This window comes from Oncorhynchus masou, unplaced genomic scaffold, assembly GCF_036934945.1.
Source record: "Oncorhynchus masou masou isolate Uvic2021 unplaced genomic scaffold, UVic_Omas_1.1 unplaced_scaffold_461, whole genome shotgun sequence".
Taxonomy (NCBI): domain Eukaryota; kingdom Metazoa; phylum Chordata; class Actinopteri; order Salmoniformes; family Salmonidae; genus Oncorhynchus; species Oncorhynchus masou.
Window position 1 is genome coordinate 1 of NW_027011005.1, and position 72,089 is coordinate 72,089.

General features: G+C 45.6%; 2 protein-coding genes and 1 pseudogene across 2 annotated transcripts; 2 read left to right on the plus strand and 1 right to left on the minus strand.

The window, feature by feature from the left end:
- Positions 1–2,669: 2,669 nt before the first annotated feature.
- Positions 2,670–8,492, plus strand: LOC135535227 (pirin-like; the record flags this gene model as incomplete). Its single annotated transcript, XM_064961922.1, is given in 5 exon segments — positions 2,670–2,754; positions 3,642–3,686; positions 7,791–7,873; positions 7,958–8,024; positions 8,128–8,492. Coding segments are annotated over 5 exon segments (399 nt in total), but the record flags the coding sequence as incomplete, so codon positions are not given.
- A 2,017-nt stretch (positions 8,493–10,509) lies between these two features.
- vegfd (vascular endothelial growth factor D) lies at positions 10,510–22,629 on the plus strand. The gene is given in 9 exon segments (XM_064961921.1): positions 10,510–11,934; positions 11,965–12,372; positions 16,568–16,838; positions 17,376–17,566; positions 18,218–18,351; positions 18,436–18,554; positions 19,080–19,138; positions 19,141–19,268; positions 19,477–22,629. Coding segments are annotated over 8 exon segments (1,014 nt in total). The 5' UTR covers positions 10,510–11,934; positions 11,965–12,270; the 3' UTR covers positions 19,487–22,629.
- A 36,997-nt stretch (positions 22,630–59,626) lies between these two features.
- Positions 59,627–68,054, minus strand: LOC135535209 (gastrin-releasing peptide receptor-like; annotated as a pseudogene).
- Positions 68,055–72,089: the final 4,035 nt, after the last annotated feature.

The following is a 72,089-nucleotide window of genomic DNA, read 5'->3' on the forward strand; positions in this document are numbered from 1 at the left end:
CAGACAGTCTATAAGGTTTGTCATGTTTCAGATGTAAATTTGACCGGGGCCGGTTGGGTTTGGGGTTACTCTAGGGCAGGAGAGGAGACTGACAGACAGACAGGTTTGTCATTTTACATGCAAATGTGTTGAAGCTGGGAAAGGGGCGGGGCATCGCTGGGACCGTATTGCCTGGCGGGGTTACTCTAGGGCAGGAGAGGAGACAGACAGAGTTTCTAATGACGTCCATAAGGTTTGTCATGTTTCAGATGTAAATGTGTTGAAGCTGGGAAACGGGTTGCCTCTGGTTACTACAGGGCAGGGGGAGACACTACAGACAGGCAGAGAGGCCAACGATGTCCAACGGGGTAATGGACAGGTAACTGTCAAAATAAAAGAAACACCAAAATAAAGTGTTTTAATATGTCATTGGGCACCACGAGCTGCCAGAACAGCTTCAATGCACCGTGGCGTAGATTCTACAAGCTGAGGGATGCGACACCATTTTTCCACTAGAAATTCCATCATTTTGTGTTTTGTTGATGGTGGTGGAAAACGCTGTCTCAGGCGTTGGTCCAGAATCTCCCGTAAGTGTTCAATTGGGTTGAGATCTGGTGACTGAGACACACACACACATTATACATGACCCTAAGCATGATGGGATGTTAATTCCTTAATTAACTCAGGAACCACACCTGTGTGGAAGCCCCTGCTTTCAATATATTTTGCATTCCTCATTTGTGTTTCCTTCATTTTGGCAGTTATCTGTGTGTAAATGTGTTGAGGCTGGTGGGACTGGGCTGGGGGTGGGACTGGGCTGGGGGTGGGACTGAGCTGGGGGTGGGACTGAGCTGGGGGTGGGACTGAGCTGGGGGTGGGTGGGACTGAGCTGGGGGTGGGTGGGACTGAGCTGGGGGTGGGACTGGGCTAGGGGTGGGACTGGGCTGGGGGTGGGACTGAGCTGGGGCTGGGGGTGGGACTGGGCTGGGGGTGGGACTGAGCTGGGGCTGGGTGGGACTGGGCTGCACAGCAAAATTTGATTGGTAAAACACACTGTGGTTGTTCAATTTCACACTTTTTACGTGTTTATATGAGAACCACCAGAAAGTGTTGAATTTACGCTTTTCAAAGTGTTGCCCTTTTAACACTGATTCTTTCCAACACCAGTGGCATTAAAACGTTACACTAACTCAGTGTTAAAGTGACACTGTTATGGTGTTCACTGATACCGTCACAGCATATTCTTCAGTGTTAAATAAACACGGAGAGTGTTACATGTAACACGGGTCCAGTGTCTATACTGGTCCACACTCTCAGTTTTAAATGAACACACTGCTTAGTGTGGAAGCCTTGTTTTCCAGAGTGCCTTGCCTTTCGAGTGACTTGTTGAGGTACGACCCGTGCCTGTATTTGTTAGTGACAGAGACATGAGCAGCAGAAGTCTGAAGAGAGCGGATACAAATTCATTGCTTTAACTAATTATGACAAACGTTAAAGAAATGTTGAGCAATGTAATAAAGTAATGACTTTTCAAATAAGTTACGTTACACGTTATGCAGGCTTACAAATTGTTAGCTACGCTAGCCTTATGAACCGCATATCATTACAACAATTGCTTGTATGTACTGGTATGTTAGCTAGCTACGTAATGTTAGTTGGCTACTAATACATTGAACTGTCCAGTATATTAACTATATGCTATCTAACTACCTACCCAACATTTATTAACTTGATTATTCACGTCATTCTTAGCTTAGCTAAGTGCTATAGTCTTGGTGCGTTCTCAATGGACATTGTTAATGAAGTCGTGGCTAGCTATTAATATGTTATATATGCTAACAAACTAGCAAGGAGTTACATAGCAACAGCATCAACTTCCGGTAGACAGGCGAAGCGCTACTACACTCAACTGAAAGGATACCGTTTGTTTACAGTATACTAAAAGAAACTAATATTATGTAGTATACAGTGGGGCAAAAAAGTATTTAGTCAGCCACCAATTGTGCAAGTTCTCCCACTTAAAAAGATGAGAGAGGCCTGTAATTTTCATCATAGATACACTTCAACTATGACAGACAAAATGAGGGAAAAAAATCCAGAAAATCACATTGTAGGATTTTTAATGAATTTATTTGCAAATTATGGTTAAAAGAGGGAGTGGGAAGGGTAACACCAACAGATCAGGGTGCTAGGTGTTAAAAGAGGGAGATCACCAACAGGGGTGCTAGGTGTTAAAAGAGGGAGTGGGAAAAAGGGTAACACCAACAGATCAGGGTGCTAGGTGTTAAAAGAGGGAGTGGGAAGGGTAACACCAACAGATCAGGGTGCTAGGTGTTAAAAGAGGGAGGTGATCAGGGTGCTAGGTGTTAAAAGAGGGAGTGGGAAGGGTAACACCAACAGATCAGGGTGCTAGGTGTTAAAAGAGGGAGTGGGAAGGGTAACACCAACAGATCAGGGTGCTAGGTGTTAAAAGAGGGAGTGGGAAGGGTAACACCAACAGATCAGGGTGCTAGGTGTTAAAAGAGGGAGTGGGAAGGGTAACACCAACAGATCAGGGTGCTAGGTGTTAAAAGAGGGAGTGGGAAGGGTAACACCAACAGATCAGGGTGCTAGGTGTGAAAGGGGTGCTGCCTGGAATGTTGGGGGTCAATGAAATACTATAAATGTTTTGTCCTTTTTTTTTTGTCCAGTCAAAAATCTTCACCAGGACTCCAACACTGTATCTGGACTTCAAGCTGGATGGAGGAGCCAAGCATGTACAGCCAGTTCCTTCAGGTAGAACCATCTAACTGAATAGGCCTTCTGTGGCTCTGGTCCAGGGCGTTACGTGCTCCTTGAAGAAAGCTCTAGCTGCATGTAACACCATGGACCAGAGCTTGGTCTACTGTAGCGATATTGTTCTGTGTGCTCCATTCATCTACAATCTGGCACTAAATCTGTTGACCTTTTCAGTAAAGTTAGCTAGGGTTTGAGTTGAAAGGTTCTGCTAAGTGCTGTGTGGTGTGTATGACACACGCTTTCTCATTGTGGGAACTGTACTGTACCTGACGTTGGTTTGTGAAAGTTGCTATCTACTGTCTGTGACAAACAGAAGTCCTCCAGGGGTTGGGAGTCTTCTAAAGTTTATACAACTGGCTTGGTTTCCATGGTCACCCTGCCTGTTCTCTATGGAGTCTGGTGCTGTGTGGTTGCTTTGGAGTCGGTGGTGCTGTGTGGTTGCTATGGGGTCGGTGGTGCTGTGTGGTTGCTATGGAGTCAGCTGTGCTGTGTTGAATGGTCACATTATACCATACGTAAGACGTTAAGTAGTCCATTACTGTGTGTGTGTGTGTGTGTGTGTGTGTGTGTGTGTGTGTGTGTGTGTGTGTGTGCACACAGTCAGTGTTGGTGCGTTGAATGGATGGCTCCCACGTCATCGTATTACAGGGCCCTATGGTGGATTAAATATGAGACCATCTCAGTGTTCTGGCCCACAGCTCACATGGCAAGACGTCGGTATACCAAGTGCTCAGACTCGCCCACCGAGTCACATCATTTAGAATATGAGGCTTTATGAATGTCGTGATTGTTGTGTATACTGTGACAGTTAACTTGTTAATGAGGTAACAAAATGCATTATCAATGCCAGTCCAAAACAACAGTTTTTCTATCATCTCTGCTAGGATGGACCTCGTTTATCTACACACTGGCAGGATCTGTCTGTGTTGGTGAGTTTCCTCTCTTTAGTTTCTGTTGAACAGTTTTCTATTAGTTCCTAACTGCCCTGCAGCCTCATGTTGTTGGTCACCCAGAACAGTGTTGTGTTTGGAATTGGTTCAGAAACACTCTGCATCTTGTTGCTGTCCCTCGTCCAGAGAGAGAGACAATCAAACAGAGCAGGTGCATTTATTTATTAATGTTCCCTTCCTCCTCTCATCCGTCCTCTCTGGGATGTTCCCTTCCTCCTCTCATCCGTCCTCTCTGGGATGTTCCCTTCCTCTTCTCATCTCCTCTGTCCTCTCTGGGATGTTCCCTTCCTCTTCTCCTCTCCTCTGTCCTCTCTGGGATGTTCCCTTCCTCTTCTCCTCCTCTGTCCTCTCTGGGATGTTCCCTTCCTCTTCTCCTCTCCTCTGTCCTCTCTGGGATGTTCCCTTCCTCTTCTCATCTCCTCTGTCCTCTCTGGGATGTTCCCTTCCTCCTCTCATCCGTCCTCTCTGGGATGTTCCCTTCCTCTTCTCCTCTCCTCCGTCCTCTCTGGGATGTTCCCTTCCTCTTCTCCTCTCCTCTGTCCTCTCTGGGATGTTCCCTTCCTCTTCTCCTCTCCTCTGTCCTCTCTGGGATGTTCCCTTCCTCTTCTCCTCTCCTCTGTCCTCTCTGGGATGTTCCCTTCCTCTTCTCCTCTCCTCTGTCCTCTCTGGGATGTTCCCTTCCTCTTCTCCTCTCCTCTGTCCTCTCTGGGATGTTCCCTTCCTCTTCTCCTCTCCTCTGTCCTCTCTGGGATGTTCCCTTCCTCTTCTCCTCTCCTCTGTCCTCTCTGGGATGTTCCCTTCCTCTTCTCATCTCCTCTGTCCTCTCTGGGATGTTCCCTTCCTCTTCTCCTCTCCTCTGTCCTCTCTGGGATGTTCCCTTCCTCTTCTCCTCTCCTCTGTCCTCTCTGGGATGTTCCCTTCCTCTTCTCCTCTCCTCTGTCCTCTCTGGGATGTTCCCTTCCTCTTCTCCTCTGTCCTCTCTGGGATGTTCCTTCCTCTTCTCCTCTCCTCTGTCCTCTCTGGGATGTTCCCTTCCTCTTCTCCTCTCCTCTGTCCTCTCTGGGATGTTCCCTTCCTCTTCTCCTCTCCTCTGTCCTCTCTGGGATGTTCCCTTCCTCTTCTCCTCTCCTCTGTCCTCTCTGGGATGTTCCCTTCCTCTTCTCCTCTCCTCTGTCCTCTCTGGGATGTTCCCTTCCTCTTCTCCTCTCCTCTGTGGGATGTTCCCTCCTCTCCTCTCCTCTGTCCTCTCTGGATGTTCCCTTCCTCTTCTCCTCCTCTGTCCTCTCTGGGATGTTCCCTTCCTCTTCTCCTCTCCTCTGTCCTCTCTGGGATGTTCCCTTCCTCTTCTCCTCTCCTCTGTCCTCTCTGGGATGTTCCCTTCCTCTTCTCCTCTCCTCTGTCCTCTCTGGGATGTTCCCTTCCTCTTCTCATCTCCTCTGTCCTCTCTGGGATGTTCCCTTCCTCTTCTGCTCTCCTCTGTCCTCTCTGGGATGTTCCCTTCCTCTTCTCCTCTCCTCTGTCCTCTCTGGGATGTTCCCTTCCTCTTCTCTCCTCTGTCCTCTCTGGGATGTTCCCTTCCTCTTCTCCTCTCCTCCGTCCTCTCTGGGATGTTCCCTTCCTCCTCCTCTCCTCTCTGTCCTCTTCTCCTCTTCCCTCTGTCCTCTCTGTCCTCTCTGGGATGTTCCCTTCCTCCGTTCTCCTCCCTCTGTCCTCTCTGGGATGTTCCCTTCCTCTTCTCCTCTCCTCTGTCCTCTCTGGGATGTTCCCTTCCTCTTCTCCTCTCCTCCGTCCTCTCTGGGATGTTCCCTTCCTCTTCTCCTCTCCTCTGTCCTCTCTGGGATGTTCCCTTCCTCTTCTCCTCTCCTCTGTCCTCTCTGGGATGTTCCCTTCCTCTTCTCCTCTGTCCTCTCTGGGATGTTCCCTTCCTCTTCTCCTCTCCTCTGTCCTCTCTGGGATGTTCCCTTCCTCTTCTCCTCTCCTCTGTCCTCTCTGGGATGTTCCCTTCCTCTTCTCCTCTCCTCTGTCCTCTCTGGGATGTTCCCTTCCTTCTCCTCTGTCCTCTCTGGGATGTTCTCCTCTTCTCTCCTGTCCTCTCTGGGATGTTCCCTTCCTCTTCTCCTCTCCTCTGTCCTCTCTGGGATGTTCCCTTCCTCTTCTCCTCTCCTCTGTCCTCTCTGGGATGTTCCCTTCCTCTTCTGCCTCTCCTTCTCTTCTCCTCTCCTCTGTCCTCTCTGGGATGTTCCCTTCCTCTTCTCTCTCCTCTGTCCTCTCTGGGATGTTCCCTTCCTCTTCTCCTCTCCTCTGTCCTCTCTGGGATGTTCCCTTCCTCTCCGTCTCCTCCTCTCCTCTGTCTCTCTGGGATGTTCCCTTCCTCTTCTCCTCTGTCCTCTCTGGGATGTTCCCTTCCTCTTCTCCTCTCCTCTGTCCTCTCTGGGATGTTCCCTTCCTCTTCTCTCTCTCCTCTGTCCTCTCTGGGATGTTCCCTTCTCTTCTCCTCTGTCCTCTCTGGGATGTTCCCTTCCTCTTCTCCTCTGTCCTCTCTGGGATGTTCCTTCCTCTTCTCCTCCTCTGTCCTCTCTGGGATGTTCCCTTCCTCTTCTCCTCTCCTCTGTCCTCTCTGGGATGTTCCCTTCCTCTTCTCATCTCCTCTGTCCTCTCTGGGATGTTCCCTTCCTCTTCTGCTCTCCTCTGTCCTCTCTGGGATGTTCCCTTCCCCTTCTCCTCTCCTCTGTCCTCTCTGGGATGTTCACTTCCTCTTCTCTCCTCTGTCCTCTCTGAAATGTTCCCTTCCTCTTCTCCTCTCCTCTGTCCTCTCTGGGATGTTCCCTTCCTCTTCTCTCCTCTGTCCTCTCTGGGATGTTCCCTTCCTCTTCTCCTCTCCTCCTTCCTCTTCTCCTCTCCTCTGTCCTCTCTGGGATGTTCCCTTCCTCTTCTCCTCTCCTCTGTCCTCTCTGGGATGTTCCCTTCCTCTTCTCCTCTCCTCTGTCCTCTCTGGGATGTTCCCTTCCTCTTCTCCTCTCCTCTGTCCTCTCTGGGATGTTCCCTTCCTCTTCTCCTCTCCTCTGTCCTCTCTGGGATGTTCCCTTCCTCTTCTCCTCTCCTCCGTCCTCTCTGGGATGTTCCCTTCCTCCTCTCCTCCGTCCTCTCTGGGATGTTCCCTTCCTCCTCTCCTCCGTCCTCTCTGGGATGTCATGTCAACGTTCTGTGTCCTGTGACACCCTGCTATACAGAGTTGAACGGTTCCCTACAGTCCTGTGACACCCTGCTATACAGAGTTGAACGGTTCCCTACAGTCCTGTGACACCCTGTCTATACAGAGTTGAACGGTTCTCTACAGTGTTTGTCTATACAGAGTTGAACTGGTTCTCTACAGTGTTTGTCTATACAGGACACGTTAAGCCTGTCCTTTTTCACGTGTAAAAATGTCCTTATGCTCAAGTGTTTTAGCGTTTCTTTTGTTTGTCAATGGGAAGCACATATCTGAGTGTATTTTCATTATGATAGATGTTAGCTAGCGTGAGAAGGAGTTATTTAACGCCCTTCGCTCATTTAGAAAGGGATTTGTTACATTTCACTCATAGTTGATATTTGTTTCTACAGGAAGTTGCATTATGATCTGATTTAAATGGAATCATTGCTTCGTATGATCTCACGGAAAGCTCCTTTTTTAATTGTAGACAGATGTTTTGAAACCAGAATCAAGTTGAACCGTTCGCTGTAACTAAGATTGAGGTGGGTTTGAACCGAGATGCCAGTGAATCGACAAGAGTGTAGTCTGCAAGGCAAATCAAGCACAGCTGTGTCTGAAAAATATATCCACCACAAACTTGAAGCGTTTGGCGTTTCAGCATTTCTTTTGACCTTAGTATTCAGATGAAGGAAGCAGACTTAACCATGTCAGATGGAGAGGAAATGCACATTTTCTTTGGTCCTTGATTGCAGTGTTTCCCTCGGGTTAAAATCTTGACAGAAATTCCTCAAATGAAAGTTGTATTGTTTGCCATTTCTTTTGAGGTAATAATCTTGTTTTCATCCCAGGGGCCCCGTCTGTAGAGGTTATTCTGTTTTCCATTGCTCTTTCAGGTCCAGATGCAGAGCAGCGGAAAGTGGAGCCACATCACACCATCGTGTTTGATGATGGAGACTGCATAGCCGTAGAAAACAAGGTCGGCTGTCTGAACTTCTTACAGACTCTTAACACAGTTTTCAGGAATTGTAAATTCACTTACGACTCAAATCCCTTTCTCCAGACATCAGAGGTTTGCCATTTTGTCTTGATTGCGGGACAGCCGATCAATGAACCGGTGGTCCAGCATGGTAAGACCTTCATGTCTTCACATCACTGAACTCCAGTCAGTTGCCACAGTATTGGATTGTTGATGTGTAGCGTGACACACTGCACCTTCCTCCTTCTCTCCAGGTCCGTTTGTGATGAACACGGAAGAGGAGATCAACCAGGCAGTCCGAGACTACAGGACAGGGACCAATGGGTTCGAGAGGGCTACGGCTTGGAGGTCTAAGATCAGGGATTCCTTCTAGGACTCGGCAGACATCTTCTAATCACGTTATAGGTCTTGTTATGGTCATGTGACCCAAGTTTATTTTAATAATGAACCAGCTTGATGTGTTTGTCTCTTTTTAAATCATTAAGTTCTCATTTTATACTGATTTTTTTTTTCCTTCTCAAATAATGTTTTGTTACTGTGCCTCCAAGCCATTAAACTGAAATGTAAATGATGAAAAGGGCACTTTTAATTTAACCTCAATAAAACTATCCTGCCGTGATGTCTCCAGAAGCTATCTAATGGAGCCACTGATTCGTTCCAGTCATTATGTCCTTGGACAGACCTCAGAGGAGATGCAAGTATCCGTTACGGGAAGGAGGGAAACCAACCACGTCTCACATTTCAAGGCCATTTGCATCTGGCAGAATGACGTCTCATACTGCGAAACAGCGGGTCTCCCCTCCCTCTCTATCACATCTCCTGTTTCTCCCTCCTCCTCCCTCCCTCTCTATCACATCTCCTGTTTCTCCCTCCTCCTCCCTCCCTCTCTATCACATCTCCTGTTTCTCCCTCCTCCCCCTCCCTCTCTATCACATCTCCTGTTTCTCCCTCCTCCTCCCTCCCTCTCTATCACATCTCCTGTTTCTCCCTCCTCCTCCCTCCCTCTCTATCACATCTCCTGTTTCTCCCTCCTCCTCCCTCCCTCTCTATCACATCTCCTGTTTCTCCCTCCTCCTCCCTCCCTCTCTATCACATCTCCTGTTTCTCCCTCCTCCCCCTCCCTCTCTATCACATCTCCTGTTTCTCCCTCCTCCTCCCTCCCTCTCTATCACATCTCCTGTTTCTCCCTCCTCCTCCCTCCCTCTCTATCACATCTCCTGTTTCTCTCCCTCCTCCTCCCTCTCCTTCTCACATCTCCTGTTCCCTCTCCTCCTCCTCCCACATCCTCTCTATCACATCTCCTGTTTCTCTCCTCCTCCCTCCCTCCTATCACATCCCTCCCTCTCTTCACATCTCCTGTTTCTCCCTCCTCCTCCCTCCCTCCCTCTCTATCACATCTCCTGTTTCTCCCTCCTCCTCCCTCCCTCTCTATCACATCTCCTGTTTCTCCCTCCTCCTCCCTCCCTCTCTATCACATCTCCTGTTTCTCCCTCCTCCTCCCTCCCTCCCTCTCTATCACATCTCCTGTTTCTCCCTCCTCCTCCCTCCCTCTCTATCACATCTCCTCCCCTCCTCCTCCCTCCCTCTCTATCACATCTCCTGTTTCTCCCTCCCTCCCCCTCTCCTCCTGTTTCTCCCTCCATCTCCTCCCTCCTCCTCCCTCCCTCTCTATCACATCTCCTGTTTCTCCCTCCTCCTCCCTCCCTCCCTCTCTATCACATCTCCTGTTTCTCCCTCCTCCTCCCTCCCTCCCTCTCTATCACATCTCCTGTTTCTCCCTCCTCCCCCTCCCTCTCTATCACATCTCCTGTTTCTCCCTCCTCCTCCCTCCCTCTCTATCACATCTCCTGTTTCTCCCTCCTCCTCCCTCCCTCTCTATCACATCTCCTGTTTCTCCCTCCTCCTCCCTCCCCTCTCTATCACATCTCCTGTTTCTCCCTCCTCCTCCCTCCCTCTCTATCACATCTCCTGTTTCTCCCTCCTCCTCCCTCCCTCTCTATCACATCTCCTGTTTCTCCCTCCTCCTCCCTCCCTCTCTATCACATCTCCTGTTTCTCCCCTCCTCCTCCTATCACATCTCCTGTTTCTCCCTCCTCCTCCCTCCCTCTCTATCACATCTCCTGTTTCTCCCTCCTCCTCCCTCCCTCTCTATCACATCTCCTGTTTCTCCCTCCTCCTCCCTCCCTCTCTATCACATCTCCTGTTTCTCCCTCCTCCTCCCTCCCTCTCTATCACATCTCCTGTTTCTCCCTCCTCCCCCTCCCTCTCTATCACATCTCCTGTTTCTCCCTCCTCCTCCCCCCTCCTCTCTATCACATCTCCTGTTTCTCCCTCCTCCTCCCTCCCTCTCTATCACATCTCCTCTCCTGTTCACATCTCCCTCCTCCTCCCCCTCCCTCTCTATCACATCTCCTGTTTCTCCCTCCTCCTCCCTCCCTCTCTATCACATCTCCTGTTTCTCCCTCCTCCTCCCTCCCTCTCTATCACATCTCCTGTTTCTCCCTCCTCCTCCCTCCCACTCAATCACATCTCCTGTTTCTCCCTCCTCCTCCCTCCCTCTCTATCACATCTCCTGTTTCTCCCTCCTCCTCCCTGTTTCTCCCTCTCCTATCCACATCTCCTGTTTCTCCCTCCTCCTCCCTCCCTCTCTATCACATCTCCTGTTTCTCCCTCCTCCTCCCTCCCTCTCTATCACATCTCCTGTTTCTCCCTCCTCCTCCCTCCCTCCCTCTCTATCACATCTCCTGTTTCTCCCTCCTCCTCCCTCCCTCCGCAGACAATCAAACCCCCTGGGCACACACTGGTTGAATCAATGTTTCCTCGTAATTAGACGTTGAAATGAGGTCTGTGCCCAGTGGGAAGTGAGTTTTGGCTGGGATGGGATAGGGGTGGGTTGGAGGGTGGGAGCGTCCCTCCCTGGCCCGTGTATCCATGCTGCGTAGCTGAGGTCTGGATCACATTTAAAACACATGTTCATGCTGCTCCAGATAAGCTGAACTCTGTGGAAATAGAGTGGCTTTGGATTTAACAGCCAAGGCAGGGGCAGACTTACAGACAGACAGAGCAAGGCAACATCAGACAGGCAAACAGAACCAGGCAGCAAAGGTGGGGACAGAGAGACAGACAGACAGAGCAAGGCAACATCAGACAGACAAACAGAACCAGGCAGCAAAGGTAGGGACAGACAGAACAGACTTAGACAGACAGAGCAAGGCAACATCAGACACACAAACAGAGCCAGGGAGACAAGGTGGGGACAGACAGAGCCAGGGAGACAAGGTGGGGACAGACAGAGCCAGGGAGACAAGGTGGGGACAGACAGAGCCAGGGAGACAAGGTGGGGACAGACAGAGCCAGGGAGACAAGGTGGGGACAGACAGAGCCAGGGAGACAAGGTGGGGACAGACAGAGCCAGGGAGACAAGTGGGGACAGACAGAGCCAGGGAGACGAGGCAGGGAGACATGGTGGGGACAGACAGAGCCAGGGAGACAAGTGGGGACAGACAGAGCCAGGGAGACGAGGCAGGGTGACATGGTGGGGACAGACAGAGCCAGGGAGACGAGGTGGGGACAGACAGAGCCAGGGAGACATGGTGGGGACAGAGAGACAGACAGTCAACCCTGAAGGACGGGAACTAAATGCGGGGCCATGCTCGCTCGATGTGACAAGCAGGCCCTTTAACGCAGAGGCTGAGACACAGTAGATAATGAGATCTGAAGAGGTCTGGACTAACTGGGGAGAAGAGAAGAGAGGGGATAGTCAAGACAGGCAAAAGGAAGAGAGACAGTCTTAAGAGTCCTTGCTTGTAGTTGGACCAATAGAGAGACAGTCTTAAGAGTACTTGCTTGTGGTTGGACCAATAGAGAGACAGTCTTAAGAGTACTTGAGGCAGTCTCAAGTGACTGAGTGAAACTTTAAGTGTCCTTGCTGTGTGTAGTTGGGGGAGAGAGAGAGGTAGAGGTGTTTTAAATCCTCTGTAGCTGTTCCATTTGCTCTGGGGTGTCTGTGGCCAGACGGAGAGGGAGAGAGGTGTCTGTGACCCGAGGGGAGAGAGGGAGAGGTGTCTCTGACCAGGGAGAGAGAGGGAGAGGTGTCTCTGACCAGGGAGAGAGAGGGAGAGGTGTCCGTAACCACAGGGACTGTGACAGGAGCTTGTGTGTGGTCTGAGGAGTCAGCGCCGGTCTGAGAGGGGCTGGTCTGTAGAGAGGAGACTCCTTCCTCTGGCTCTGCTCTCTATTATAGAGGATTACCCAATACAGAAACATCTCTCTGTTACAGGGGATTACCCTGAGAGAAACGGCTCTCTGTTATACAACTTCTGTCCAGAGACTGGAAATTGACCGTACAGAGACAGAAGGAGAACTTTGAACACAAAAGAGACTGAGATACAGCATTGATGCAGAGGATGCTTGCTGCCGGTGTTGGAATGATGCTGGTGTTGGTGAGGTTGAACTTGGGAATGCCAAACAAGGTTCAAGATGATCCCAGCTCTCTCAGGGTAAGTGTCCTGTGTCTATGCACTTCATTTCTGTATGGCTTCAATGTCCAGACCAGACACTGTTTCATCTGCAACTCATGTTCTGCTCAGGCTCTTATTCTGTGGATTCAATGCACGAGTCATCGTCATCAAGAAGCTATTTATTAATAACCATTATGTCATCAAATGGGGACACACGTCTCCCACTGGAGGCACCAGGTTTGAGTCCATCTCTATGTTCTTATGAACTGAATCAACTCTCCTTACAACTCACCATGTGAGCTAATAAAACTAGCGCTGACCAGTTGGCAGGGGGCGTAGAGAAACGACACACACACACACACACCACCTGTGAGCTGTCCATGAAGATCAGAGCTGACATGGTCTAATGAGCAGCGTGTGTGTGTGTGCCTCTTATGTAAACAGTGCAAATGTATTGGAAGTAAAAATGCATGCGTCACCATTAACAAGATCCCACTGACCTGGAAAGAGGAGCATTTGAACTTCCTAAATTATCAATCACTTCTTTCTCTTGCTCTTCTTCGCTCTCTCCTCTCTCTTGTTCGCTGTCTGGCTCCCCCCCTCACTCACTCTCCCGATATCTCTCCCCTTGGGGCCCTGCTTTCCCCTGGGTCTAAATTGCAGAAGAGGGAAAAGAAAACTCCTTGTCTGTCTGGTTTACGAGGAAGCAGCCAGCTACACCCTAACGTCACAATCCTCACATAGAGGAAGCAGCCAGCTACACCCTAACAACACAATCCTCACATAGAGGAAGCAGCCAGCTACACCCTAACGTCACAATCCTCACATAGAGGAAGCAGCCAGCTACACCCTCCTCAACAGTCACAATCCTCACATAGAGGAAGCAGCCAGCTACACCCTAACGTCACAATCCTCACATAGAGGAAGCAGCCAGCTACAATTCCCTAACGACACAATCCCATAGAGGAAGCAGCCAGCACAATCCTCACATAGAGGAAGCAGCCAGCTACACCCTAACGTCACAATCCTCACATAGAGGAAGCAGCCAGCTACACCCTAACGTCACAATCCTCACATAGAGGAAGCAGCCAGCTACACCCTAACGACACAATCCTCACATAGAGGAAGCAGCCAGCTACACCCTAACGACACAATCCTCACATAGAGGAAGCAGCCAGCTACAGCCAGAGGAAGCAGCTACACCCTAACGTCACAATCCTCACATAGAGGAAGCAGCCAGCTACACCCTAACGACACAATCCTCACATAGAGGAAGCAGCCAGCTACACCCTAACGTCACAATCCTCACATAGAGGAAGCAGCCAGCTACACCCTAACGACACAATCCTCACATAGAGGAAGCAGCCAGCTACACCCTAACAACACAATCCTCACATAGAGGAAGCAGCCAGCTACACCCTAACGTCACAATCCTCACATAGGGTGTAGCTGGCACTAACGACGCAGCCAGCTGGCCGCCTCTAACGTCACAATCCTCACATAGAGGAAGCAGCCAGCTACACCCTAACGTCACAATCCTCACATAGAGGAAGCAGCCAGCTACACCCTAACGTCACAATCCTCACATAGAGGAAGCAGCCAGCTACACCCTAACGACACAATCCTCACATAGAGGAAGCAGCCAGCTACACCCTCACATAAGGAAGCGCCAGCTCACCCTAACGACACAATCCTCACATAGAGGAAGCAGCCAGCTCCACCCTAACGACACAATCCTCACATAGAGGAAGCAGCCAGCTCCACCCTAACGACACAATCCTCACATAGAGGAAGCAGCCAGCTCCACCCTAACGACACAATCCTCACATAGAGGAAGCAGCCAGCTCCACCCTAACGACACAATCCTCACATAGAGGAAGCAGCCAGCTCCACCCTAACGTCACAATCCTCACATAGTGAACAGATCAGTGGCGGCTCATGTCGTTACAACGACTGGAAGAAAGGAAAGCCAACTGTTTCTGTTTGACATGTTTCATATTACAGGACAGTCCTTTTTCTCAGCCCCGCCTCTGACCCCTCCCCTCTCCTCTCCGTTGTTTATTAAACTCTCCATCTGTTCTGTGGGTTTCCCTTCCCGTCTCATAAATGAATGGAAGTCCCTTATTCCCTCGTTATTTTGTCTTTCTCAACAAATCCGACCGCACCCTTTTTATATTGTAAATGTTTAAAAGGTTATTATGATTTTGACTATTTAAATTGCAACATTTTGTTGTTAAATTGACATTACACCAACACAGTCATAATGTAATGTCTTAGTGTTTTGGGTAATAGCGTGCAGAGAGTGAATTTAGTGTAAATATGATCTGAACACTATAAGTGGAGGCAGGGAAGAAGCCACAGCTCTATAGGACTGGTCAGCTGTAATACCAGACCGGTCTCCTCCAATGTGTTTGGAGTTGTATACGTGACTGTTCCCATTCTCCATGTTGGCCTGTAGGGCACTGAGAGAGATCACACAACACACGTTTAGCAATTATTGTGGTCTGCAGTAACTGATTTTCCGACTGCTAACACAGTATATTAGTTAGTGATCTTGTTGTCTGCAGTAACATAGTATATTAGTTAGTGACCTAGTTGTTATATTAGTTAGTGACCTAACTGATTGTTATCTGCAGTAACATAGTATATTAGTTAGTGACCTAACTGATTGTTATCTGCAGTAACACAGTATATTAGTTAGTGATCTAACTGATTGTTATCTGCAGTAACATAGTATATTAGTTAGTGATCTAACTGATTGTTATCTGCAGTAACATAGTATATTAGTTAGTGACCTAACTGATTGTTATCTGCAGTAGTACTGTATATTAGTTAGTGATCTACCTGCTTGTTATCTGCAGTAGTACTGTATATTAGTTAGTGATCTACCTGCTTATTATCTGCAGTAGTACTGTATATTTGTTAGTTGGTGGCCTACCTGCTTGTTATCTGCACTAGCATGTGCAGCAGCAGTTGTAAGCTTGTCTCTGTGGGAAACAGTAGCTAGGTCTCCTAATATTCTGTCTCTCTCCTCCATCCTCTGCTCCATGGGAAGGAGGAAGCTTGTCTTCTCATAGCTCCTAGAGCTCCTCAACAGGTGGACCCTGGGAACTCCTGCCCCCCACTACCCCTTAATGCCACCCCAGCCAACTCCACATTCGCAGCTGTTATGTTGTCTATGGGCTGATGCCAGGGGATCTACTGTGCATTTGGGGTACAATGGGCATCCTCTCATCCCAGCTATGAAGAGTCATGGGAATGAGAAGAAGTAATGATTACACACGTAGTACTACAATACTGTAGTACTATAATAATGTAGTACTATAATACTACAATACTGTAGTACTATAAAACTGTAGTACTATTATACTGTAGTACTATAATACTGCAGTTCTACAATACTACAATATTGTAGTACTATAATACTACAATACTGCAGTACTACAATACTGTGGTGCTATAATACTGTAATGCTATAATACTACATTACCGTAGTACTATAAAACTACAATACTGTAGTACTATAATACCACAATACTGCAGAACTATAATACTACAATACTGTAGTAGTATAATACTACAATACTGTAGTACTATAATACTACAATATTGTAGTACTATACTACTGTAGTGCTATAATAATATAATGATGTAGTACTACAATACTGTGGTACTATAATACTGTAGTACCATAATACTACAATACCATAGTACTATAATACTGTACTACTATAATACTACACTACCTTAGTACTATAATACTGTAGTACTGTACTATGGAGTGCTATAATACTGTAGTACTTTAATACTACAATACAGTGGTACTATAATACTGTAGCGATATAATACTATAATACACAGAAACACTGATTGTTTTTGTATCTGTTGTGATCTGAATGATGATAGTCTTAAATCCCAGGACAGCTGTTAATGGTCTGTGGGACCTGGCGTTGGGCAATAATAGCACAGTCAGAGGTGGATGTGAGTGTGAGGAATCAGACTGACTTGCATGTATCATCAGCTCAGTCCAGTCCTTGTAAACCGGCCTCAATCGCAATCATCCTGACTTGGATGTAAGAGTGCTGCCCTCTTGTGGTGAGACTGTTGACTCTCACAAACCAACTAACAATATTTTACCATACTTCACCAGCGTGTTGGAGCTTATTTTCTATCCTGTCTTTAAAACAACATATATCATTAAATGTGTTGTGTCCTCCTCCTCTGCTCCCTGCAGGTGATCAACCAGGAGAAGTGGGAGAGGGATGTGCGCTCGGCCTCCAGTCTGGACGAGCTGCTCATGCTGACAGATTTCCCCGACTGGAAGCTGTGGAAGTGTCGTCTAAAACTCAAACACCTGGAGACATCTCCCTCATCCTCTTCCTCTCAGCAGCCCAACCACCGTTCCTCCTCCTCCTCCTCCTCCTCCTCCTCCTCCTCCGCTGGATCTGGGTCACACCGCTCCACGCGCTACGCTGTAGCATCCTACAGCCTGGAGATACTCAAAGGTATGTGGGTTCGAAACCTGGGTCTCCTCAAAACTGTGTTGGCTCTCTAAGCTAAAGCTTTGGTATTGTTTGTTGAGCTATGCTGCTGGCTCATACAGCCTCGGGGTACTCAAAGGTATGTGGGTTCGAAACCTGGGCCTCCTTAAAACTGTGTTGGCTCTCTAAGCTAAAGCTTTGGTATTGTTTGTTGAGCTATGCTGCTGGCTCATACAGCCTCGGGATACTCAAAGGTATGTGGGTTCGATATCTGCGTCTACTGTGCACTGCAAGAATGTGTTAGACCTCTGAGCTAAAGGCTGGGCGTTACTCAATGTTCTCCCTGGAGATAGTCACAAAGTATGAGACAGACGGGTTTGAACCCTGGGTCTTCTCGAGACTGTGTTAAGCAAAAGCCAAGACATTAATTCCAGGTTGCTAATGCATGTTTTGTGGTTAGAATGTGAGTGTACCCAGACGGTAGCCAAAGCAAGTCTCTATGGTTGCTGTTTAGTTTTGTTCTGCGTGTAACTGTTGGTGTTGTGTGTATGTGGTCATTAGCCATAGATGATGAGTGGCAGAAGACCCAGTGCACGCCCAGAGAGACGTGTGTAGACGTGGCAAAGGAACTGGGCACCACGACCTCCATGTTCTTCAAGCCCCCCTGCGTGTCTGTCTTCAGGTGTAACGGATGCTGCAACAAAGAGGGTGTATCGTGCAGAAACACAAGTACTTCCTATGTTAATAAAACAGTGAGCATTTCCTCTTTAAATATCTGGTAGAAGGTGTATTACAAATAAAACACATTATTAATATTATTCTTAATAAATGGCAATAATTTCTGGCAGGGGTCGGCAACGGACAACAAGGCCCAAAGTTTATAGTAAATAAATATCTTTTTTTTTTAAATATGATTTTAGTTTTTGGTCTTAAAAATACCTTTAAAATCACCAGGAATTCAGCTAAAAATGTGTTTAATTTAGTAAATCTGTTCCCAAGTATTCCTACTAATTAAAAAAAAGAGATATTTAATCATGTCTCAATGTAATCAATGTATGAAATGATGTCTATTTTCATATACAACCTCTTTTTGGATGTTTGCGGTGTACAACTGATTGAAACAATGTTCCGGCCCCCTGACCATCCGCTCCAACAAAAATCATCCCGCGGCTATAGTTGGGGACCCCTAATTTATGTTTTAAGACAATTGTGATTATGATAAGTGCTCCTAAATTACAAGGATTTTGGAGAATGTGAATATATACAGAACGTACAGACTACGTAATGTACACTATGCACATTATTGGGCCATCAATGAGTCAAATAAAATACATCTCTCTCTACAAAGTGGATCTCTGACTCCAGAACCGGACTAATGTGTTCTGACACGTTCCGTCCTGCAGCTGCTGAGTGTGATACCGTTCAAATACGGACCTGAGCCGGTGTTGATAAAGGTAGCCAATCACACAGAGTGTAAGTGTATGGAACCACCCCTGATCCGACGTCAAGCCCATATACGCTCTCACAGGAGGAACGGGTGAGTCCAGATGTACAGACACACACACACACACTCTCGCTAGTCGTACCCTTAGCACTAACCAGGCTGTGTGTTTGGTTGCAGGTGCTCTCCGATGCGTCAGCTCTCTAAATCAGAGGACTCCAGGCGTCTGTGTGCCAGTGGGTTGATCTGGGACTGCATGGCCGACCGTTGTGTGTCCTACCCCTCCACTGAACAACCAGGTTAGTCTACCACTGTGTCCTACCCCTCCACTGAACAACCAGGTTAGTCTACCACTGTGTCCTACCCCTCCACTAAACAACCAGGTTAGTCTACCACTGTGTCCTACCCCTCCACTAAACAACCAGGTTAGTCTACCACTGTGTCCTACCCCTCCACTGAGCAACCAGGTTAGTCTACCACTGTGTCCTACCCCTCCACTGAACAACCAGGTTAGTCTACCACTGTGTCCTACCCCTCCACTGAACAACCAGGTTAGTCTACCACTGGTAGATGTATCAACTATCCAGCCCAGTAGATGCACTAGATGTAGCTGGTATGCAGCACCGGGTTTGGGCAGTGTTTGCACTTTGGGGACCATTCCATTGTGATGCGCTGGGGATGCTCAATCAGGGTGTTATTCAGGATATTATATAGCCTCTGTAGGAAGTGGTTATTCTGATGTTTTGTTCTCGCTCCATTTTCCCTGGTCTGGTCCCTGTAGTAATATTAAGTCATTCCTATGTTTTTCTCTCTGTTTATTCTAGACTTCTCTCCCAGTATAAGAACGGTGGACTGTGACATAGATGTTGACAGGTGTGACTGTGTCCCAGACCGCACTACACTGTCCCCACAGCCCACCCTAACCCAGGACCCAGATCATCCTACCCTGCATGTCACCTGAACCATACTGCCTGTGCTAACAACAAACAGCACTTCAACCATGCCTCTTGCAGGTAGAGTGCAACTTGAGACACACCCCTTTCGACTAGTTAGTTTGATCGTTTTGATAGTAGTTAATTGATAAATGTATCAGCTGATGTTCAAGGTCTGAATGAATCAGTCCCTGTTGTACATCAGAAATGTTTGGGTCCTCAGAGACCGTGGTTGAACAGTCATACTACAACACATGTAATAACACCTTTTCATTCTTTTGATCCGCAGATGCCAGTGATACTAAGAAGAATATAACCTTTGACATCTGCTTGGCTTTGAAGTTTGGAAGCAGTGAAAAAGTTCATAATTTAATTTATATCGCTATTTATATATCTAACTTCAAATAAAATAGTTTATCTTTCTAACCTACATACATACATGACGCTTTACATGTGTTATTTACATATGTAAATTATTAGTATTTATATGCACTGAACATGTATTTTACGCTAAAGAACAATATTTTTGTAATAATTGCTTCCAACATTTTGTAAATATAATCGAAGTTTGTCCTTTTGGTGTCTATCCTTCATATTTATAATTAAAGTTTTAACCGTTTTGTTCAAAGTTCTCTCACCTTGTTAAGTATAGGTCGCAACCAGACCTATTAACCGTGGGTCGCGACGTGTTAGAGCAAATGTATCATTATTTCATTCATTACTGGAATTGATTTGGCCAAGTACAAATGGTCTGTGTACATTGCGCTCTCTGCTAAGCAGCTGTGTCAGTTCGGCAGCTGCGCGACTGAGAGGGAGAAGCCTGTGTGCTTCGCGGTTTACTGGATCTTTTTTTTCTGCAGTTTTAATTGAAGATCACTCCGCGACCAACACAATGCAGCGCTGTAGTTCAGCAGCAGATGATGCGCTGTCAGCCAATGACTTGGTATTCTCACTCGCCAGCTGTCATCAAATGTAGTCAAGCTTGCCATAAATTCTGACAGCTCAATCGTCATTAAACTCAAATACAGCGATACGTTTCTTTCTCGTGGTTTCATACCAACTTTGAGAAATAACGAGGAGCTCACACATTGTCTTTTGTCCAGGGAAGTGCTTAGTAATGAGACTCTCACATTAAAATAACACATCCTGACCAAACATCCACAGCATGATGGTAAACCCAGGGAGGTCTTTCAGAGCAGGGCTGAATGCTTCAGGAAACATCGCTTTGACAGTGGAAAAGTAAGTCAACTGGCTTGTCATTTTATAACAGGTAAGCAGAAATAAGGGAGTACAATCTCTCAAAGCAGTAACTTAGATGTGAGTTTCCCTTTCAAACAATTACATTATACACAGCTATTGACGTTAGTTAGATTGCTAATATTAGCTAAAGCAATTAAGCTAGCTAGCTACTGTGCTACCCATAAGTTACAGTACTGTATCTTTTGAATATAAAATTATCGGGCCTACTGCACAACTTAATGTAGAAATGATTGTTGAAAACAACAAGTCTAGGTTGGAACTGTTGCTGTTAAAATACAAGTAATCATTTTTATTCTGAACTGGATGCTTTTTTTAAGCAAACCCACACAGTTCTGGGTTGCTCATCTACAGCAGGAAGCGGTCTCGTGCCTGACTGAGAAAACAGTAGATGTTCTGGTCCTGTTTGGCACCACATACCTATGAGAGTCAGGGTTCTTATCTCTGGCTTACTTAAAAACAAGTACAGAAACAGACTCCATGCTGCGCATGACCTCAGGGTTGCACTGTTAAAAACTGAACCCAGAATAGACATGCTTGTTGAAAGCTTCAACCAGCCACACACCTCTCATTAGGACTGTGTTTTCTGCTCTACATCTGTGTGATGTGATCAATCAGCTTATTCCAGGTCAGAATTACAATTATTTATTATATTTTAACAGCAACAGTTCCAACCTAGACAGATAATACAAATACCTTATTTGCATAAATATTCAGGCCCTTTGCGATGAGACTCGAAATTGAGCTCATGTGCATCCTGTTTCCATTGATCATCCTTGAGATGTTTCTACAACTTGATTGAAGTCCACCTGTGGTAAATTCAATTGATTGGACAATTGTCTATATATAAGGACCCACAGTTCATGTCAGAGCAAAAACCAAACCATGAGGTCAAAGGAATTGTCTGTAGAACTCCAAGACAGGATTGTGTCGAGGCACAGATCTGAGGAAAGGTACCAAAAAATGTCTGCAGCATTGAAGGTACCCAAGAACTGTCACGACTTCTGCCTAAGTCGATCCCGCTCCTTGTTCGGGCGGTGTTCGGCGGTCAGACTTACCTCAGGTTTTCACCCCGAGAGTAACGGACAGGTGGAGAGAGTTAACCAGGATGTGGGAAGGTTTCTGAGGTCTTATTGCCAGGACCGGCCGGGGAAGTGGGTGGCGTTCGTGCCCTGGGCAGAGATGGCCCAGAACTCGCTCCGCCACTCCTCCACTAACCTTTCTCCCTTTCAGTGTGTCTTGGGGTACCAGCCGGTTCTGGCTCCTTGGCATCAGAGTCAGACTGAGGCTCCTGCGGTGGACGACTGGTTCCGGCGCGAGGGGGAAACATGGGACGCCGCACATGTACACCTTCAGTGCGCTGTACTGCGCCAGAAAAGGGGCGCAGACCGTCACCGCAGTGAGGCCCCAGTGTTCGCACCAGGGGACAAGGTCTGACCTGAAACCTGCCCCTCCACCTGCCCTGTCGGAAGATGGGTCCGCGGTTTGTGGGGGCCATTTAAAGTCCTGGGGAGAGTGAACGAGGTATGTTACAGGTTACAGCTTCCCCCGATTACCACATTAACCCCTCGTTCCTCGTGTCTCTCCTCAGGCCGGTGGTGGCTGGTCCCCTCCAGGAGTCTGAGGTACGAGAGGTTCCTCCACCCCCTCTGGACATCGAGGTGGACCCGGCGTACTGCGTTCGATCCATACTGGATTCGAGACGTCGGGCCTTCAGTACCTCGTGGACTGGGAGGGGTATAGTCCGGAGGAGAGATGCTGGGTTCCGGTGGATGACGTGTTGGATCCTTCTATGCTGCGATATTTCCACCGTCTCCATCCGGATTGCCCTGCGCCTCGCCCTCCGGGGCTTCCCTGAAGTCGGTCCGCGCGTCAGCGAGGGGTACTGTCACGACTTCTGAAAAAGTCAGTCCCGCTCCTTGTTCGGGCGGTGTTTCGGCGGTCGACGTCACCGATCTTCTAGCCATCACTGATCCATTTTTCATTTTCCATTGGTTTTGTCTTGTCTTCCTTCACACCTGGTTAATATCCCATCAATTACATGTTGTGTATTTAACCCTTTGTTTCCCCTCATGTCCTTGTTGGAGATTGTTTGATTGTATGTTAGTGCTAGTATGTGTTGGTGCGTGATGGGTTTTGTACCCATTTTATTAATTTTTGTATATTTTGGTTTTTGGAGTTTGTTTGTGAGTTCTTATTAAATGACTCTGTTTATACCAAGTTTGTTCTCCTACACCTGACTTCCCTGCCACCAACACGCACACCTTTCAAGAACACATTGGCCTCCATCATTCTTAAATGTAAGAAGTTTGGAAAGAGGGATAGTCAGTTAAACAATTGAATGCATTCAACTGAAATGTGTCTTCCGCATTTAACCCAACCCCTCTGAATCGGAGAGGTGTGGGGGGACTGCCTTAATCGACATCCACATCGGTGCCTGGGGAATATCATCAGCTCTGGGATTCAATCCAGCAACCTTTCTGTTCCTGGCTCAAAGCTCCTACCCGCCAGGCTACCTGCAGCTCCAGGGGAGAAGGGTTTTGGTCAGGGGGTGACCAAGAACCCGATGGCCACTCTGACAGAGCTTCAGAGTTTCTCTGTAGAGATGGGAGAACCTTCCAGAAGCATAACCATATCTGCAGCACTCCATCAATCAGGCCTTTATGGTAGAGTGGCCAGACGGAAGCCACTCCTCAGTAAAATGCACATGACAGCTCGCTTAGAGTTTGCCAAAAGGCACCTAAAGGTGACCATGAGAAACAAGATTATCTGATGATTATCTGATTATCTGCGTCACATCTGGAGGTAACCTGGCACCATCCCTATGGTGAAGCATGGTGGTGGAAGCATCCCAGAGACTGGGAGACTAATCAGGATCAAGGCAAAGATAAAGGAAAGTACAGAGATCCTTGATGAAAACCTGCTCCAGAATGCTCAGGACCTCAGTCTGGGGCGAAGGTTCACCTTTCAACAAGACAACAACCCTAAGCACACAGACAAGACAATGCAGGAGTGGCTTCGGGGGAAGTCTCTGAATGTCCTTGAGTGGCCCAGCCAGAGCTCTGACTTGAACCCGATTGAACATCTCTGGAGAGACCTGAAAATACAGTTGAAGTCAGATGTTTACACACACCTTATCCAAAAACATTTAAACTCAGTTTTTCACAATTCCTGACATTTAATCCTAGTAAAAATTACCTGTCTTAGGCCAGTTAGGATCACCACTTTATTTTAAGAATGTGAAATATCTGAATAATAGTAGAGAGTGATTTATTCCAGCTTTTATTTATTTCATCATATTCCCAGTGGGTCAGAAGTTTACATACACTCAATTAGTATTTGGTAGCATTGCCTTTAATTTTTTTTACTTGGGTCAAACTTTTCGAGTAGCCTTCCACAAACTACCCACAATAAGTTGGGGGAATTGTGTCACATTCCTCCTGACAGAGCTGGTGTAACTGAGTCAGGTTTGTAGGCCTCCTTGCTCGCACACGCTTTTTCAGTATCTGGCCACACATTTTCTATAGGATTGAGGTCAGGGATTTGTGATGGCCACTCCAATACCTTGACTTTGTTGTCCTTAAGCCATTTTGCCACAACTTTGGAAGTATGCTTGGGGTCATTGTCCATTTGGAAGACCAATTTGTGACCAAGCTGTAACTTCCTGACTGATGTCTTGAGATGTTGCTTCAATATATCCACATACATTTCCTGCCTCATGATGCCATCTATTTTTTGAAGGGCACCAGTCCCTCCTGCAGCAAATCACCCCACAACATGATGCTGCCACCCCCGTGCTTCACGGTTGGGATGGTATTCTTCGGCTTGCAAGCCTCCCCCTTCTTCCCTCAAACATAACAATGGTCATTATGGCCAAACAGTTCTATTGTAGTTTCATCAGACGAGAGGACATTTCTCCAAAAAGTACGATCTTTGTCCCCATGTGCAGTTGCAAACCGTAGTCTGGCTTTTTTTATGGCGGTTTTGGAGCAGTGGCCTCTTCCTTGCTGAGCGACCTTTCAGGTTTTGTTGATATAGGACTCGTTTTACTGTGGATATAGATACTTTTGTACCTGTTTCCTCCAGCATCTTCACATCTTCTTCCTGAGCGGTATGATGGCTGCATGGTCCCATGGTGTTTATACTTGTGTACTATTGTTTTTTCAGATGAAGGTGGTACCTTCAGGTGTTTGGAAATTGCTCCCAAGGATTAACCAGACTTGTGGAGGTCTACACAACATTTAACATTTGCTGTGAAAAGTACTTGTGCCATGCACAAAGTAGATGTCCTAACCGACTTGCCAAAACTATAATTTGTTAACAAGAAATGTGTGGAGTGGTTGAAAATCGAGTTTTAATGACTCCAACCTAAGTGTATGTAAACTTCAGACTTCAACTGTAGCTGTGCAGCGACGCTCCCCATCCAACCTGACAGAGCTTGAGAGGATTTGCAGAGAAGAATGGGAGAAACTCCCCAAATACAGGTATGCCAAGCTTGTAGCGTCATACCCAAAAAGACTTGAGGCTGTAATCGCTGCCAAAGGTGCTTCAAGAAAGTACTGAGTACAGGGTCTGAATGCTTATGTAATTTTTTAAAACATTTGTTACATTTCTAAAAACCTTTTTTGCTTTTGTCGTTATGGGATATTGTGTGTAGAATGATGAGGGGGAAAAAAACAATTTAATCCATTTTAGGATAAGGTTGTAATTTAACAAATGTGGAAAAAGTCAAGGGGTCTGAATTCTTTCAGAATGCGCTGTAAGAGTGTTTTTAATGGGGAAGAATAAACATAAATAGCTATTTATATTATTATATTTAATTGTTATTTGCTATTTGTCTATATTGCATGTGTTTTATGCATAAGGGCAGTGAAAAGTACCAATATTTATGTATAGTTGCATGTTTTCATACGCGTAAATTGGGTCCCAGGCTGAAAAAGTTTAAGAACCCCTGATTTAGAGATGACATAACAACCATTCAACTGTGTGGTTCATGCATCCGCGATACAGCGTTTTATAAATAAAAAAATGTAATAGAAGAAACATTTTGATGTTGCTACGGCAACCAATTATTTCACAGAGAGGATTTCAGAGCACTCTCGTCTGTGTGCCAAAGTGCAGAATAAATTATGAATTTACAAATGCTCAACACCTCAACATCCACTCCCTGTACTCCGTGTCATTGTGCCAAAGTGAATGGCTTTATTGCCATTTTGAAATATGAGTATTTTATCATTAATGAGCTCGAGGAGAACAGAGGAGTTGATCCTGATTTGATCACCCTCAAAGCTATCCTCCAATCACAATGATTTTATGCAAATTTTGGAACTCTATCCTTTTTTTTCTCCCCAGAACACCTTGGTATCCGGTTGCTCAGCAACAATTTTTTTGTTTGATCCAGAGGAGACCAGTACATCAATAGTTGCTAGCTCATATCTAAAATTCTCTAACAAAATACATACTGCAATTCCAACCACAGAACAAAATGTTAAGCCTCAAAATGCAACAACTTACCTAGCTAACAGCTAAATATTTGTTTTTGAAATGGTTATAAATTATTATTATATTTGAAGCTCCACATGTTGTCCTGGAAAATATGAATGTTATTTCAAACAACCAATGAGCAACTCTGAGGTAAATCCAGCGCATATTGAACATTGAGATTGCCGAAAGGCCAGTCTCATTGGCAATGACAAGGAGTAGCAAGGAGTGAAATGTTAGCTGAAGAGACTGGTACAGACTACTAATGTCCCCCTCTGTTGAAATATATAGATATAAAGTCCCCCTCTGTTCAGATATGGCTAGGTCAAATCAAATCAAATTGTATGTGTCACATGCTTGGTAAACAACAGGTGTAGACTAACAGTGATTGGTTCCTTCCAGTCTGTGCTAGCAAAACAGTCCTGTAACTTCCTCTTTATCAGACCACTTTCATATTGAGAATGTCACTGGTTCATCCTATTAGAGTTTTCATGTAAGCTGGACTTATGGTCTAAGTTGCCAAAGGGAGTGTGAGGAAGTGCCTTGTATGCATTTCTGTGTGTGGAGTAAAGTGATCTAGAGTTTATGCATTTCTGTGTGTGGAGTAAAGTGATCTAGAGTTTATGCATGTCTGTGTGTGGAGTAAAGTGATCTAGAGTTTATGCATTTCTTTGTGTGGAGTAAAGTGATCTAGAGTTTATGCATTTCTGTGTGTGGAGTAAAGTGATCTAGAGTTTATGCATTTCTGTGTGTGGAGTAAAGTGATCTAGAGTTTATGCATGTCTGTGTGTGGAGTAAAGTGATCTAGAGTTTATGCATTTCTGTGTGTGGAGTAAAGTGATCTAGAGTTTATGCATGTCTGTGTGTGGAGTAAAGTGATCTAGAGTTTATGCATTTCTGTGTGTGGAGTAAAGTGATCTAGAGTTTATGCATGTCTGTGTGTGGAGTAAAGTGATCTAGAGTTTTTTTCCCCTCTAGTTGCACAGGTGACATGCTGGTCAAAATGAGGTAAAACGGATTTCAGTTTCCCTGCATTAAAATCACTGGCCACACGTGTGTTTTCTGAATGTGTCTGTGCTCAGTCGCACCTATAGCAAGCAGATGTCTGTGAGGGCTTAGAGAAACCACTGTACCTATAGCAAGCAGATGTCTGTGATGGTTTAGAGAAACCACTGTACCTATAGCAAGCAGATGTCTGTGAGGGCTTAGAGAAACCACTGTACCTATAGCAAGCAGATATCTGTGAGGGCTTAGAGAAACCACTGTACCTATAGCAAGCAGATGTCTGTGAGGGCTTAGAGAAACCACTGCACCTATAGCAAGCAGATGTCTGTGAGGGCTTAGAGAAACCACTGATGTGTCTGTGAGGGCTTAGAGAAACCACTGTACCTATAGCAAGCAGATGTCTGTGAGGGCTTAGAGAAACCACTGTACCTATAGCAAGCAGATGTCTGTGAGGGCTTAGAGAAACCACTGTACCTATAGCAAGCAGATGTCTGTGAGGGCTTAGAGAAACCACTGTACCTATAGCAAGCAGATGTCTGTGAGGGCTTAGAGAAACCACTGTACCTATAGCAAGCAGATGTCTGTGAGGGCTTAGAGAAACCACTGCACCTATAGCAAGCAGATGTCTGTGAGGGCTTAGAGAAACCACTGCACTTCCACTGTACCTATAGCAAGCAGATGTCTGTGTTATGGTGTTAGAGGTTACAACAGAGAAACCACTGCACCTATAGCAAGCAGATGTCTGTGAGGGCTTACAAGCAGATGTCTGTGAGGGCTTAGAGAAACCACTGTACCTATAGCAAGCAGATGTCTGTGAGGGCTTAGAGAAACCACTGTACCTATAGCAAGCAGATGTCTGTGAGGGCTATGTACCTATAGCAAGCAGATGTCTGTGAGGGCTTAGAGAAACCACTGGGTTTCTACTGTCTGTGAGGGCTTAGATTACCTATAACACCCTATAGCTGGATGTAGGGCTTAGAGAAACCAGATAGCAAGGATTTCTACTGTATAGATTGTAGATACTGGGCTGAGTAGGGCCAGATAACACATGGGTTTCTACATATAGTATGTGTAGATATGTTCCTATAGCCTATGTTCAGTCTAAACCAGATAACACATGGGTTTCTACTGTATAGATTGTAGATATGTACCTATAAATGCTGTCTAAACCAGATAACACATGGGTTTCTACTGTATAGATGTGTGTTAGATATGTTCCTATAAATGTTGTTTTATGCTGTCTGAACCAGAGGAGATGTTTAAGAGAAGCTCCTAAGATTCACATGGGTTTCTACTGTATAGATTGTCTGTCATAAATTAACATTTGGGAACCACTGCTAATTTCTTGTGCATTGTTTTCTTTTGGAAAATGAAAGCTTTATCCAGACTAGTTATTCTTATAAGTCAAGACTTTAACCCCAAGGAGTCGATTGACTCACCTCTCTTCATTTAAAAACTCACAAGCCATTTGAGTAGAATTGCAGGAAATATGCTTTAAAACCTTTAAACAAATTACGGTTACTGTTAAAACTGTAACATGTTCTCTCTGCCAACAATAGGGGGTTTGGGGTCTACTGGTTATTAGAGAAATGCTGTCAAACACTCCCTGTGTGAACACTGTATGAGCACGCTCCTCGCAGATAGATTGTCCCAATATAACAGCTGCTCTGTTCTGCTTTAAGACCAGCCATGCACAGGTTTTCTAGTGATGTCAGAGCTGTTGTTCTGTTGTTCCCTATAAATGCTCCCTCTAAACCAGATAACCCTGGGTTTCCCTGGTTATAGTTTGTTGTCTTATCAGCCATATCTCCCTGATGTTTTCCATCTTGTCTGAACCAGAGGAGATGTTTCTGTAGCCTGGAGCATGCTCTTCTCCCATCCTTAGATTCCTGGTTATTGTTCTTGTTGAAGTCATAATCATGTCAGCCAATTACAGTATGTCATAACCTTCTCCTAACATGCATTTGGGAAGCTCAATTTCAGACAGTGTGCATTGTTTTCACCAGTTTTGGAAAATGGAGATGGTTATCCAGACTAGTTATTCTTATACCAGTCAAGACTTTAACCTCCTGGAGTCATTGACCATCTCTCCATGCATTTAAACACACAAGACATGGCTAGGTTTGAGGTGTGGGCTATGTTTAAAACAAAACAAACTAATTTGAGGTGTGGGCTTTTATGTGTGGGCAACTTTGAGGTGTGGGCTATGTTACATTCAGCTAGGTTTGAGGTGTGGGCTCTGTTACATTAGGGGCTATGTTACCTTTGGCTAGGTTTGAGGTGTGGTTTGGGGTGTGGAACATGCTATGTTACCTTCCCTGTGCTAGGTTTGAGATGATTGGCAATATTAACAGCTGGTTTGTTCTGTGTTAAGACCAGCCATTGCACTGCAGGTTTGTGATGTCAGGCTGTTGTTACCTGTCTCGTCTAGGTTTGAGGTGTGGGCTATGTTACCTTGAGGTGTGGGCTATGTTACCTTCGGCTATCTTCCTTTTCCCCTGGTTTGAGGTGTGGGCCATTTCTCCTCTCGGCTAGGTTTGAGGTGTGGGCTGTGTTGACCTGTCAGCTAGGTTTGAGTGTGACCTTCTCCTAACTTCGGCTAGGTTTGAGGAGTGGGCCATGTTACCTTTGAGGTCTCAGGTTTGAGGTGTGGGCTATGTTACCTTCGGCTGGTTTGAGGTGTGGCGCAGAGGGCTTGGAGATGGTTTGAGGTGTGGGCTATGTTACCTTCAACTAGGTTTGAGGTGTGGGCTGTTAGTCCATCGCTAGGTTTGAGGTGTGGGCTATGTTACCTTCGGCTAGGTTTGAGGTGTGGGCTATGTTACCTTCGGCTAGGTTTGAGGTGTGGGCTATGTTACATTCAGCTAGGTTTGAGGTGTGGGCTATGTTACATTCAGCTAGGTTTGAGGTGTGGGCTATGTTACCTTCGGCTAGGTTTGAGGTGTGGGCTATGTTACATTCAGCTAGGTTTGAGGTGTGGGCTATGTTACCTTCGGCTAGGTTTGAGGTGTGGGCTATGTTACCTTCAGCTAGGTTTGAGGTGTGGGCTATGTTACCTTCGGCTAGGTTTGAGGTGTGGGCTATGTTACCTTCGGCTAGGTTTGAGGTGTGGGCTATGTTTATGAGACGAGCATGTTTTTGGACTGCAGGGGTCCCGTGTCTGAAGGGAGGGAAGGATGGCAAGGAAGGAAGGAAGGAAGGAAGGAAATGAATATTTGGCTGTTGTTGCTAAAGGAGTGTGAGGTATGATGAGATGCATGCCACCTTCCTCTGTTGGTCCTGACCAGAGATATTACAATGTGGGCTGTAGCAGAGGTCACTTTGGAGGGATGGATGGAGGGAAGGAAGGAGGGCTGTGACAAGGGACTCTGTGATCTTTATTCTCTGTCACGCTGTGACAAGGGACTCTGTGATCTTTATTCTCTGTCACGCTGTGACAAGGCACTGGGTCTTTAGCCCCCACTCCTCCAGTTGTCAAAGAGAAAGTGAAAAGGTCATGGTCTCGTCCGGTCTCTCTACATTCAGGTGCTGAGGGAGCTGAGCACCATGGACAACATCTGGAATACCATTGAAATGCTCCTTTTTATTTGCTCCTCCAGTGCATTTAATCAGCTAATAGTAGAATTCAAGTTGAAATTCAAAGGACAACAATAGTATGATTCTGTACTCTAGGTTGGTTAAATCTAGTCCATCTGCTGAGATGATTCTGTACTCTAGGTTGGTTAAATCTAGTCCATCTGCTGAGATGATTCTGTACTCTAGGTTGGTTAAATCTAGTCCATCTGCTGAGATGATTCTGTACTCTAGGTTGGTTAAATCTAGTCCATCTGCTGAGATGATTCTGTACTCTAGGTTGGTTAAATCTAGTCCATCTGCTGAGATGATTCTGTACTCTAGGTTGGTTAAATCTAGTCCATCAATGATTAATTCTTACTCAAATAAAATGGCATTCAATTCATATTTAGTTTGCATGTATTTTTTGGTTTTTCTGTGCTTGAAAACCACTAGACCCTGACCTCTTCCCATTAAAAGCCCAGCAGTGAGTTCCATTTGAAGTCATTATTGACTGGATAGGTTCATTCATGGGAAACCTGTAGCTATAGCAACAGACTATTCTTTTTACAAATGGTATTGAATCAAAGAGAAATCGTTCCATTAGTCATTCTCTTTAAGGGAAACTGGGGGACAAAGGTCTACCATGAAGACAAATCAAATATATTCAGTAATGAACATAAGAGTCCCTGCTGACGACAAACCCTTTTCAGGTTCTTATATTTGATTGGGAACACAATTACAATTTGGTTCATTTTCTGGCACGAAGAACCTCTGCTGCTGCTGCTCCTTCACTGAGACTGACAATTCATTTCTAAAGTTTCCTACTGAAACATTATCAATGTTTGTGTATATATACAGTGGGGAGAACAAGTATTTGATACACTGCCGATTTTTCAGGTTCCCCTACTTACAAAGCATGTAGATGTCTGTAATTTTTATCATAGGTACACTTCAACTGTGAGAGACGGAATCTAAAACAAAAATCCAGAACATCACATTGTATGATTTTTAAGTAATTAATTTGCATTTTATTGCATGACATAAGTATTTGATTCATCAGATCATGTGATGTGAGCATCCCCATTAGTTATGTGTGTGACTGATGGTCATTTTAATATATATATATATATAAACCTAGAAGTTGGCTGAAGGGCCTTGTGGACTAATATATATATATATATATGATATAATATATATATATATATAATATAAATATATATATATATATATAATATAAATAGATATATATATAATATAAATATATATATATAATATATATATATTGGTAATATATATATAATATATATAATATTGGTATATATATATATATATAGATATATATATATATATATATTATATATAGTCCATCTGCTAGATATTCTATATATATATATTATATATATATCTATATATATTATATATCCATTATTATATATATATATATATTATATGTATATATATATTATATATATATATATATATATATATATATATATTATTAAATATATATATATATATATTAGTCCACAAGGCCCTTCAGCCAACTTCTAGGTTTTGCAGGTTTTGTTCTAGCTCCATGCTTTCAGAACAGACAGGTATGGAGATAAGAGAGGAAAATAGTGGAGACAGGAGGAGAGGTTGGTTAAAATAGAGGAGGGCAGAGGAAAGGAGAGGAGACAAGACTCTAGGTTGGCAGTGTAAGAGGAGACGAGAGGAAAAAGAGGAGCAGATTACAGGAGGAGAGGAGAGGAAAGGAGATCTTTATATTTCCTACTTGTGTCTGAGCTTGAAATGCTGTACTATCTGTTTCCTATTGTCTCATTTCCCATATAACACACCTTCCTCTCCAACTGCTTTCCCTGTAGCCTCTTCCTGATTGGGAACACATTTACAACTTTGTTCCTCTTCTGGCACTAACATCCTGAGGTACCTCTACTGCTTCACTGAGAAAGACCATTTATTCAACCCTGCCAGGTGAAAACCTCTTATCTCCGGTTTTCAGGGAATGGAGAAAAAAAACGAGCAGATTTTCCCATTAACGAACATACAATTACGCAAATTCAGAAGCTATTTTGAATACATTTTCTTGGTCCTAGAGTCATGACATCAGTACATTGAGGGGAGTTACTTTATATAACCCCAGTTTTCTCCTAACTCTACCTCTGTGTGAAGGCCTTCCAGATACGATGTCCACTATGTGCTAATGCTTGATGTAGCTACATGCGTATTTATCTTTACGACAAGCTATACCTATACACAATTAATACTATCTAATCTGAGCTAACAAAACAGCCCTGATATAGTTAAGCAATCAGGCTTGAGGGGGTGTGGTATGTGGCCAATAGACCTCTGCTAAGTGCTGTTCTTAGGCACGAAACTAGTCGATCGTGCCTGGATACAGCCCTTAGCCGTGGTTATATCTATTCCTATACCACTGAAACCCTGGTGCCTTATTGATATTATACACTGGTTACCAACGTAATTAGAGCAGTTAAAATAAATGTTTTATCATATCTGTGTTATACAGCGGCTGTCAGCCAATCAGAATTCAGGACTCTGATACAACCCAGTTCATAATGAAGCTTTGGGATATGGACTCTTCCAAGTTCTGGTTATTTTGCCCATGTGCAGTATCACCATCTGTACAGCTGGTTGTGTTTTATGGTTGTGTTTTCTGCATGTTATTGTCCATTCACAAGAATCCCTGCTGATGAGAAACACGTTCCTCGTGGTCTCAGGTTCTTATTTTTGATTGGGAACACAATCACAATTTGGTTCATTTTCTGGCACAAACAAAGTGTAACGGTTCTCGTCTGGTGAAGGAGAAGCGGACCAAAATGCAGCGTGTTATTTTTTTAGACATGTTTAATTTTGAAGAAAACGAACAATACAAAAACAACAAACGGAACGTGAAAGGCTGTTTAGGTTATCTGGTGACAACAGAGACAGGAACAATCACCCACGAAACACTCAAAGAATATGGCTGCCTAAATATGGTTCCCAATCAGAGACAACGATAATCACCTGCCTCTGATTGAGAACCGCCTGAGGCAGCCATAGACTATGCTATTCACCCCAAGACAAAACACACCACAAAAAACCCATGTCACACCCTGGCCTGACCAAATAACTGCAGACAAACACAATATACTTCGACCAGGGCGTGACACAAAGATTTCTGCTGCTCCTTCACTGACTCAGACAGTTTATTCTATATTTTACTTCTTGGAAAGCGTTACCTGAGTTCCTCCCTGTATATTTATAGTACATTTGGTCCTTAAGTGTGAGGGGTTCATTCAGGCTTCTTGCTTTCAGAACAGACAGGGTATGAAGATCTTAAGAGGAGAGAAGGAGAGAGAGGGTCGAGGAGAAGAGAATAGAGGAGAGGAGGGTTCCCCTGTACTTACATTAAGGCATTCTAGATAACATGATATGTACAGCAGTAGATATATTCTAGATTAGATGATATGTACAGCAGTAGATATATTCCAGATTAGATGATATGTACAGCAGTAGATATATTCCAGAATAGATTATATGTACAGCAGTAGATATATTCTAGATAACATGATATGTACAGCAGTTGGATATATTCTAGATTAGATGATATGTACAGCAGTGGATATATTCTAAGATTGAGGGGAGTCCTCTGCTGAGATTATATGTACAGTAGTAGATATATTCCAGATAGATGATATGTACAGCAGTAGATATATTCTAGAATAACATGATATGTACAGCAGTAGATATATTCTAGATAAGATGATATGTACAGCAGTAGATATATTCTAGATAACATGATATCTAGAATATATATATTCTAGATAACATGTATCTAAAATATATCTACTGCTGTACATATCATGATTATGTACAGGTTGTAGATATATTCCAGATTAGATGTCCACAATGTGTTAATGCTTGATGTAGCTATATGTTTATTCCTATTTATGACAGTTTATGTATAAATAAAACTGCATCACCTCTAATCTGCCACTACCATGTGCTAAAATGAGTCCTATCAAGGTGCATTAGATTCATAGCAGGCCTGGATTGGCAGATTAAAAATCAACAAAATACACCATTTGGAAGAAATGTCTTCTCTGAGAATAATTCTTCAGAATTCTTAAAATTAATAAATTATTGAAGATTAAAGCGGTGTCTCTTTAAATCCAACAGTAAATGACGGTCTGATTACCTATCAGCTGACAGCCCTGTTATAGTCTATTTTGGGTAGTGACATTTTTTTACAACTATTTCGTATTCCTGCGCCTGTCTCCAATCATTATACACCGTGACTCAGGTATTAATGGGGTCTGTATCAGATCATGTGACTCGGGTATTAATGGGTCTGTATCAGATCATGTGACTCAGGTATTAATGGGGTCTGTATCAGATCATGTGACTCAATGGTATTAATGTGGTCTGTATCAGATCATGTGACTCTGGTATTAATGTGGTCTGTATCAGATCATGTGACTCAGGTATTAATGGGGTCTGTATCAGATCATGTGACTCGGGTATTAATGGGGTCTGCTGTATCAGTATGTAAATCACTGTGACTAAAGATGATAGAATCAATGGGGTGTATCACTCTGAGAACAGTGAATTCATTTGGAAACGTGACAGATTGACCCAAATCCACTACCCTCCCATACCCTGTAAACATGTCATGGTTATTCTGATGTACTTTCTGTATCAGATCATGTGACACAGGTATTAATGGGGTCTCCAGGCAGTTGAGTGACTCTTAGGCATTAAAACAGTCCTGACACCTGCAGCATCCTGTGAGCCATCTGCACAAAATTAATGGGGTCTGTACCAAAATGGTCATTGTATTCCTATAAAGGTACTTAATGGTGGACCCTGGTCAAAAGCAGATCATGTGAATAGGGCATTAATGGGGTCTGGTCAGATCAAAAACACTACCGTCTTATGGTCTCTGTAGATCTCAGATCATGTGAACAGAACGGCTGCCATTACAGACAGCAATTGCTGCTGTACTCCTCAGTATCATCCTGACTTGAGGACAAATGGTGCTGATGGACGTCCCAAATGGCAGATTCTCTATGTACTGTAGTGCACTACTTTTGACCAGATGTGGGTAGATCACTACATAGGTGAATAGGGTGCCAATTAATCGGTCTGTAAATAGTTCATGGCTCCAAGACTTTGGTTTAAATGTGGGTCGCACCTTTTTATCAGATCATCGTGTGTCAGGTGAGAGTCCGATGAAATGCCTCTGTATCAGATTTTGTGACATTTTCTCCTGCTAACAACCCTGCCTTGTATCCTTTCTGACAAGAACAAGCTGGCTTAATGTCCCAAACCATGTCACCCATAGGGCCCATAGGTGTGACTCAGGGTAAAACATAAACTACTTACCAAAAGATCCTGCTCGTTGATCTCATTCCAAAATTATGGGTCTATGGAGTTGGTCCCCCTTTGCATGTTATAACAGCCTCCTCTCTTCTGGGAAGGCTTTCCACTAGATGTTGGAACATTGCTGCTATAACAGCCTCCTCTCTTCTGGGAAGGCTTTCCTCCTCAATTTTACCATTTGTGAATAGATGTTGGAACATTGCTGCTATAACAGATGCTCCCACTCTCTTCTGGGAAGGCTTTCCATCTAGATGTTGGAACATTGCTGCGGGGACTTGCTTCCATTGTCACTCGGAGCATTAGTGAGGTTGGGCACTGATGTTGGGCATTAAGGCCTGGCTCCAGTCGGGTTCCAATTCATCCCATAGATGTTTGATGGGTTTGAGATCATGGCTCTGGTATTAATCAAGTTCTTCCACACCATGTGATCTCGACAAACCATTTCTGTATGTCCTGCTTTGATGCATGTGACTCATTGTCATGGAAATCAGGAATGGCCTTCCCAAACTATTAACAAAGTTGGAAGCACAGATCATCTAGAATGTCATTTACCCTGCACTTCAGCATTCAGTGGTCCCGTTCAGTGAGCTTGTGTGCCTACCAGATCATGAGCCGTTGACATTTTTGCATTTCACAATAAAAGCACTTACAGTTGACCGGGCAGTCTATCAGATCAGATTAATTTGACTCACTGACTTGTTGGAAAGGTGGCATCCTATGGGGTCCACTTTAAAGTCACTGAGCCTGCAGTGTGGCCATTTTCTACTGCCACTGTTTATCTATGTGGATGCATGGCTGTGTGAACAGTGATTTTATACATCTGTCAAACGGGTGTGGCTGAAGATTGACCCAAATCCACTACATTTGAAAGTGTCCCATATTTTCGTGTACATATCAGTGTTATACTATATGGAATAGTGTACCATTCTGTGAGCATCCATAGAGGTGAGAAGATTGACCATTCTCAGACACCCCATACATTGAAACCTCATTTTACTGTGAGCACATCATGTGGAATGCATCTGAAAGGAGATTTAGAGGTTACAGTAACTGACTGTACTGGTACGTCACATATTTCTAGGGCTCATTTCTCAAAGAGCCATTGTTCTCAGCCTCCTGTCAACTTCCTGAGAACAGAAACAGGGTCAATTGACCAACATGGAGGTGATTTTACTGTGACACATCCAGGCACATTCATATGCAAACATGTCCAACTGTTCAGGAAAACCTGGTCAAAATAGAGCCATTAGATTGAATGGGCCCAACACGTAGCATGATTTTCCCACATTGGACCATCTCATTCTAATGGCATTAATGGCAATTTCAGCCCACAATGGACCCATCTCAATCTAATGGCAAAACAGTGTAATGATTGGGCACTACCGTCCCACCTCAATCTAATGGCATTGGGTTAGGTAATGATTGGGCCAGAACCCATCTCTTCTAATGGCATTGGGTTAGAACAGTGTAATGATTGGGCTGCCATACAGACAGCATTGGGCTGCTGGACCCACCTCAATCTAATGGCATTGGGTTAGAACAGGTACCCACCTCATGTGGCTGAGCTGCACGTAAACCATTGGGTTACCCCATCTCTAATCTAATGGCACCTCAATTGGGTGCACTACTTTTGACAGCCCTATTTAATGGGGTTAGAACCGTAATGATTGGGCCACGATGGACCCATCTCAATCTAATGGCATTGGGTTAGAACAGTGTAATGATTGGGCTACGATGGACCCACCTCAATCTAATGGCATTGGGTTAGAACAGTGTAATGATTGGGCTACGATGGACCCACCTCAATTTAATGGCATTGGGTTAGAACAGCGTAATGATTGGGCCACGATGGACCCACCTCAATTTAATGGCATTGCTGTGTAATGATTGGGCTACGATGGACCCATCTCAATCTAATGGCATTGGGTTAGAACAGAATGATTGAGACCCATCTCACTATGGCTCCTGGATTGAACAACCCTGCCTGATCTTTACCTTATCACACTGTCCAGCAGGGCTCAAGTAACCATGGAGGATTAGTAACCAGGCCTGCCCAGTACAGACAACCATGGGGATTAGTATAGGTCAGCTCAGTACAGATACATGGAGGATTAGTAAAGGCCATCAAACTACAGATACAACCATGGAGGATTAGTAACCAGGCCAGCTGCCTCAGATACAACATGGAGGATCCAAAATATGGGCATTAATATCATGCTGAGTAACAGGCCAGCTCAGTACATACAACCATGGAGGATTAGTAACCAGGCCAGCTCAGTACAGAACAACCATGGAGGATTATAACAGGCCAGCTCAGTCTACAACCATGGGGATTAGTAACCAGGCCAGCTCAGTACAGGTACAACCATGGAGGATTAGTAACCAGGCCAGCTCAGTACAGATGGGAAGGATTAGTAACCAGGCCAGCTCAGTACAGATACATTGCTGGATTATTAACCAGGCCAGCTCAGTACAGATCAACCAGGGAGGATTAGTAACCAGGCCAGCTCAGTACAGATACATTGACTGCTAGTAACCAGGCCAGCTCAGTACAGATCTTCTGGGAGGATTAGTAACCAGGCCAGCTCAGTACAGATACATTGACTGCTTAGTAACAGGCCTGCTCAGATCTTCTGGGAAGGGTTTCTAATGATGTTGGCATCTGCTATAACAGATCAACTCAGTTCTGGGATTAGTAACCAGGCCAGCTCAGTACAGATACAACCATGGAGGATTAGTAACCAGGCCAGCTCAGTATCAGATACAACCACTCAGGATTATTAACCAGGCCAGCTCAGTACAGATACAACCACTGGAGGATTAGTAACCAGGCCAGCTCAGTACAGATACAACCACGGAGGATTAGTAACCAGGCCAGCTCAGTACACATTGCAGTTGTGCATGGCTCAGTTTGTCTCTCTTCAGTAGTGTGAAATGGGTTCAGTTGTTGTTGGCACAGACTTTATGTTCATTGTGCCTCCTTGCTTCTAGGAAGAGCCTAATTAACGTTGTTAGATGTGTGTTGTGGACAGACGTGGAACCATCTGGACCTTGTCATTCAGATCACTGCTGGCAGAGGGAAAATTTCCAACTAGTTATGTTGGACCATTGCTGGAAAGGACTTGGATCCATTCAAGTCACAAGAGATCAATATGTGACAGTCCTTTTGATTGAAGATTAAAGCCATTAAAATCAAGTGTACTGAGAAGTGCTACTGGACCGTTGTTATAGTTCCATCCATCACATCCCTCTGCGAGGCATTGATCTGGGCTGTGAAATGGCACTTCATTGCACCACATAGTGCACTACTTTCCAGACCAGAGCCCGACAAACCTGGTCAACAGTATTGGATAGGGTGTCATCTGGACCAAACTTTGTGTGTCATTGTCATCTGCTGGCTTCCAAAGCTGTCAGGTGTCCAGACCTGTTTCGCTTTCTGTCACAAAGAGATAAAACAGAATATCTTGAAATGCTCTCATCTCAGAATGTCATTTGGCTACCCGATTCTATGTACTTCAGACTTCTCGGCTGGTCCCGTCTCTCTCTGAGCACTCTGTAGGGCCTACCACTCTCTGTCTCACACCTCAACCGTCTGTCCTGCTCTAGACATCTGTTCTCAAAATCAACATCTGTTACAGTTGACTCTAATGTTCTAACAGTGTCTCTCTCTGACTCTCTCTCTGGCATCCTAGACGGTTCATGTCTGGTGTTCTTTCACTGAGTTCTTCAGTGAAGGCTTTTCTACCTCTGTGTGTCTGTCATATGGCTGTGAGATCCAGTTGCATACACTTGTCTGGGAAATGACCTTCCAAAATCATGGGCATTAAATGTTGAAATTTAATGCAATAACAGCATTGACATTTGGGAAGGCGTTTCTACATATTTTGCTGCTATAACATACCTATCTTCTGGGAAGGCTAGTACTAGATGTTGGAACATTGCCATTTGTGACACATCCTGGGAAGGTGAGTCAGAAGACTGATGTTGGAACATTGATCAAATACATTCTCTCATCTTTACTGGGAAGGCACATCATGTGGAACATTGCTGTCTGAAAGGGATGGGAAGGCTTGGAAGCAAGTCTTTCTAGATGTGACAATGGAACATTGTCTGCTATAACTGCCTCCTAGGTGGGAAGGCTTTCCACTAGATGGCATTCTGGTGTGCTCTTTCACTCAATGTTTTTTGTAAGCCTCTCTGATGTTGTCAAAAGAAAAGGCCAAACTCCTGAGAACAGAAACAGGTCAATTGGACATGCGTTACTGTGACACATCTGGCAAAGTTTGAACTCTTGTTGAATGCATGTCCAACTTTCGGGATTCTAACACAATGATCATTGACAGAGACTTTTGTCCATTCAGTAAATCAAGGCATTGGCAGAGGATCATTGCCCATGCTGAAACAAAATGGGCCTTCTCCAAACTATTGGCATTGGGTTAGAACAGCTCTGTGCAGTGTTTTTTGATTTAACTGGCCCATCTCAATCTAACCGCTTGTGCATTAAGGCTTGTTAGAACAGATTCAATACAATGATTGGGCCTTCAGGCTTGATGGAAGTCTCATTTAGAACTGGCATTGGGTTAGAACAGGTGGCATCCTCAGATTGGGTCCCCGTGAAAGTCACTGAGTTTTCAATGTCAATCATAATGAGATCATTTACACTTCACAGGATAAACAACTCTAGGCAGTGGTAACCAACCAGTGGACAGAAATTTGACTTTAAAAGTTAAACATATTGTTCCGACATAATGTAATGATTGGGCCACGATGGACCCATCCAATGACATATCCATAGGCTTGAGAAGATCTGTGTACGTGATGGCTAGCAATCCAAATGGCATTGGCAGAGTCAAAATAATGGCATCATGGAACATAAGTCACATCTGTTTGGCATCATATGCATATAAACATTATAACGTGTGTGTAGTCATGCTCAGTACTGATAACATCCAGGATTAGTAACCAGGCATCAGCTCAGTACAGATACAACCATGGAGGATTAGTAACCAGGCCATCTCAGTACAGATAATCATGGGTTGCATTAGTCACAGGCCAGCTCTGGTTGGATACAACCATGGAGGATTCTAGTCAGGCTCTCTGTGTACATGGGGTTCCATACAACCATCATGGAGGATTAGTACGGCCTCTGTGGCCAGCTCAGTGCCTTAGACAGATACAACCATGGAGGATTAATCTGTAAAAATGGGGTTCCAAAGGCTCTTTCAATTCCAGATACAACAGACACGGCAGGATTAGATAGTCCAGGCCTAGCTCATGTATCAGATACAATCTAATGGCATTAGGATTAGAACACAGAACACAGCTCAGGGCCAGATACCAACCAGCCTCTAAGGCATTAGTTTGTCAGCCTCTGTGTTGGCATCATGGGGTTCCGATGCATCTAACCACGGCCTTGTGTTGGCATCAGGGGTTCCGATGCTTGGTCACGGACCTCTGTGTTGGCATTGGGTTAACCAGCGTCATGGCCTCAGTGTTGGCATCATGGGGTTCCAATCAGTAGTGGCATTGTGTTAGCATCATGGGGTTCACGCTGGACATCTACAGATCAATGGCATCTGTGTTAGGCATCATGGGGTTGCGATGCATCTAGTCACGGCATCTGTGTTGGCATCATGGGGTTCCGATGCAGTAGTCACGGCCTCTGTGTTGGCATCATGGGGTTCCCACATGCGGATTAGTAACCAGGCCAGCTTGTGTTGGCAACCATGGAGGATTCCGAACCAGGTCAGCTCAGTGATGGCAACCATGGAGGATTAGTAACCTCTGTGTTGGCATCATGGGGATACAACCATGGAGGATTAGTCACGGCCTCTCAGTACAGATGGCATCATGGGGATTGTGCAGTAGTCACAGCCTCTGTGTTGATCATGGGTTCGATGCATTGGTCACGGCCTCTGTGTTGGCATCATGGGGTTCCGATGCGGTAGTCAGGCCTCTGTGTACATCATGGGGTTCCGATTAGTTACGGCCATGCTGTGTTGGCATCATGGGGTTCCGATTAGTCACGGCCTCTGTGTTGGCATCATGGGGTTCCGATGCTTGTCATTCAGTGTTGGCATCATGGGGTTCCGATTAGTCACGGCCTCTGTGTTGGCATCAACCACGTTCCGATGCGTAACCACGGCCTCTGTGTTGGCATCATGGGGTTCCGATGCAGTAGTCACGGCCTCTGTGTTGGCATCATGGGGATTCCGATTCAGTAGTCACGGCCTCAGTGTTGGCATCATGGGGTTCCGATTAGTAGTCAGGCCTCTGTGTTGGCATCATGGGGATTCCATCCAGCTCAGTCACAACCTCTGTGTTGGCATTATGTTCCGATGCGGTAGTCACGGCCTCTGTGTTGGCATCATGGGGTTCAACCATGGAGGATTAGTCACGGCCTCTGTGTTGGCATCATGGATTCCGGATTCATCGGTAGTCACAACCTCTGTGTTAGCATCATGGGGTTCCGAGCTCAGTCACAGCCTCTGTGTTGGCATCATGGGGTTCCGATTGTATGTCACGGCCTCTGTGTTGGCAATGGGGTTCCGATGCAAGTCACGAGCCTCTGTGTTGGCATCATGGGGTTCCGATGCGGTAGTCACGGCCTCTGTGTTGGCATCATGGGGTTCCGATGCGGTAGTCACGGCCTCTGTGTTGGCATCATGGGGTTCCGATGCGGTAGTCACTCTCTCTCTGTTGGCCTCTGTGTTGGCATCATGGGGTTCCGATGCATTAGTCACGGCCTCTGTGTTGGCATCATGGGGTGTCCGATGCATTAGTCACGGCCTCTGTGTTGGCATCATGTCATTCCGATGCAGTAGTCACGGCCTCTGTGTTGGCATCATGTTCCTGCAGTAGTCACGGCCTCTGTGTTGGCATCTGGGGTTGCGATGCTGTAGTCACTGCCTCTGTGTTGGCATCATGGGGTTGCGATGCATTAGTCACAGCCTCTGTGTTGGCATCATGGGGTGTCTCTTCGTCACGACCTCTGTGTTGTCATCATGGGGTTCCATCTGCGGTAGTCACGGCCTCTGTGTTGGCATCTGGGGTTGCTCTCATTAGTCACAGCCTCTGTGTTGGCATCTGGGGTTCCGATGCTCTAGTCTCTGCCTCTGTGTTGGCATCATGGGGTTCTGTCTAGTCACGGCCTCTGTGTTGGCATCATGGGGTTCCGATGCTAGTCACTCCTCTGTGTTGGCATCATGGGGTTCCGATGCGGTAGTCACTCCTCTGTGTTGGCATCATGGGGTTCCGATGTCTCTCTGTCTCTGTGTTGGCTCATCTGGTTCTCTCTGCTCTCGTCTCTCTCTGTGTTGGCATCATCTGGTTCTCTCTGTCTGTCTCACTCTCTCTCTGTGTCTCTCCTCATGGGTTCCGATGCGGTCTCACGGCCTCTGTGTTGGCATCATGTTTTCCTGTCGTCTCACTGCCTCTGTGTTGGCATCATGGGGTTCTGTCTGCGGTGTCACTGCCTCTGTGTTGGCATCATGGGGTTCGTCTGCTGTAACGTCACGGCCTCTGTGTTGGCATCATGGGGTTCCGATGCTGTCCAACTTTCTGTGTATAACATCATGGGGTTCCTGCGGTAGTCACTTTCTGTGTTGGCATCATGGGTTCTCGATCACTCGGTAGTCACTGTCTCTCTCTGTGTTGGCATCATGGGGTTCCGATGCGGTTGCCCACTTAACAAAATGAGTCACGGCCTCTGTGTTGGCATCATGGGGTTGGATGCGGTAGTCACGGCCTCTGTGTTGGCATCATGGGGTTGCGTGTTTAGTCACGGCCTCTGTGTTGGCATCATGGGGTCTCCGATCTAGTCACAAATCTGTGTTCATCATGGGGTTCCAATGCATGTCACGGCCTCTGTGTTGGCATCATGGGGTTCCAAATGCTTAGTCACGGCCTCTGTGTTGGCATCATGGGGTTGCGATGCATTGTCACCCGTGTGTTGGCATCATGGGGTTCCAGAGGATCATTCTGTCACAATATCTGTGTGGCATCATGGGGTTCTATAATAGTCACGGCCTCTGTGTTGGCATCATGGGGTTCCGATGCATTAGTCACAGCTCTCTGTGTTGGCATCATGTGTCACGGCCTCTGTGTTGGCATCATGGGGTTCCGATGCGGTAGTCACTGCCTCTGTGTTGGCATCATGGGGTTCCGATGCATTGTCTCACGGCCTCTGTGTTGGCATCATGGGGTTCCGTCTGCAGTAGTCACGGCCTCTGTGTTGGCATCATGGGGTTCCGATGCGGTAGTCACGGCCTCTGTGTTGGCATCATGGGGTTCCGATGCAGTAGTCACGGCCTCTGTGTTGGCATCATGGGGTTCTCGAGGCTAGTCACTCTCCTCTGTGTTGGCATCATGGGGTTCCGATGCTGTCACTCCTCTGTGTTGGCATCATGGGGTTCCGATGCGGTAGTCACGGCCTCTGTGTCACATCCTGTCTCATCTGGGGTTCCGATGCGGTAGTCACGGCCTCTGTGTTGGCATCATGGGGTTGCGATGCAGTAGTCACGGCCTCTGTGTTGGCATCATGGGGTTCCGATGCGGTAGTCACGGCCTCTGTGTTGGCATCATGGGGTTCGATGCGGTGTCACGGCCTCTGTGTTGGCATCATGGGGTCCCAATACCACAGTCACGGCCTCTGTGTTGGCATCATGGGGTTCCGTGCGGTAGTCATCATGGGGTTCTCTAGTCACTCTGTGTTGGCATCATGGGGTTCCGATGCGGTAGTCACGGCCTCTGTGTTGGCATCATGGGGTTCCGATGCGGTAGTCACGGCCTCTGTGTTGGCATCATGGGGTTCCGATGCATTGTCACGGCCTCTGTGTTGGCATCATGGGGTTCCGATGCGGTAGTCACGGCCTCTGTGTTGGCATCATGGGGTTCCGATGCATTAGTCACGGCCTCTGTGTTGGCATCATGGGGTTCCGATGCGGTAGTCACGGCCTCTGTGTTGGCATCATGGGGTTCCGATGCGGTAGTCACGGCCTCTGTGTTGGCATCATGGGGTTCCGATGCAGTAGTCACGGCCTCTGTGTTGGCATCATGGGGTTCCGATGCAGTAGTCACGGCCTCTGTGTTGGCATCATGGGGTTCCGATGCATAGTCACTGCCTCTGTGTTGGCATCATGGGGTTCCGATGCGGTCTCCACGGCCTCTGTGTTGGCATCATGGGGTTCCGATGCGGTAGTCACGGCCTCTGTGTTGGCATCATGGGGTTCCGATGCAGTAGTCACAGCCTCTGTGTTGGCATCATGGGGTTCCGATGCAGGTAGTCACGGCCTCTGTGTTGGCATCATGGGGTTCCGAAGACATTAGTCACGGCCTCTGTGTTGGCATCATGGGGTTCCGATGCAGTAGTCACGGCCTCTGTGTTGGCATCATGGGGTTCCGATGCAGTAGTCACGGCCTCTGTGTTGGCATCATGGGGTTCCGATGCAGTAGTCACGGCCTCTGTGTTGGCATCATGGGGTTCCGATGCAGTAGTCACGGCCTCTGTGTTGGCATCATGGGGTTCCGATGCAGTAGTCACGGCCTCTGTGTTGGCATCATGGGGTTGCGATGCATTAGTCACAGCCTCTGTGTTGGCATCATGGGGTTCCGATGCATTAGTCACAGCCTCTGTGTTGGCATCATGGGGTTCCGATGCATTAGTCACGGCCTCTGTGTTGGCATCATGGGGTTCCGATGCAGTAGTCACGGCCTCTGTGTTGGCATCATGGGGTTCCGGTGCAGTTGTCACAGCCTCTGTGTTGGCATCATGGGGTTCCGATGCAGTAGTCACGGCCTCTGTGTTGGCATCATGGGGTTCCGATGCAGTAGTCACGGCCTCTGTGTTGGCATCATGGGGTTTGGGACTGATCGGTAGTCACGGCCTCTGTGTTGGCATCATGGGGTTCCGAGCAGTAGTCACGGCCTCTGTGTTGGCATCATGGGGTTCCGATGCGGTAGTCACGGCCTCTGTGTTGGCATCATGGGGTTCCGATGCGGTAGTCACGGCCTCTGTGTTGGCATCATGGGGTTCCGATGCGGTAGTCACGGCCTCTGTGTTGGCATCATGGGGTTCCGATGCGGTAGTCACGGCCTCTGTGTTGGCATCATGGGGTTCCGATGCGGTAGTCACGGCCTCTGTGTTGGCATCATGGGGTTCCGATGCGGTCAGTCACGGCCTCTGTGTTGGCATCATGGGGTTGCGACCCGGTAGTCACGGCCTCTGTGTTGGCATCATGGGGTTCCGATGCGGTAGTCACGGCCTCTGTGTTGGCATCATGGGGTTCCGATGCGGTGTCACGGCCTCTGTGTTGGCATCAGGGTTGGCATCATGTGTTGGCATCCGATGGGGTTGCGTGCATTAGTCACAGCCTCTGTGTTGGCATCATGGGGTTCCGATGCAATAGTCACGGCCTCTGTGTTGGCATCATGGGGTTCCGATGCAGTAGTCACGGCCTCTGTGTTGGCATCATGGGGTTCCGGTGCAGTTAGTCACGGCCTCTGTGTTGGCATCATGGGGTTCCGGCATGCCGTAGTCACGGCCTCTGTGTTGGCATCATGGGGTTCCGATGCAGTAGTCACGGCCTCTGTGTTGGCATCATGGGGTTCCGATGCGGTAGTCACGGCCTCTGTGTTGGCATCATGGGGTTCCGATGCAGTAGTCACGGCCTCTGTGTTGGCATCATGGGGTTCCGATGCAGTAGTCACGGCCTCTGTGTTGGCATCATGGGGTTCCGATGCGGTAGTCACGGCCTCTGTGTTGGCATCATGGGGTTCCGATGCGGTAGTCACGGCCTCTGTGTTGGCATCATGGGGTTCCGATGCGGTAGTCACGGCCTCTGTGTTGGCATCATGGGGTTCCGATGCGGTAGTCACGGCCTCTGTGTTGGCATCATGGGGTTCCGATGCGGTAGTCACGGCCTCTGTGTTGGCATCATGGGGTTCCGATGCGGTAGTCACGGCCTCTGTGTTGGCATCATGGGGTTCCGTACATGCAGTAGTCACGGCCTCTGTGTTGGCATCATTGGGTTCCGATGCAGGTAGTCACGGCCTCTGTGTTGGCATCATGGGGTTGCGATGCGGTAGTCACGGCCTCTGTGTTGGCATCATGGGGTTCCGGCGGTAGTCACGGCCTCTGTGTTGGCATCATGGGGTTCCGATGCGGTAGTCACGGCCTCTGTGTTGGCATCATGGGGTTCCGATGCGGTAGTTCACGGCCTCTGTGTTGGCATCATGGGGTTCCGATGCGGTCACGGCCTCTGTGTTGGCATCATGGGGTTGCGATGCGGTAGTCACGGCCTCTCCGTAGCAGACCACGTCTGGCTGGATGGCTTCATCAGAAACATCATCATACTGGAAACCATTGGTACACAATCACACCTCGGGCTCTTTGTCCCGAGCAGGGTTGTCACGGTCGGATCTTCCCGAGCAGGGTTGATACGGTCGGCTCTTCCCGAGCAGGGCTGTTACGGTCGGATCTTTGTCCCGAACAGGGCTGTTACGGTCGGCTCTTTGTCCAGAGCAGGGTTGATACGGTCGGATCTTCCCGAGCAGGGTTGATACGGTTGGCTCTTCCCGAGCAGGGTTGTTACGGTCGGATCTTTGTCCCGAACAGGGCTGTTACGGTCGGATCTTTGTCCCGAGCAGGGCTGTTACGGTCATCTTTGTCCCGAGCAGGGCTGTTACGGTCGGATCTTTGTCCCGAGCAGGGCTGTTACGGTCGGATCTTTTCCCGAACAGGGCTGTTACGGTCGGATCTTTGGCTCAGGGCTGTTACGGGGATCCGATGCCCGAGCAGGGCTGTTACGGTCGGCATCTTTGTCCCGAGCAGGGCCGTTACGATCGGATCTTTCCCGAGCATGGCTGTTACGGTCGGATCTTCCCGAGCAGGGCTGTTACGGCGGCTCTTCCCGAACAGGGCTGTTACCTCGGCTCTTTGTCCCGAACAGGGCTGTTACGGTCGGCTCTTCCCGAGCAGGGCTGTTACGGTCGGCTCTTCCCGAGCAGGGCTGTTACGGTCGGCTCTTCCCGAGCAGGGCTGTTACGGTCGGCTCTTCCCGAGCAGGGCTGTTACGGTCGGCTCTTCCCGAGCAGGGCTGTTAGAAAGGCTCTTCCCGAAACAGGGCATGTTACTCGGCTCTTTGGCTCCCCGAGCAGGGCCGTTACGGTCGGCTCTTTGTCCCGAGCAGGGCTGTTACGGTCGGATCTTCCCGAGCAGGGCTGTTACGGTCGGCTCTTCCCGAGCAGGGCTGTTACGATCGGCACTTCCCGAGCAGGGCTGTTACGATCGGCTCTTCCCGAGCAGGGCTGTTACGGTCGGCTCTTCCCGAGCAGGGCTGTTACGGTCGGATCTTCCCGAGCAGGGCTGTTACGGTCGGCTCTTCCCGAGCAGGGCTGTTACGGTCGGCTCTTCCCGAGCAGGGCTGTTACGGTCGGCTCTTCCCGAGCAGGGCTGTTACGGTCGGCTCTTCCCGAGCAGGGCTGTTACGGTCGGCTCTTCCCGAGCAGGGCTGTTACGGTCGGCTCTTCCCGAGCAGGGCTGTTACGGTCGGCTCTTCCCGAGCAGGGCTGTTACGGTTGGCTCTTCCCCCCGGACGTGGCGGTAGTGGTGTGGCTGAACACAGCCTGTTGCACCTGTCCTCTCCAGTGCTGGCTTGATATCTGCTGAACATTGTCTGAGATCTGTCTTTGTGCAGGGGCAGCTCATTAACCCCAAAAGTCCTTATGGTGTGTGTGGCGTGGCTCAGGTCCCCGGTTAACACACTCATTCCCACAACGAGACCAGCACTCAAAAAGGGGTTAGGCATTTCACAGAAAAGGAAGTCACTAAAATGAGTAAATAAGAATTAAATCACAACACAGCACATGCCAGGAATTCATCCATATTAAAGCACTAAGTAAATCCTGAAGGAGAAGGTACTGCTCTGTTTCAGCTGTTATGGTCAGCCTAGTTGTGTGGAGGAGAAGGTACTGCTCTGTTTCAGCTGTTATGGTCAGCCTAGTTGTGTGGAGGAGAAGGTACTGCTCTGTTTCAGCTGTTATGGTCAGCCTAGTTGTGTGGAGGAGAAGGTACTGCTCTGTTTCAGCTGTTATGGTCAGCCTAGTTGTGTGAAGGAGAAGGTACTGCTCTGTTTCAGCTGTTATGGTCAGCCTAGTTGTGTGGAGGAGAAGGTACTGCTCTGTTTCAGCTGTTATGGTCAGCCTAGTTGTGTGGAGGAGAAGGTACTGCTCTGTTTCAGCTGTTATGGTCAGCCTAGTTGTGTGGAGGAGAAGGTACTGCTCTGTTTCAGCTGTTATGGTCAGCCTAGTTGTGTGAAGGAGAAGGTTCTGCTCTGTTTCAGCTGTTATGGTCAGCCTAGTTGTGTGGAGGAGAAGGTACTGCTCTGTTTCAGCTGTTATGGTCAGCCTAGTTGTGTGGAGGAAAGGTACTGCTCTGTTTCAGCTGTTATGGTCAGCCTAGTTGTGTGGAGGAGAAGGTACTGCTCTGTTTCAGCTGTTATGGTCAGCCTAGTTGTGTGGAGGAGAAGGTACTGCTCTGTTTCAGCTGTTATGGTCAGCCTAGTTGTGTGGAGGAGAAAGTACTGCTCTGTTTCAGCTGTTATGGTCAGCCTAGTTGTGTGGAGGAGAAGGTACTGCTCTGTTTCAGCTGTTATGGTCAGCCTAGTTGTGTGAAGGAGAAGGTACTGCTCTGTTTCAGCTGTTATGGTCAGCCTAGTTGTGTGGAGGAGAAGGTACTGCTCTGTTTCAGCTGCTCTGTTTCAGCTGTTATGGTCAGCCTAGTTGTGTGGAGGAGAAGGTACTGCTCTGTTTCAGCTGTTATGGTCAGCCTAGTTGTGTGAAGAAGGTGCTTTAATTTCCTTCAGTGTCCTCTGAAATGTTTGGATCCTCTATGATGTAATGAGATTTGTGGATTCAAATAAAGTGTGTGTGTATAATGTGTGTGTACAACCGTCTACAGTGTGTCAGGCTGTGTGTGTGTGTGTGTCTGTCTACCGCTCAGGCTGTATAATGTAAGTGTGTCTGTCTGCTCAGGCTGTATGTGTGTGTGTGTCTGTGTGTGTGTATGTGTGTACAACCATCTACAGTCTACCACTCAGGCTGTATAATGCATACAGAGCCAACCATCTACAGTCTACCGCTCAGGCTGTATAATGTAGAGGTGTACAACCATCTACAGTCTACCCACTTACAATGTAAAAACAAAACAGCCCAAAAGTCAATGCCTCTTAAATAATGTGAGAATCCCAGCAGGTCTTCCAACAGATTGCAGTTGTGTAACGGCACTCAGTTCAACTTAACTTCACAGACGTCTTAGAAAACAGCACAAAACGCCAACGCCTCATAATACAATGGGGGAATTGCATTTGAATTTAAGTGTTACCAGCAAATAATAGTCTAGCAACACCAAACAGCGCTCCTTTTAACAGAACTGTGTCTGGTCATTCCTGAAGCTAGGAAGCGGAGCCAATCACCACCTTCCGGAGACACCTGAAACCCCACCTCTTTAAGGAATACCTAGGATAGGATAAGTAATCCTTCTCACCCCCCTTAAATGATTTAGATGCACTATTGTAAAGTGGCTGTTCCACTGGATGTCATAAGGTGAATTCACCAATTTGTAAGTCGCACTGGATAAGAGCGTCTGCCAAATGACTTAAATGTAAATGTAATGTAAATGTAAGAGTTCTGCTTTAGTTGCATGATGACTGTCTTCGAGTTTAGTGTTTTTCTACAGAGTTAGATTTGTTTTCCTGAACACAAGACACTACTTGTGAAAACACATTCTTCTCTCAGGCTCAACAGCATTCTTTGCATACTGCAATCATTTCATCAAGGTTGCATTGCAAATGGCATCCTATTCCCTATGTAGTGCACTACTCTTACACCATGTAGTGCACTACTCTTACACCATGTGCACTACTCACCATGTAGTGCACTATGTACACCATGTAGTGCACTACTCTTACACCATGTCGTGCACTACTCTTACACCATGTAGTGCACTACTCTTACACCATGTAGTGCACTACTCTTACACCATGTACCATGTGTGCACTACTCTTACACCATGTCGTGCACAACTATTACACCATGTAGTGCACTACTTACACTATGTAGTGCACTACTCTTACACCATGTCGTGCACTACTCTTACACCATGTCGTGCACTACTCTTACACCATGTCGTGCACTACTCTTACACCATGTCGTGCACTACTCTTACACCATGTCGAGCACTACTCTTACACCATGTTGTGCATTATGTAGGGAATAGGGTGCCATTTGGAATGCATAGACTTTATGGGAGCTGAGTTGGATATTTCCTTTCCCCGTGGATGACTAGAACCATGATGATGTCATGATGATGTCGGAGGGGAGGGCTGCAGTCTTATCGACTCTTAACCAACCATGCTATTTTTTTATATATTTTTTTGCATTGTTCGTAACTTGTTTAGTACATAATGTTGCTGCTACCATCTCTTATGACTGAAAAGAGCTTCTGGTCATCAGAACTGTGATTACTCACCTCAAATTGGACGAAGAGTTTTTCTTCAATGAGCCGGACGGGAGGGAGATACTACAGACACCCGACCAGGCCCAGATCCCCGTCATTCTCTGGAGAAAACTGAGATTTTGTGGGAAAAGATGCCTTGTGCGGATTTGGCGACGAGTGGCTAATCTGCCTTTGCCTTCCATCCTGCTAGCTAACGTTTGATCGCTGGAAAATAAATGGGACAAACTGAAAGCACGTATATCCTACCAACGGGACATTAAAAACTGTAATATCTTATCTTTCACCGAGTCATGCGTGAACGACAACATTAAGAACATAAAGCTGGTGGGTTATACACTCTATCGGCAGGACAGAACTGAAGCCTCTGGTATGACACGGGGCGGGAGCCTATGCATATATCTAAACAACAGCTGGTGCACGATATCTAAGGAAGTCTCAAGGTTTTGCTTGCCTGATGTAGAGTATCTCATGATAAGCTGTAGACCACACTATCGACCTAGAGAGTTTTCATCTGTATTTTTCGTAGCTGTCTATTTACCACCACAGACCGATGCTGGCACTAAAACCGCACTCAATGAGCTGTATAAGGCCATAAGTAAACAGGAAAATGCTCATCCAATGACAGTGCTCCTAGTGGCCGGGGACTTTAATGCAGGGAAACTTAAATCAGTTTTACATAATTTCTATCAGCATGTTAAATGTGCAACCAGAGGGGGAAAAAAATTCTAGACCACCTTTACTCCACACACAGAGACACGTACAAGCTCTCCCTCGCCCAGGTAACCTGCCTAAATGACTACCGACCCGTATGTGAGAATGCTAAACATTGACTACATCTCAGCATTCAACACCATGGTACCCTCAAAGCTCATCACTAAGCTCCGGACCCTGGGACCAAACACCTGCCTCTGCAACTAGATCCTGGACTTCCTGACAGGCCGCCCCCAGGTTCTAAGAGTAGGTAACAACACATCCCCCACGCTGATCCTCAACACAGAGAGGCCCCTCAGGGGGTGCGTGCTCAGTCCCCTCCTGTACTCCCTGTTCACTCATGACTTCATGGCCAGGCACAACTCCAACACCATCATTAAGTTTGCTGATGACACAACAGTGGTAGGCCTGATCACCGACAACAACAAGATAATCATTTTTTTACTTTTTTCACTTATTTAACCGAGAAGGGCTTATTGAGATTTGAATTCTCTTTTTCAAGAGCGTCCTGGCCAAGATGGGCAGCACCAAGTCATTACACAATTACAGACAGACAACATGAAAAACTAAAAGTAATCTAGTAAAGTCCATATAATTCACAAGAGTATAACAAAATCATAAAACAGCAAATTAAAAACATTGACAGGTCATGGAATCAGCCTCAAAATCCTTCACCAGTGATTTAAATACATCAATCGGGACAAGTTCTTCAAATTTACAAGTATTTTGTAAGGAGTTCCAAGACGATGGCGCAGAGTACATAAAAGCCCTTTTACCAAATTCAGTTCAGACATTTGGAACAGTTAGCAGGATAAAGTCCAGCGAACAAAGAGAGTTCCCACCACATTTCTGAACAATAAAAATAATCTGTATCATTGTATCAACTTTGTTCTGCCTGCTGCTACAATGTATCAACTTTGTTCTGCCTGCTGCTACAATGTATCAACTTTGTTCTGCCCGCTGCTACAATGTATCAACTTTGTTCTGCCTGCTGCTACAATGTATCAACTTTGTTCTGCCCGCTGCTACAATGTATCAACTTTGTTCTGCCCGCTGCTACAATGTATCAACTTTGTTCTGCCTGCTGCTACAATGTATCAACTTTGTTCTGCCCGCTGCTACAATGTATCAACTTTGTTCTGCCCGTTGCTACAATGTATCAACTTTGTTCTGCTTGCTGCTATGTTCTGCCTGCTGCTTCAATGTATCAACTTTGTTCTGCCCGCTGCTACAATGGATCAACTTTGTTCTGCCCGCTGCTACAATGGATCAACTTTGTTCTGCCCGCTGCTACAATGGATCAACTTTGTTCTGCCCGCTGCTACAATGGATCAATTTTGTTCTGCCCGCTGCTACAATGGATCAAACATTGTTCTGCCCGCTGCTACAATGGATCAACTTTGTTCTGCCCGCTGCTACAATGGATCAACTTGGTTCTGCCCGCTGCTACAATGTATCAATTTTGCTGGTTCTGCCCGCTGCTACAATATATAAACATTGATCACTCTGCCCGCTGCTACAATGTATCAAATGTACAAAAATAACAACAGAAGACTGATCAGGGTCTGCATCCCCCCTCGCCATCATGGCTAAATTAGATTTTTAAAAACTGGTGGAGGAAAAAATGCATAGGAAGAGCAGACAGAGAGAAGGTGAGTGATGGCTGGAAGGGGATTACAGCTGCCACACATGATATGCCATGACACACACACACACACTCCCTCTCTCAATGTCTCTGTATCCTTCATAAACACACACCACTCTCCCTCACACCTTGTTCTCTCTCTCTCACTCTCACTCACACACACACACACACACACACACACACACACACACACACACACACACACACACACACACACACACAGCTACCAACTTTAAAAACATTAGGCACCAAACAGAATGTAAGGAGGACCAGAAGGAGATTGGTTTTTGATAGTCCAGGCTCACATTAGGCCTTTTGCATATGAATCTGACCTTTTTCAAGCACATCTCATGAGTAGCAGAGCATTTTCTTTTCTTCCTGTGCCAATCAAATTTGCCGACACCTACTATGAAGTTACCATGTTGTTAGCTAGCTAGGTAACATGACTGAACAACGTTGTTTGTTATCGAAACAATCATAGTGGCCCGGGATTAGTTTTAAAATGGCCCGCGACAATGTTTGTGAAATTATATCAAATGCATTATTGGCCAGGCGCACACAATTCACGGACATAAAGAGAAAATCCCTGGTCATCCCTACAGCTTCTGATCTGGAGGACTCACTAAACACACATGCTTTGTTTGTAAATGATGTCTGAGTAATGGAGTGTGCCCCTGACATTCCACCACTGACATTATTGGCCCGGCGCATACAATAGACTAGTCTACTTCCTGTTTCTTTAAAAAGTGTAATAGAATTTATAAATAAAACTTGACTTTATTAATGTTTTATAACAGGCGTCAGCTGGTTCTTTAGATCAGTAGGGCCGAGAAATGTGGTAGTATCATATGAAATGGTACTAAGGTATTATAAAATATTGGTGCCAGAAGTATCATGACGTTTAGTGTTGCTAGGTATATCAGTATCATGGTAATATCCCGGTAACAAATCTAAACCAAAGTAAATCATTTTAAGATTGTTCTATACATCAGTTGGGGTCTTTGTATCCTTGTAGGTGTGAGGGCTAATATAGTCAAAATGTTTTCCTTGGGGTAAGTTTAGCCAATGGGAAGTTGAACACATTTTAATGAAAGCCTGGGATTTGTTTGATCTACAGTATACATTGAGTGTACAAAACATTGCAAACACCTACCTAATATCGAGTTGCACCCCCCCCCCCCCCCTTGCCCTCAGAAAAGCCTCAATTCATCGGGGCATGGACTACAAGGTGTTGAAAGTTCCACAGGGATGCTAGCCCATGTTGACTCAATGCTTCACACGATTGTGTCAAGTCCTGTGGGGCTCAGTTACCCTCGAGGCTCAGTTACCCTCGTGGCTCAGTTACCCTCGAGGCTCAGTTACCCTCGTGGCTCAGTTACCCTCGAGGCTCAGTTACCCTCGTGGCTCAGTTACCCTCGTGGCTCAGTTACCCTCGTGGCTCAGTTACCCTCGTGGCTCAGTTACCCTCGAGGCTCAGTTACCCTCGTGGCTCAGTTACCCTCGAGGCTCAGTTACCCTCGTGGCTCAGTTACCCTCGAGGCTCAGTTACCCTCGTGGCTCAGTTGGTAGAGCATGGCACCTGCAACCCCCGGGGTTGTGGGTTTGATTTCCACTGGGGGACCAGTATGAAATAAATGCTAATACAGTATACATGTACAGCACTTACTTAAGTTGGGCTGAATGGCCTTTGGGTGGTGGACTGTTCTTGATACACACAGGAAACTGTTGAGTAATGAAAAACCCAGTAGCATTGCAGTTCTTGACACACTCAAAACAGTGCGACTGGCATCTACTACTATACCCTGTTTTAAAGCACTTCAATTGTTTGCCTAACCCAGTCACCCTCTGAATGGCACACAATCCATGTCTCAAGACTTAAACATCCTTCTTTAACCCGTCTCCTCCTCTTCATCGACACTGATTGAAGTGGATTTAACAAGTGACATCAATAAGGGATCATAGCTTTAACCTGGACTCACCTGATCAGTCTATGTCATGGAAAGAGCAGGTGTTCCTAATGTTTTCTATACTCAGGACATCTTAAGCTTTCCAGAGAACATAAGATTATGAATCAACTGTCAAAATGGAGTTCAATCAGTGATCTGGGATGGTCTACCGGTCAGGGCAGCTGCCTGTACAAATAACACTACCTTGTCAGCGTGGATTTGATTCCAGCCCTTCTGGCACAAATCACTCAATTCCCGTCTTTGACTTGATTTAGTAAGACGTTTCAAACATGGACAGATCCCTTGACAAGAACTGACTGCACCAGACACTTTTACAGACACGTTTTCTTTAATGGAAAACATCAATCGGAAACTAATTCAATAATAACAGGTAGGTTACACCAACTGTAACGGGGTTCTTCTGTCGAAGGAGAGGCGGACCAATACGCAGCGTGGTTGAAGTTCATGGTTTTTTAATAAGAAAAACTATACAAAAAACTATACATGAACAAACTACAAAACAATAACTGTGAAAACCCAAAACCAGTCCTGTGTGGTACTGACACAGGAGACAATCACCCACAAAACCCAACACCAAACAGGCTACCTAAATATGGTTCCCAATCAGAGACAATGACTAACACCTGCCTCTGATTGAGAACCATATCAGGCCAAACACAGAAACAGACAAACTAGACATGAAACATAGAATGCCCACTCAGATCACACCCTGACCAACCAAAACATAGAAACATACAAAGCAAACTATGGTCAGGGTGTGACACCAACATTAGTTTCCATTCATACAAAGTGTTGTGTAAATGCCACAGTAGATTTGCTGTGGGAAACGAGGAAATTCTTAATTTCAATTCTACAGAATGCTTGTCAAATAGATAAATCACCCCGCCGGTCAAAAAGGACCAAGTTGTTCCGATGACAATACCAAACCAAGGTCGAACATCTCTTGAAAGACTTTGGTTGCAAGCAGGACAAAGACGTCGTCTTTTCGGGAGTGGTAGTGACTGTATTTACGGGTGAACTAGTGTCATGGAGGGTTGCAATGGGCTGCAATACATTCTGCAGGCTACCCGTTAGCCGATCCATTGTCACATTCTGGCTGCGTTTACACAGGCAGCCCAATTCTGAACTTTTTTTTCACTCATTGGTCATTTGACCAATCAGATGAGCTCTGAAAAAAGATCATAATTTTAAGGGTGTGATGTGATTGGTCAAAATACCGATTTTAGTGTAAAAAAAATCCGAATTGGGCTGCCTGTGAAAACCTATAGTAGGCTTCTGTTTGTGTTTCCCTGGCAGAGTGGATGAGCTGAGTTGGGCCATCAGTTGATTGCTAACCGACTGAACAGCTTGTTGAACAGCTGATTTTACCATCCCCACTCCTGCAATTCACACCCACCCTGTCTAATCACGCCGACAATGATTCGGTCATTATCATTCAAAGAATCTGTGAGTTTTCCCCACCCATGTGTTCACGTTAGAATTCTCCCACTGCATATCATCAGGCCCGGCCTATATCATCATCATAATGCATGATCCTTATATTATAAACCTATTATTATTCGTGAAGGTCTTTTTTAAGAAGTGGGGCAGTCCCAGTCCTCTCATAACCTGTAGTTTTTATGTAACCCCTGGACAACACAGACACAGCAATACTGTATCCTGCCTATTGCTTACCTTCAACATATAATAAAACGATTGATTAAAAAGCTGATTTACCCCGTACAAATATGTCCATTTGTTATAATCCACATAAGAATTCACACGAGACACACTGTAGCCTGAACTTAGCCTACAAAGACTATTTGAACTGACGCCCAGTAGACCTGCGGTCTAAAAATAGCCTGCATATTAACTGCACATATTGACCACATTACTGTACCACAGAGTTCTACCCACATTACTGTATCACAGAGTTCTACCACAGAGCTGTACCACATTACTGTATCACAGAGTTGTACCACAGAGCTGTACCACATTACTGTATCACAGAGTTGTACCACAGAGCTGTACCACATTACTGTACCACATTACTGTATCACACAGAGCTGTACCACATTACTGTATCACAGAGTTTACTGTACCACATTACTGTATCACAGAGCTGTACCACATTACTGTATCACAGAGTTGTACCACAGAGCTGTACCACATTACTGTATCACAGAGTTGTACCACAGAGCTGTACCACATTACTGTATCACAGAGTTGTACCACAGAGCTGTACCACATTACTCTATCACAGAGCTGTACCACATTACTGTATCACAGAGCTGTATCACAGAGCTGTACCACAGAGCTGTACCACATTACTGTACCACATTACTGTACCACATTACTGTATCACATTACTGTATCACAGAGCTGTACCACAGAGCTGTATCACATTACTGTACCACAGAGCTGTACTACAGAGCTGTATCACATTACTGTACCACATTACTGTACCACATTACTGTATCACATTACTGTACCACATTACTGTATCACAGAGCTGCACCACATTACTGTACCACAGAGCTGTACCACATTACTGTATCACAGAGCTGTACCACATTACTGTACCACATTACTGTATCACATTACTGTACCACAGAGCTGTACCACAGAGCTGTACCACATTACTGTATCACAGAGCTGTATCACATTACTGTACCACATTACTGTACCACATTACTGTATCACAGAGCTGTACCACATTACTGTACCACAGAGCTGTACCACAGAGCTGTACCACAGAGATGTACCACATTACTGTACCACATTACTGTACCACATTACTGTATCACATTACTGTACCACATTACTGTACCACAGAGATGTACCACAGAGCTGTACCACAGAGCTGTACCACAGAGATGTACCACATTACTGTACCACATTACTGTACCACAGAGCTGTACCACAGAGCTGTACCACAGAGATGTACCACAGAGATGTACCACATTACTGTACCACAGAGCTGTACCACAGAGATGTACCACATTACTGTACCACAGAGCTGTACCACAGAGATGTACCACATTACTGTACCACAGAGCTGTACCACATTACTGTACCACAGAGATGTACCACAGAGTAACATTCTGTCCACCAACTGGTGCCCAGCCCACATGGGCTTATAAGACACCATATCAAGTATCAAAACATTACATGTTTGCCTTTAACAATTAAATGTGTAATTAGCAAACACACGTTCAAATACATAAAGGTTCACACACTGTACAAATACATAAAGGTTCACACACTGTTCAAATACATAAAGGTTCACACACTGTACAAATACATAAAGGTTCTGTTCAAATACATAAAGGTTCACATACTGTTCAAATACATAAAGGTTCACACACTGTTCAAATACATAAAGGTTCACACACTGTACAAATACATAAAGGTTCACACACTGTTCAAATACATAAAGGTTCACACACTGTTCAAATACATAAAGGTTCACACACTGTTCAAATACATAAAGGTTCACACACTGTACAAATACATAAAGGTTCACACACTGTTCAAATACATAAAGGTTCACACACTGTACAAATACATAAAGGTACACACACTGTACAAATACATAAAGGTACACATACTGTTCTATGTAGGTCATCTATACAGCTGCTGTGGGATCTTGATTAAAGGCTCAATACAATCAAACAGGTCAGGAAACACTCGGGTGATTCCAGATTAGCGTCCATTTCAAAGGGTGAGCAATGTGAGACAGACAGACAGACAGACAGACAGACAGACTCCCACCCGACCATCTGCATACCACACTGGAACCTTTGATATCCCTTGGTCCTACCATCCGACTACACCTGTCTGTCTCACACTCTCTCCTCTTGGTAGACCTCTTGGTCTGTCTCACATTCTCCTCTTGTATGACCTGTATGTCTGTCTCTCTTACCATCCACCCATCTGTCTCTCACACACTGTCCTCCTGACAGATGTGTTTTCCATTAATAAAGCTCAGACTGGCCACTGAGTGGTTGGTGGTCCTGAGGAGGTCATGTGTGTGTTGTTCCTGTTCCTCCTCTGGCTCTGGGACCTCTTCGCCAGGGCTCGACAACAACAACACAGCTGCTTGTTGAACTGCTTCTGGAAACTCTTGCTGAGCAGGTAGAGGGCGAAGGGGTTGACACAGGAGTTAGTGAAGGCCAGGACACGGGCTCCCACGGTGAAGATGAAGTGGGCCATGGAGGTGTCCACTTCGGAGTAGTGGTAGGAGCGGTTGAGGTAGATCACGTGACAGGGGAGCCAGCACACGGCGAACAGGCCCACAAACACCAGGACGGTCTTGGCAAGGCGCTTCCTGGACTCTATCTGTGATGTTGTGGAGAGAGAGATGAAGATTAAGAAAATAGAAGAGATGATGAAGAATAAAAATAGAAGCGATGAAGAAGAAGAAAATAGAAGGGATGAAGAAGAAGAAAAAATAGAAGAGATGATGAAGGAGAAGAAGAAGAAAATAGAAGAGATGATGAAGGAGAAGAAGAAGAAAAAAATAGAAGAGATGAAGGAAAATAGAGAAGAAGAAGAAGAAGAAAATAGAAAATAGAAGAGATGATGAAGGAGAAGAAGAAGAAAATAGAAGAGATGATGAAGGAGAAGAAGAAGAAGAAAATAGATGATGAGATGAACTAGAAGAAAATAGAATGAAGAAAATAGAAGAAATGAAGAAATGAAGAAGAAGACAATAGTAGAGATGATGAGGGAGAAGAACTAGAAGAAAATAGAAGAGATGATGAAGAAGAAGAAAATAGAAGAGATGATGAAGGAGAAGAAGAAGAAAATAGAAGAAATGAAGAAGAAGAAGAAGAAGACAATAGTAGAGATGATGGGGGAGAAGAACTAGAAGAAAATAGAAGAGATGATGAAGAAGAGAGACCCACCTGTCTTCTGACGTGCACGTTGCCCTCCACCGGCATATTATAGGCACTCCTGATCAGGCTCCTGGCGATGAACAGGTAATAGACTGATATAACCGACAGAGGAATGACATAGAAGATGAGGAAGGAGGCCATGGAGTGGATCTTGGGATGCAGTTCACCATCGTGGGGATAGGGGGCGCAGGTGATGAAGGTCTCATTGGTGCTGTGGATGCTGAACGAGCGGAGGTCTGAGAAGACAGCCTCGGGGACAGCCAGGGTCATGGAGAAGAGCCAGATCACTGCAGCCCGCAGGACGATCCTCGCCGGGGCGTTGGAGGCCTGGATGTCCATGGGCTTCACGATTGCCTTGTACCTGGAGGATGAGGAGGAGGAGGAAGAAGACATGATCTCCTCAACTTAGGCCACCTGTTCAGAAGTATGTGTGACGTATGATTCTTGATCTCTGCTTGCCTTATACAGATGTCTTGCTCGCACTTGGGTTGTGTCCTGAATGGCACCCTATTCCCTATGTGGAGCAATGCAATATAAAGGCACCCTATTCCCTATGTGGAGCAATGCAATATAAAGGCACCCTATTCCCTATGTGGAGCAATGCAATATAAAGGCACCCTATTCCCTATGTGGAACAATGCAATATAAAGGCACCCTATTCCCTATATGGAACAATGCAATATAAAGGCACCCTATTCCCTATATGGAGCAATGGAATATAAAGGCACCCTATTCCCTATGTGGAGCAATGCAATATAAAGGCACCCTATTCCCTATGTGGAACAATGCAATATAAAGGCACCCTATTCCCTATGTGGAGCAATGCAATATAAAGGCACCCTATTCCCTATGTGGAGCAATGCAATATAAAGGCACCCTATTCCCTATGTGGAACAATGCAATATAAAGGCACCCTATTCCCTATGTGGAGCAATGCAATATAAAGGCACCCTATTCCCTATGTGGAGCAATGCAATATAAAGGCACCCTATTCCCTATGTGGAGCAATGCACCCTATTCCCTATAAAGGCACCCTATTCCCTATGTGGAGCAATGCAATATAAAGGCACCCTATTCCCTATGTGGAACAATGCAATATAAAGGCACCCTATTCCCTATGTGGAGCAATGCAATATAAAGGCACCCTATTCCCTATGTGGAGCAATGCAATATAAAGGCACCCTATTCCCTATGTGGAACAATGCAATTCCCTATAAAATGGCACCCTATTCCCTATGTGGAGCAATGCAATATAAAGGCACCCTATTCCCTATGTGGAGCAATGCAATATAAAGGCACCCTATTCCCTATGTGGAACAATGCAATATAAAGGCACCCTATTCCCTATGTGGAGCAATGCAATATAAAGGCACCCTATTCCCTATGTGGAACAATGCAATATAAAGGCACCCTATTCCCTATGTGGAGCAATGCAATATAAAGGCACCCTATTCCCTATGTGGAACAATGCAATATAAAGGCACCCTATTCCCTATGTGGAGCAATGCAATATAAAGGCACCCTATTCCCTATGTGGAGCAATGCAATATAAAGGCACCCTATTCCCTATGTGGAACAATGCAATATAAAGGCACCCTATTCCCTATGTGGAGCAAGGCAATATAAAGGCACCCTATTCCCTATGTGGAACAATGCAATATAAAGGCACCCCCTATTCCCTATTCCCTATGGAGCAATGCAATATAAAGGCACCCTATTCCCTATGTGGAACAATGCAATATAAAGGCACCCTATTCCCTATGTGGAGCAATGCAATATAAAGGCACCCTATTCCCTATGTGGAACAATGCAATATAAAGGCACCCTATTCCCTATGTGGAGCAATGCAATATAAAGGCACCCTATTCCCTATGTGGAACAATGCAATATAAAGGCACCCTATTCCCTATGTGGAGCAATGCAATATAAAGGCACCCTATTCCCTATGTGGAGCAATGCAATATAAAGGCACCCTATTCCCTATGTGGAACAATGCAATATAAAGGCACCCTATTCCCTATGTGGAACAATGCAATATAAAGGCACCCTATTCCCTATGTGGAACAATGCAATATAAAGGCACCCTATTCCCTATGTGGAACAAGGCAATATAAAGGCACCCTATTCCCTATGTGGAACAATGCAATATAAAGGCACCCTATTCCCTATGTGGAACAATGCAATATAAAGGCACCCTATTCCCTATGTGGAACAATGCAATATAAAGGCACCCTATTCCCTATGTGGAACAATGCAATATAAAGGCACCCTATTCCCTATGTGGAACAATGCAATATAAAGGCACCCTATTCCCTATGTGGAACAATGCAATATAAAGGCACCCTATTCCCTATGTGGAACAATGCAATATAAAGGCACCCTATTCCCTATGTGGAACAATGCAATATAAAGGCACCCTATTCCCTATGTGGAACAATGCAATATAAAGGCACCCTATTCCCTATGTGGAACAATGCAATATAAAGGCACCCTATTCCCTATGTGGAACAATGCAATATAAAGGCACCCTATTCCCTATGTGGAACAATGCAATATAAAGGCACCCTATTCCCTATGTGGAACAAGGCAATATAAAGGCACCCTATTCCCTATGTGGAACAAGGCAATATAAAGGCACCCTATTCCCTATGTGGAACAAGGCAATATAAAGGCACCCTATTCCCTATGTGGAACAATGCAATATAAAGGCACCCTATTCCCTATGTGGAACAAGGCAATATAAAGGCACCCTATTCCCTATGTGGAACAAGGCAATATAAAGGCACCCTATTCCCTATGTGGAACAATGCAATATAAAGGCACCCTATTCCCTATGTGGAACAAGGCAATATAAAGGCACCCTATTCCCTATGTGGAACAATTCATATATATTCCCTATGTGGAACAAGGCACCCTATTCCCTATGTGGATTCAATATAAAGGCACCCTATTCCCTATGCAATATAAAGGCACCCTATTCCCTATGTGGAACAATGCAATATAAAGGCACCATATTCCCTATGTGGAACAAAGCAATATAAAGGGAATAAGGTGCCCATTGGGACACAGACAGTTTTCCTCTAACCAGGTGCTGTCCTTCAAAACCAGATTGTTCTCCAATCAACTCTACATTCTCCTGTTTCTCATTTTTTCCTTCATATTTCAATCCCCTCGGTTCCTTTTACTGTTTGGTAAAGAGCGTCATGTCTGCGACCTGAATGAATATTTTCTATTGACGTCAGACGGGACCATAAGATGTTGATTGTGCATCAACATTCATTCTATGTAGTTCCTTCTATTTTATTCCTTCTATTCATTCTATTCTATTATATTCCTTCTATTCTATTCCTTCTATACTATTCCTTCTATTCTATTCCTTCTATACTATTCCTTCTATTTTATTCCTTCTATTCATTCTATTCCTTTTATTCTATTCATTCTATTCTATTCCTTTTATTCTATTTATTCTATACTATTCATTATATTCTATTCCTTCTATTCTATTCATTCTATTCCTTTTATTCTATTCTATTCTGTTCATTCTATTCTATTCCTTCTATTATATTCATTCTATACTATTCCTTTTATTCTATTCATTCTATTCATTCTATTCTATTCATTCTATTCTATTCATTCTATACTATTCCTTTTATTCTATTCATTCTATTATATTCCTTTCATTCTATTCATTCTATACTATTCATTCTATTCTATTCATTCTATACTATTCATTCTATTCTATTCATTCTATACTATTCCTTCTATTCTATTCCTTCTATTTTATTCCTATTCTATTCATTCTATTCTATTCATTCTATACTATTCCTTCCATTCTATTCTATTCATTCTATTCTATTCATTCTATACTATTCCTTCTATACTATTCCTTCTATTCTATTTATTCTATACTATTCATTCTATTATATTCCTTCTATTCATTCTATACTATTCCTTCTATTCCTTCTATTCATTCTATACTATTCCTTCTATTCTATTCATTCTATACTATTCCTTCCATTCTATTCTATTCATTCTATACTATTCATTATATTCTGGAACATTCTATAACATTCATTCTATACTATTCATTCTGGGAAGGCTTTCCACTAGATGTTGGAACATTGCTATAACAGCCTTCCATTCTTCTGGGAAGGCTTTCCACTTCCATGTTGGAACATTGCTGCTATAACATCTCCATTCTTAATGGGGCATTAATATGAGTTGGAACCCCCTTGCTGCTATAACAGCCTCCATTCTTCTGGGAAGGCTTTCCACTAGATGTTGGAACATTGCTGCTATAACAGCCTCCATTCTTCTGGGAAGGCTTTCCACTAGATGTTGGAACATTGCAGCTATAACAGCCTCCATTCTTCTGGGAAGGCTTTCCACTAGATGTTGGAACATTGCTGCTATAACAGCCTCCATTCTTCTGGGAAGGCTTTCCACTAGATGTTGGAACATTGCTGCTATAACAGCCTCCATTCTTCTGGGAAGGCTTTCCACTAGATGTTGGAACATTGCTGCTATAACAGCCTCCATTCTTCTGGGAAGGCTTTCCACTAGATGTTGGAACATTGCTGCTATAACAGCCTCCATTCTTCTGGGAAGGCTTTCCACTAGATGTTGGAACATTGCTGCTATAACAGCCTCCATTCTTCTGGGAAGGCTTTCCACTAGACGTTGGAACATTGCTGCTATAACAGCCTCCATTCTTCTGGGAAGGCTTTCCACTAGATGTTGGAACATTGCTGCGGGGACTTGCCTCCATTCTGACACAAGAGCATTAGTGAGGTTTGGCACTGATGTTGGACGATTAGGCCTGGCTCACAGCTCGGTGTTCCAATTCATCCCAAATGTGTTCGATGGGGTTGAGGTCAGGGCTCCGTGCAGGCCAGTCAAGTTTTTCCACACCGATCTCGACAAACCATTTCTGTATGGACCTCGCTTTGTGCACAGGGGCGTTGTCATGCTGAAACAGGAAAAGGCCTTCCCCAAACTGTTGCCACAAAGTCGGAAGCACAGAATCATCTAGAATGTCATTGTATGCTGTAGCGTTAATATTTCCCTTCACTGGAACTAAGGGGCCCGAACCATGACAAACAGCCCCAGACCATTATTCCTCATCCACCAAACTTTACAGTTGCCACTATGCATTGGGGCAGGTAGCGTTTCCAGAGTCCAATGGCGGCGAGCTTTACACCACTCCAGTTGACGCTTGGCATTGCGCATGTTCGTAGGCTTGTGTGTGACTCCTCGGCCAGGAATCCCATTTCAACCCAACGAAGCGTTATTGTGCTGACATATCTTCCAGAGGCAGTTTGGAACTCTGTGTTGAGGGTTGCAACTGAGGACAGACGATTTTTTCGTGCTACGCGCTTCAGCACTCGGTGGTCCCGTTCTGTGACCTTATGTGGCTTACACTGAGCCGTTGTTGCCCCTAGACATTTCCACTTCACAATAACAGCACTTACAGTTGACCGGGGCAGCTCTCGGTGGGCAGAAATTTGATGAACTGACTTGTTGGAAAGGTGGCATCCTATGACGGTGGTGCCACGTTGAAAGTCACTGAGCTCTTCATTAAGGACATGTTTGTCTATGGAGATTGCATGGCTGTGTGCTCGATTTTGTACACCTGTCAGCAATGGTGTGGCAGAAATAACCAAATCCACTTTGAAAGGGGTGTCCACGTACTCTAGTGTATATAGTCCAGCTGCAGTGTTTACTCCTGCACGCCTGGAGAGCCAGGTTCCATTGAGGCAAGCTCAATCAAGCACAGATAAAGTTGATTGAAATGATCTCATAGTATTTTAAACTCGGTTTTGAAAGTGTATGGTTAGGATTTAAACGGAGGAAACGTTGGGAAGCTGGTGAGGAGAGGGGAGGGGTATCTGTCATTTATGAATGGATTATTATCTGCTAATGGGATCGTAGGCTAAATGAGAGACTTTAGAGCAAAGACACAGAACATTGTAATAGGCTAGCTAGAGACGATATCATTATATGGCTGCCAAGGTGATGGTCAGTCTATATGATGGATGTCTTCTCCTCCCACTCCACAGTGATGCACACTTTATGGGTAGCGTTCCAAATGGAACCCCAAATTAAACCCTATTCCCTAGTGCACTACTTTTGACCAGAGCCCTGTGGATACATAGGGAAAGGGTGCCATTTGGGATGCAGACTATATCATCCCAATGAATCGTTTGGTTGTAGGAAGTTGTGTGGGAAGGATATAGCCTATGACCCCCGACAACACACAGGCACGCCCATGCATGCAAGCACCGTCACTCATTTACTCATTCACTGTCACAAACACACACGCACACACACGCGCACACACACGTGCACACACGCGCACACGCACACACACGCGCGCACACACACACGAAGTCGCACGCTTATAAATTTCCACTCATATGTCAGATCTCATCTCTGTGACTCGAGCACATCTTATATCTCTCATCAAAGTATGATCCCACTGAACCGAACGCGGAATAACGCAACAGAGTGAATCAGATTGTATCTGCATTGTCTCAGTAGCAGCATGTTCTGGACAGGTTATACCCATACCGTTGTTTAAGATCATATTATTTCCAGCTCGATAGTTTAGCCGAAGAACCTCTCGCCCGCCAGAGATGCGTTCAGAGAGAATATTCGATAAGGATGGCAAGCTATCCCGTTTTCATCGTTTTACCTAAACGACAATATGTTGAGCTAAAAGTAACTACAAGTCTACAACCATTTAACTATACAACTCTACATTCAAATACCAGATCAGTTGGCAATGGGATAAGTTGGTTAACTAAACGTCCATGTTGCAATATGAGTGTAGTAGACTAAAACATAAAGTGAAGGCTATTTACCTATCAGCAGACAACGCAGTCAGGGTAAAAACAGACACTCCGACGGAGGTGAGTTGGATGAATGGTATGAGTTTACATCCAACTCTCCCGAAGAGCCACTCGTCCGCGAGGTACCGACTGGCATCCACCGGCGCGCAAGTAACCAGGAGGACCAAGTCCCCGAACGCGAGACTCGACATGAAGAGGTTGGGGACATTCCGCATGGATTTAGAGGAAGACAATGTCTTGATGAGGGTGATGTTACCGATTAGTCCCACGACTATGATGACTCCATAAATGGCAGTGATGGCGATGCTGATGTAGAACATAGATTGTTCCGAAGTGGCCCCTGTGTGATTACCGTGGTGCGCCCTTTTGGACACATTCTGGGAGAAATCAAATTCTTGTGTAATATGAAAAGGTTCTTCGAAGGACATTCTCTCAACATCCCATGTCTTGTTTATAAAAGTTTAAATGAAATTCGCTTCATTTCATTAGTCTCCAACTGGTGCGTAGAAAAATGCATTTCCACTTTGGAGAGTTTTACTCTGACGTAAATAGGCTAAATGTATATTATCCGATTTGAAAGTGTTCTTTCTTAGACGTCGCGCGCGGTCTACCTGTAGTCCCCAATCCCAACACTGATTGAGGTGGGGTTGTATTGACTAGACCACGCGACTTCTACTGTTCTTTAAATGCGCGTGCGCAAAATGCGCTTTTCTGTCCTCTTTGGCGCGTTGTGGGTCTGCGCTCTCTGTCAGCAGTGTCTCTCAAGAACGAAACATTTTTCTTTCCGGGACAGTCTTTTTATTAATTTCATTTTAGCATTTGTTTACAATGATACAAAACACAACTGTCTAAATTAAAATGCAATACATATTGTAGTGTAGTTAGTAGTTTTGGTTTCCTGAGCTGAACTTGAACCTACAACCTTGCAGCCACCCACTAATTTAACACCACAAAATGGACCTTTTAGCCAAAAGACCCCATGGGAAAATCTCAATTGAATTTCCGTGATTCCTCACATCCTCTCTCCTCTGACTTCATCCAAGAAGTGAGGAATCCAGAAAATGCAGCTGATTTTGTATCAAGGCCGTGGCACTACTTGAATGCACTATTATTGAGCTTATATAGACAACATATCATATGTGTGTATGATGATTTATGTATATTGATTGTGTATAATTGATTGTATATGATTGTGTATAATTGATTGTGTACAATTGAGCTCATCATCCTATCCCCAGGGACATTGGTGCTTCTCACTTACATATAAGAGCTATTGACCACTGGTGACACTGATTTCATATCAGTTGTGAGCTGGCAGCAAAAGCCTGAACCTTGTTTCATACAGGTTATACTCATTGACAAACAATCTCTTTTACTAGAGAGGGCATTAATGGTCCGAGGAAAATATATGTTTACCCCTGTGGATGTGATGATGTTGGGGATTAATGTTTTGTGAGGGAGAGAGAGAGAGAGCGGGAGGGAGAGAGGGGAGAGAGAGAGGGGGTGAGAGGGAGACAGGGGGAGAGGGGGAGAGAGAGAGGGGGAGGGAGGGAGACGGTGGGAGAGGGGGAGAGAGAGAGCGGGAGGGAGGGGGGGGGAGACGGCAGGGAGGGAGACAGGGGGAGAGGGGGAGAGAGAGAGGGGGGAGGGGGAGACAGAGGGAGGGAGGGGGGAGAGAGAGAGGGGAGAGGGGGAGAGGGGAGAGAGAGAGCGGCAGGGAGGGAGAGAGGGGAGAGAGAGGGAGGGAGGGAGACGGAGAGGGGGAGAGAGAGAGGGAGGGAGACAGGGGAGAGGGGGAGAGAGCGGGAGGGACGGAGGGAGGAGAGGGGAGAGGAGAGAGAGCGGCAGGGGAGACAGGGGGGAGAGAGGGGGAGGGAGGGAGACAGTGGGAGAGAGAGGGGGAGAGAGAGAGAGAGGGAGAGAGGGGGAGAGGGAGAGGGAGACAGGGGAGAGAGGACAGGGAGGGGGAGAGAGAGAGGGAGGGAGGGAGACAGGGGAGAGGGGGAGAGAGAGAGGAGAGAGAGAGAGAGAGGGAGAGAGAGGGAGAGAGAGAGAGAGGGGGTGAGAGGGAGACAGGGGAGAGGGGGAGAGAGGGGGAGGGAGGGACAGGGGAGAGGGGGAGAGAGAGCGGGAGGGAGGGAGAGAGGGGGAGACAGGGGGAGAGGGGGAGAGAGCGAGCGGGAGGGACGGAGAGAGGGGGAGAGAGAGAGGGAGGGAGGGAGGAAGAGAGGGGGAGAGGGGGAGAGAGAGAGCGGGAGGGAGGGAGACAGAGAGAGGGAGAGGAGAGGGAGAGAGAGGATTAGAAAATAAAGTATCAACCATCAGGACATCTACCAGACCTCCAGCTGACACAGTGAACGTCTTAAGTGTGACATCACATCTTCTCAGAATGGAAGAACTGAAAAGCACAGCATGTGGGGCCTTCAAGGAGACCAGGTCTTTCTCTCTCCATCTCTTCTTTAAGCCTTTCCACTGCCCTCCATTAAAAGGTAAAACCACAATCCTTATTTTGATCAACTGGGTAAACATGTACACTACCGGTCAAAAGATTTAGAAAACCTACTCATTCAAGGGTGTTTCTTTACTTGTATTATTTTCGTCAGGTAGCCTAGTGGTTAGAGCCTTGGACTTGTAGCCAAAAGGTTGCAAGATCGAATCCTCAAGCTGACGAGGTAAAAATCTGTCGTTCTGCCCCTGAACAAGTCAGTTTACCCACTGTTCCTAGGCTGTCATTGAAAATAAGAATTTGTTCTTTACGGACTTGCCTAGTTAAATGAAGGTAAAATAAAAATTAAATTGTAGAATAATAGTGAAGACATCAAAACTATGAAATAACGCATATGGAATCATGTAGCAACCAAAAAAGAGATTGGGATTGGTCAATTAGCCACCCTTTGCCTTGATGCTCACTCTTGACACTCTCTTAACCAGCTTCACCTGGAATGCGTTTTCAACAGTCTTGAAGGACTTCCCACATACGCTGAGCACTTGTTGGCTGCTTTTCCTTCAGCCTGCGGTCCAACTCATCCCAAACCATCTGAATTTGGTTGAGGTCGGGAGATTGTGGAGGCCAGGTCATCTGACGCAGCACTCCATCTCTCACCTTCTTGGTAAAATAGCCCTTCCGCAGCCTGGAGGTGTGTTGGGTCATTGTCCTGTTAAAAAACAAGTGATAGTCCCACTAAACGCAAACCAGATGGGATGGTGTATCGCTGCAGAATGCTGTGGTAGCCTTGCTGGTTAAGTGTGCCTTGAATTCTAAATAAATCACTGACAGTGTCACCAGCAAAGCATCCCCACACCATCACACCTCCTCCTCCATGCTTTACGGTGGGAGATACACATGCGGAGATCATCCCTTCACCTACACGGTCTTCCAGTTGGAACTAAAAATCTCAAATTTGGACTCCAGACCAAAGGACAGATTTCCACCTGTCTAATGTCCATTGCTCGTGTTTCTTGGCCCAAGCAAGTCTCTTCTTTTTTTGGTGTCCTTTAGTAATGGTTTCTTTGCAGCAATTTAACCATGAAGGACTGATTCTCCTCTGAACAGTTGATGCTGAGATGTGTCTGTTACTTGAACTCTGTGAAATGTCTATTTGGGCTGCAATTTCTGAGGCTGGTAACTCTAATGAACTTATCCTCTGCAGCAGAGGTAACTCTAATGAACTTATCCTCTGCAGCAGAGGTAACTCTAATGAACTTATCCTCTGCAGCAGAGGTAACTCTAATGAACTTATCCTCTGCAGCAGAGGTAACTCTAATGAACTTATCCTCTGCAGCAGAGGTAACTCTAATGAACTTATCCTCTGCAGCAGAGGTAACTCTAATGAACTTATCCTCTGCAGCAGAGGTAACTCTAATGAACTTATCCTCTGCAGCAGAGGTAACTCTAATGAACTTATCCTCTGCAGCAGAGGTACCTCTGGGTCTTCCTTTCCTGTGGCGGTCCTCATGAGAGCCAGTTTCATCATAGTACTTGATGGTTTATGCGACAGCACTTGAAATGTTGCTGATTGACTGACCTTCATGTCTTAAAGTAATGATGGACTGTCATTTCTCTTTGCTTATTTGAGCTGTTCTTGCCATAATATGTGCTTGGTCTTTTACCAAATGCTGCTGTAAAACTGCTGTAAAGCTCGCTGAGTATTTGTCCTTGCATTCATCCTCCTGGGATAAATATAGAGATCGGTCATCATAGATTTGGTTGGATTTAGTTTTGTGGTCCAGATTGATGGTCAGATACAGTTGATGCTGGGGACTGGGGAGAACAAAATGTCATCCATTCTCAAAACCTGCGTTTCCAACTGAGACAGGGAGAGCTGTACCAAGATGTTGCTCATTGTCTGTAAGAAAGGTAAGAGACTTTTAAACATGACATGTTCCTAGACTGACACTGTCCAAACATGTTGCTTATTGTCTGTAACAAATGGCATCTTGAAAACTGGCATTTCAAATTAGAGAAATCAACTTTAATAAATGGACTATTCATTGTTTAAATAAACTTTAATATATGGACTATTCATTGTTTAAATAAACTTTAATAAATGGACTATTCATTATATACATAATTTTAATAAATGGACTATTCATTATTTGTCACGGTCTTCCTCCTCTTCATCTGAAGAGGAGAGGCGAAGGATCAGAGGACCAA